The 72,089-nt window shown below is 39.8% G+C and overlaps 4 protein-coding genes across 4 annotated transcripts; 1 reads left to right on the top strand and 3 right to left on the bottom strand.

Annotated features, from left to right (window-relative positions):
• The first annotated feature begins 30,205 nt into the window (after positions 1–30,205).
• Positions 30,206–30,565, top strand: LOC104439154 (18.1 kDa class I heat shock protein-like). Its single transcript, XM_010052264.1, has one exon. The coding sequence runs from the start codon at positions 30,206–30,208 to the stop codon at positions 30,563–30,565; it is 360 nt and encodes a 119-aa protein (XP_010050566.1).
• Positions 30,566–31,240: 675 nt separating this feature from the next.
• LOC104437469 (uncharacterized isomerase BH0283) lies at positions 31,241–37,025 on the bottom strand. Its single transcript, XM_039309626.1, has 5 exons — positions 36,837–37,025; positions 36,491–36,709; positions 35,494–35,799; positions 35,167–35,286; positions 31,241–31,567 (listed from the first exon to the last, which is right to left on the bottom strand). The coding sequence occupies exons 1-5, from the start codon at positions 36,864–36,866 to the stop codon at positions 31,388–31,390; spliced, it is 855 nt and encodes a 284-aa protein (XP_039165560.1). The 5' UTR covers positions 36,867–37,025; the 3' UTR covers positions 31,241–31,387.
• Positions 37,026–42,987: 5,962 nt separating this feature from the next.
• Positions 42,988–44,075, bottom strand: LOC120291865. The gene is made up of 2 exons (XM_039309625.1): positions 44,015–44,075; positions 42,988–43,798 (listed from the first exon to the last, which is right to left on the bottom strand). The coding sequence occupies exons 1-2, from the start codon at positions 44,073–44,075 to the stop codon at positions 43,350–43,352; spliced, it is 510 nt and encodes a 169-aa protein (XP_039165559.1). The 3' UTR covers positions 42,988–43,349.
• Positions 44,076–61,012: 16,937 nt separating this feature from the next.
• Positions 61,013–63,960, bottom strand: LOC104437464 (uncharacterized isomerase BH0283). The gene is made up of 6 exons (XM_010050423.3): positions 63,802–63,960; positions 63,397–63,606; positions 62,037–62,342; positions 61,669–61,830; positions 61,431–61,514; positions 61,013–61,265 (listed from the first exon to the last, which is right to left on the bottom strand). The coding sequence occupies exons 1-6, from the start codon at positions 63,829–63,831 to the stop codon at positions 61,158–61,160; spliced, it is 900 nt and encodes a 299-aa protein (XP_010048725.2). The 5' UTR covers positions 63,832–63,960; the 3' UTR covers positions 61,013–61,157.
• Between the last annotated feature and the right edge of the window lie 8,129 nt (positions 63,961–72,089).

The following is a 72,089-nucleotide window of genomic DNA, read 5'->3' as shown; positions in this document are numbered from 1 at the left end:
GAAGGCGTCGCCAATGAGGGGTACTTCACGCTTTGGCAAAAAGGGAAAGCTGAGTCCGAGATACATAGGTCCCTTTGAGATTCTGGAAAGAATCAGGATCCTAGCGTATTGTCTTGCATTACTACCGAGGTTGGTGCAAGTGCATGACGTCTTTCACGTGTCGTTGTTGAGGACGTATGAGCCTAACCCGACCCACAGGCTAAATTTTGAAGAATTAGACATGGACAATAAAGTGTCATACGTGGAAAGCCCGGTTCAGATTGTGGATTGGAAGGAATAATTTTTGCGCACCAAGATAACCTCGTTGGTTAAAGTGGTTTGGCAACACCACGGGACAGAAGGAGCAACATGGTAAAGCAAAAATTCGATGAGATGACTGTACCCCCACCTTTTTGATTAAAGATTTGCAATGATTTAAATTTCAATGAAAAATTTTTTATAAGAGGGGAAGAGTTGTGACATTCTGAAATTTGAGCCCTCTGTGGGATAAATGAATGTGAATTTCGTCAATGCATTGGTGATTGATCTCACTCGAAATTGATCACTCTTGAGATACTGATCTTGAGGGGAAAGGCTAATGAGGACAAAACTCGTACGACTAAAGAATTTTACCTGGGAAAACAACTTGACCGTTAGACTTGCATGATGACGATCCTGTAGATAGGCAGGCTGATTCCAAGAACGACTAGAAGTCGACTCGTGGACAAAACATAATGGAACGACGGGTGATTCTGTTTATCGTTATCGAACCGGCGAATGACCCTATGGCAATCCTCAGTAATCGTGTAATTTGAAATAAGAATCTATCATTTGCAAATTCATGTAGTCAATGATGTCCATGTGTCGAGTCTTCTTGAACGTGGTTTAACACGAGTCGGTTACATATGAATCCTTAAAGCCGCATGTTAGTCTGAGCTGCACCCTCCTTGAGGGGACTTGCATGGGGAGTTGGGCAAGCAGTAAAGAGGCTTGTTGAGGAAGACAACTAGCTATCATCACTCTCTCTCCCCTCCTTCGGCCCTCTCTCGACCTCTCTCTCTCTCTCCTCGTTTTCCTTTCTTCTTACTTTTGTTCCAACAGACCCTCTTCCAAAGAGCTGAGTTGATTGTTGGCTTCTCGGACGAATAAACTCTCGTGTCACCCACCACCGTGTCGAGGACACCTAGACTGTCCGCTTGGACCCTGCCATTTTCCGGTTGGAGTCGCTGTTTGACCCATTGGCCGGCCAGAAGCCAGCGGTAGTCTGATTGTCTGGCACTGTTCTGCTCTAGCTGACCTTTCATAAAAAACTCGAGTTAAAAGTTATATTCCCGTGTGAAATCAGCCCACGGTCCACCCACCACCGTAACAAGCACACCCAATCCGTACAGGAGCACCCTGTCGCTCGTCGGAATGATCCATCCGCCGTCGGAAGCCGCCGCACGCGGTACCGCTCGGTTCCGTCCAATTATGCTTGGTTCATGATTTCGGCTCGTTTTCTCCCATTTCAACCGAGCTTTCACCCAGCCCAGCTACTAGCCACTCCCCCTTGACCCCCTAGTGCCGTTGGTTGTCGGCCAACCCCCTTGCCGGAGCTCTGGCGAAGCCGTTTCACTCCTTTTCCTCCTCTACTATTCAGTTTCTTGGAATTACAAAGGGAGTTTGAGCTTGTGGCTGCTGTTTCAACCTTGGGACTGCCTTGGATCATCATGGTTGAGGTCCCGGTGCGTCGCCTCCGTCGTTACCGCTGCGTGCGTGTCTCTGGCCCATTTAACGGATGAGTTTAGCTCATAATCCTTTGATTAGTGCATAAACTTACTTAGGGTTGGTTTAGTTAGATTTAATTCTAGTTTAGGGGAATTAATTAAGTTGTATTAGCCCTAAGATAGGTGGTTAGATGGATGGATTAGATTAGTTTAGCTTAATCTTGCTTTTATTTCTTAATTGTGCTTACGTGTTTAATTAATCTTGTTTTGCTTAATTAATTGTTTGTTTGTTTTAATTTATGTTTTGTTTAATTTCTGAGTTTAGTTTATTATTTATTCAATTATGGAAATTCTGGAATTTTACTGTTCACGCGGTAGTGTTCACGAGCACTGTTTACCTGAGAACGAAAAGTGTTCTAAATTCATGTATTTTAATCCTATGAAGTGAATGAGTGTGTAAATGCATGGGCATCTACATGGATTGAGTGAATTTCACAAAAAGGGAAATATGCTTTGTCCAAGGGACACCGTAATGGTCCGTCTTTAGGAGAAAATGATTTGTAAGTGTATATGCAACCGTGTGTGCATTGTCTAAGTGCCCAAAGATAGAAAGGGAGATGTAGTAGCGTGCTTGTGTGATCATTGAGTTGAATCTGTCCCCCGCTGTGTGTTGGGTGGGCAATGCTCCCATGTGAAAAGCCCGTGCCTGTGTGGCGATAATTAATCGTGCCTGTGTCGCGAAATAGCGTGCCTGTGTGGCGTAGGATTGTGCCTGTGTGGTGTATATCGTGCCTGTGTGACCATATTACTATGTATTGGATAATTGTGCTTGTGTGGCAATAATCAATTGGAACACGTGATAAGTCGTGCCTGTGTGGCCGTATTTCTGTGTGTTGAGTATCGTGCCCATGTGGCCGAAAGTAATTGGCATGCCTGAGTGGATAATATTGTTTGTAACACACACGCATGAATCGATAACGTGCAGGACGTGGCAATGGCCAGGTGAGATCGCTTGTTACACAATTCTTATGTGATTAATGAACTGCATCATCTAATGGCCATGTGCATTGCGTGTATTGTGCTGAGTTATAACGTGTAGGGTATGGCATACCAGGTAAGGTTGTATGCGAATCGACTATTGTTTGTTGGTTGCTGGTTATGGGTCGTTGGTTGTTTGTGGGGTAGTTCTGAAGAGATACCCCGAGTTGAGTTGGTGTACTAACCGGGGGCTTAGGGGAAGAACTCATTGAGATTTATAAGGGAAGAACTCACTGAGATTTATATCTCATTGGTTATTGTATATCTTTGGCATGTACAATAAAAATGAATGGGTCGGCGATGCGTCCTGGGAAGGTTGCTTTCTATTGATCACCGAGAGATGTGCGCATGCTCGGGGTTCGAGGCGTGACACCTTAAGAGCTATTTTTTTTTCTGGACAAGTCAAAAGTATACAGGATACCTACAATAAGTGCAATGTCATGATGATCCTACGTTGGTTAATAAATATTCATTTTGAATTATAACTATTCAATTCACTTGTAATTATATCAGCTATTGCTAGGTCTTGAAAATTTGAAGATTTCCATATGAGATAGCAAATGCCTTAAGCAGAAATTGAACAGAGAAAAATTGGCTCATGACATGACCTGAATTTATGAATTGAGAACAAAAGGTAAGAGCCTTTGCCTTTAGTCTTCTTAGGCAAAGGCTATATGGACATGAAGAAAATGAAAGAAAGAAGAAAAGGAAAGACAAGGGCAATCATTTCCCTTGGTACACGTCCAAGAGACTTAATGAGGGAGGCTCTGAAGTTGTGGCTTGATTTGTCTTTAGCAACTTTTGTTCTTCATAAAAGTTGGAGAAGTAGTGAAGGAAACGTGTGACATCCCAGTTTATGACTTAGGTGCATATGATAACGATTCTGTTTCTGAAAATAATTTCTTTTGAGAAATATTTTTTCTATTTTTGTTTTGGATAACAATTTTTGAGCATTTTAAGTCGTTTGGTAACTATAAAAAATTTATGTTTCAGGAAAATACGTTTGGTACAATCTCTAATATTTTTGTAACTTATAATTTCTTTTAGTATATTACTAAGGGTTAATACCCTGAAAAACCCTAAACTGGTACATTTGTGACAAATTTACCAAAAATTATTTTTTTGACCATGAAAAATCTCAAACCGGTACACCTGTGACAAATTTATCTCGATTGACTATAAAAAACCCTAAACTGGTCATTTACCCCAAACTAATTTATTCTACCGCAAAAACCCAAAACTGGTAAATTTGTGACAAATATACCCTCTATTAAATTGGATTATTATCGCAAAAAATCACAAAAATTGTAAATTGTGAAAAATGGAGCGTAAATCCCAAATTGGTATACTAGTCAACTATCATGTGTCATTTAACTTAATAATTTAACAATAAAGTTTAACGAAAATTAATATAGGGTAAATTTGTTACAAATGTACTAGTTGGGGGTAAATTTGTCAAAAGTATAATGGTTTTGGGCTTTTAATGGTCAAAAAATAGTTTAGGGTAAATTTGTTACAAGTGTACGAGTTTGAAATTTTTCAGGGTATTAACTCTATTAATAATTTTATTACTTTTTTCTTTTTTCTTCCCTTCCTCTTAGCCGGTCGCCGGCCTTGGTCATGGTCGGTTGGCAACCGGCTAGACATGGGCCGGCGAAGTCACCGGCCTCGGGGGAGCCTCGCCATGGGTTAGCGAGGCGGCGTTGCCCAGATTTGGCGAGGCCGAGCCTCGCCCAGCCACCGTGAGGCTAGGTGACGCCAACCTTGCGATGGTTGGTTTGGCGTCGCCTGGCCTTGCGGTGGCGGAGCGAGGCTCAGCCTCACTAGATTTGGGTGAGGTGGAGCCTCGCCGGTAAGAAAAGGAAGAAAAGAAAAGGAAAAAAAAAACTTGTTTCTAAAAATTATTATTATATTATTATTTTTAAATTTTTTTTTGGTAAGGAAAATGGGAAAGGTAAGGTTCTAAAAATTATTCTCGGGAACAAGAAGCATTTTTTTTTTTTGTTTCTTGTTTCTATTCTAGATCTATTCCCGGGAACAAAAAACTTACCAAACGTGTTTCTGTTCTATTTCTACTCTCATAAACAAAAAAATAGAAACACTTGTTCTGGGAGCGTTATCAAACGCACTCTTACTAGCCCTTTGATCTTGTTGCTTAGGTTATCACTCGAGCTGAAGCCTTTTATATAAGTTAGCATTTATAACATAAATGCAACACGTGCAAGAGAAAGCATCATAGCACTTATTCCATTTCATTTCCTACTCAAAATACTTACATGGGGAAATAACTACACCTTGACAATCTTATTCACATAAAAAAATCCATCAAGATGACCAGCATAAGACACCTAGGAGAGGTCAAAATGGTGCCTAACTCATTTACCAGGAAATTTCCCCATCTACTCCAAAATATCCCTACTAAGGCGCTCAAACTTTCTACGTGCCCATAGCTGCATCCGCCGGCCCATCTGTACTGAAGCCAGCGAACCTCGTAGCTCCCCATTGACGTTGAGGAACCGGGGGATGAAATGCATGGGAATCCATGCGGGCGCTTGTCATCGATCCACATGGTACACTCATATCGGGTATAAGTCCGACCTGACTTCGGATCCAGCACGTCATGGAACATGCCTTCGATGTAGGCAGGTGCTCCATAATGTGCGAGCAGTGTTACATCCATGGCTATCGATCTAAAAAAGATGTAAATGAATGAGTAATTGCCCAGTAAAGGAAATAGCAAGGTTTTAAGCTACGTGATCTTAACACCGCTCGACAACAAGTATAGTTCAAAATAACAGCTCAATGACACAATCGCAATTCAAAGTAGACTGCATGCATTTTCTACGAAATTCAATGGGCCAGACATACTAAAGCAGGGCATACACTAGCTCAAACATGCAATATCACCCATGCATGCGAACTCATGCGCCTTATGAATTAATTAATTGTATATTTATTTCTTTTCCACCCTTGAGTCATTTACACGGGGTCACTGACCAGTCCACTCGAGTCATTTCTGGGTCGTTGGCTGGACCTTCAGGGGTCACTGACCCTAGGCATCTCACCTTGAAGCATCCCAATATCCTAGGGTCAATGGCCTTATGATTTAAATCGAGGCATCCTAGACACACAGTAGGGGCATCTCATTTGGAGGTATTCCGGTATCCAAGGGTCACTGGTCTTGTGATTTAAACTGAGGCATCCTAGACACATAGCAGGGACCTCTAACTCCGAGGCATCCTGATATCCAAGGGTTGCTGGTCTTGTGATTTAAATCAAGCCATCCTAGACACACCGTACATGCATCTCACTCTGAGGTATTCCGATATCCAAGGGTCGCTGGTCTTGTGATTTAAAGTGAGGCATTTCAGACACACAATAGGGGCCTCTTATACTCTAAGGCATCCTGGTATCCAAAGGTTGCTGGCCTTGTAATTTAAATCAAGGCATCCATGATCATGTAGCATGCATCCCCCTTCCTGAGGCATCATCGGGTCGTTGGCCGATGGACATCTTTTTTATTTAATTTAATTCACACATTGTCGCACCACAATCTTGACTTATGGCACATCGACATCACAACCAGCACATACATGCTCTTCCACGCAGAGTTTTCACGTGCCGAATGCTCCAATTGTACACACCACATGCAACCGAATACACCCATGCATCTATACTAGACTCAGCATGCGCCAATCCACACAATTAGCTCACACACACGGAAATCACCATCAGGTGCATGTAGAAAATTATTCACATGAATAATTAATCAATTATGAAACAAACGGATCCATACATGATTGTAAAACACCGATCAATAAATATAGCGGAATTAAAGCGTACCTATTTGAGCCATTGCTTCACTTGCAGAAAAATAGATCACTCTGATAATCAGGGATCTATCGGAATACCAGATCTTCCTCTCTATGACCTATTTCGATATAGCAGCTTTCAATGGGATTAAAGCAACTGATATGTATAACCTACCCTTTTATAGGCTAGAGAGGGGACCTAGCAAACCCTAATCAACAGCGTGTCAATTGGGCCCTTCCCATTATGAGCTTCAGTCAAACACAATTGCCTACACTTTGCTGCTCAACTAGGCCCGTTATCAATAGATGCCAATACCCAATTCACTCAGATCACTTTAGGGTTCAACAAATATTGGAATATCCATTAACCCGATTATTTAAAATAGAAAATCAATTAATTAATGTAAGCCCATATTATAGGAAATTTCCAACATTCTCCCACTTGGGCTACATTAATTAACTTATTTTATTTTGAAAAAGATTTTATATTTGAAAATGACACTATTGGGTTAATAACTGAAAATTTTGTTTTATGTGGCCACAACTTTTTTAAAAATAATATTCCAATAATGGCATCTCAATACCAATCCAATCCTATATAACCTCAGTATAGGACTATGGAGATCAATGTGTTAAGAAAATACTACAACACATGACTTTCCATAATCACATATAATAAGTATTATATTTTCATGGATCATGGGCCTAGTAGTGTAGTAAGAAATAGTGCCAACATGTGATCAAAATTTACACTATTTCTTATCGGTCCTCAATGCAATTTCTCAACAACATGAAACTGCATTAGTGCAATTTCTAAACAACATGAAATTGCCTCAGTGCGATTTCTAAACAACATGAAATTGCACAATTATGTCACAATCCAACATGAGATCTCATAATCAGTGACATCCAGTCATCTTTAAACTAAAAATTTGTTTAAAGATACTGTTTTATACTTCCATTTCTCAGTCAACAGGAGAAATGATAACAATAGAATCAATAACAACAATCATTGAAAATAAATGCTTTAATAAACATTATAAAAGCATTATCAATCTGCATATAACTATAATATCTAGAAATACAAATTATATAACTCCCACTAACAAAAGAAATCAAAAGAATCTAAGACATCCATATTCTTTACATGTTCTTTAAACAAAATGGGTCATAAGCCTTTTGTTAGAGGATAAGCCAATATGGACTCAGTTCTAATATTCTCAATCATAATGTCTCCCCCCCCCCTTTTTTTAATCAAATCCTTAACAGTATAATATTTGATCCAATTAACATTTCAATCATGGCTTTGTTGTTTATAGTAAAGATAACTGTTTGTCACACATAATACAATTAGATCAATTATGGGCAATAAGTAATTCAACAAAAATAATTAGTACATTATAAACTCCCCTTCGAGCAGAGTGTATAATGCACAATTATTTTTCATAGCATGAAGTTTATAAAGCAACAATAAGGAGAATTACATATAATTGTCAATGATCCATCCCCTTTGGGCAGACAAATCATTTAAATTATACATCTCCATGATATCAATATATAGAGACAACAAAGGAGAATTACATATAATCTTCAAAGATCAATCCCCTTTGGGCAGATAAATCCTTTAAATTATACATCTCCATTATCTCAACATAGAGAGGAATTACTCATAACTCTAAAAAATTTATCCCCTTTGGGTAGATAAACATTTTGAGTCACACATCCCCATCATTCATCTCTAATATATCAATATAGAGGGGAATTACATATAATTTTAAAAAATTTATCCCCTTTGGGCAGATAAATCTTTTTGAGTCATAAATCCCCATCTTTTAATTTTGGAATTTATCTTCATGCAATTTTCAAATTAATATACACAATAACCCCCTTTGGGCAGGTAATTGTATATACTAATTTTTATCAATAGGAAACTCCAAAAAATATATGCCCAAAATTCATCTAACAATATGAAGCACTTTACGACATGTACTTCCCAAGATCATATTGCATTTATCAAGCAACAATTTTTGCCACAATTTTTTTTTAATTATTATTTTAATATTTCGAACTAATGGCAAAATAGGAATGGATACGAATGGTTACTAGAATTAAAGGGAGCCAAAAATTTCGTAGCTATCAGTAACCATTACATCAAAAAGTCATGAGGACAATCTTTATCTCACACTTCCTCACCGTCAACCCTTGGTTGGCATGTTTAAATTTGGCATCTTTTAAATTTGGGAAATTACGTAGTCATGCAATAACTCAATCTCCACCTATTTGACACAATCATATCATCTGAATTTAGAAGTATCCTTCATGCATGTTAGCATGAAACCCACAAGAGATCAAGCAAAATCTCTATAAAAAGAACTTCTAAACCTCAATCATGTTAAGCCAGTCCACTCCGATGACTCGTGGTAAAACCACACAAGAAGACATGAAGGGTCCGTTTGGTTTGCCAGAATTTTCAGTAATATTGATTAATTCGTATTTTGACGCTATAGTCTTCCGTTAGTCACCGGTCCAAATCTGAAAAAGACTATAACCTCGAACAAAGCCAACATTCAAATTTTCTATGGTCCTTTTGCTCTTCTACTTCATAAAAATTCTCTAAAAGTGTTACGAGATTCACCAACCCTATAAATCAAACCGCATCTCCTTTTTTTTTTCCTTTAGTGTAAATCACTTCTCTGCTTAATTGTACCCATCAAGTTAAAAGGGAGACAAAACTTTGAAATTCCTGAAATTATTATTAGAAGGATAGCATCTATTTGAAAACCCAAAAATTTCATAGCCTCCAACTGACAATTCACACTTGTCCTGTGGGATTATGGGCTGGCGGACAAGCAGAAAAAGAGGTATAACCAGTATGTCGCAAATCCAGCGACATGACAAAAAACAAGCTCATCTCTCAAAGATGCTAAAGAGTTTCCAAAGATCAAACCGTTTCAATACCATGTTATCAATTTCCAAAGCACTCCACATTCAAAAATCCCGAAGATCAAATCTTTTAGGAAGGAAATTCTCGAAAAACCGAAGCGTACATACAATCAGCAACATCAAGATCACAAGGTCATGACACGACGAGGATCAAGCATTTTGAATTTGCATGATCCCGACCAGGAACAACCTCAAACCATGTGAATTAGAACGAAGGAAGAAAAGAAAAAAAAAAAGAAAAAAGAAACAGGATTCTTTTTCCCTCACACGAACTTCACGAGTCCGCAATTCATCCTACGGACCCTCTTCCATGTATGCATCGAAACGAGATGGATGATCGAGCAACAACCATGGAAAGAACTACATGCAATGTGTTTGGACTAATCTACTAACATGAATCTCATTGAAAAACCCAAAGATCAAATCAGCAAAATCGGCCGAAACCCTAATCCGAACTCATGAAAGTGCAAAGCACTCCAGTGAGGGCCAGATTCGAACGCACATCAAGTCAGAAAAGCAGCTCCATCCAAAATACATCATCTCCGTAAGTTGTCTTGACCATGTAATCAATGTAACTAAAATCGTAATCTTAAGATGCACATACAAAAGGACAGAACCCGCCAGGGACAGGTTCTCGTGAATAAGAGTTCTCGTATTTACCATCACATTACCCATATCACTAACTCATGTATTCATGAATCATCGACTATAAAAAATCAGAAACTTTTCCACAGACAAAAAACTCACTTGCTGGAAAAAGAAAAAACTTTTAAAAGAGCCGTTTTGATTAGGTATTAACCAATTGACTACAAGCAACAAATCACCTATGTTGGTCTCTGCACAAAGTACAAGCACCCTCTTCAAAGAACTCTCATTCTGCAGGAACAATCATCCATAACAAGGAGACAAAAGCAATGCGGCCAATCAATAGATCAATCGAGCGCACTAAGAGCATAACCACCATCACTAACAGACTGTTTAACTTCATACCCGAAAAGCAAACCCCAAACGCTCGTCCAAAGGGGAACAAACAATCAGCTACAATAATCTCCAAACCAACTGTTGCTACCGTTAAATTAAAGAGAAAAACAAAGGTAAAACAAGAATGTAACTTGAAATTTTAGAACCTTTTATGTATAAACCCTAGAATTTCAAATTTAAAATTCTCTCTCAATTCTCAACGAAATTATGCAAATTATATATGGTTGGAAAGATCTCAACATGTAGAACAAAAGCCCTATGGTTTCAGATCAATCAAGCAAAAAATCCACATGAAAGATAATGCCCATATTTGGCTCAAAGAGAAAAATTTCGAATTTTTCCATAAAAAAAAAATTTGGGTTCTACAATCATATATGATTGGCTCTAATACCACATGTAGAAAATTATTCACATGAATAATTAATCAATTATGAAACAAACGGATCCATACATGATTGTAAAACACCGATCAATAAATACAGCGGAATTAAAGCGTACCTATTTGAGCCATTGCTTCACTTGCAGAAAAATAGATTACTCTGATAATCAGGGATCTATCGGAATACCAGATCTTCCTCTCTATGACCTATTTCGATATAGCAGCTTTCAATGGGATTAAAGCAACTGATAGGTATAACCTACCCTTTTATAGGCTAGAGAGGGGACCTAGCAAACCCTAATCAACAGCGTGTCAACTGGGCCCTTCCCATTACGGGCTTCAGTCAAACACAATTGCCTACACTTTGCTGCTCAACTAGGCCCGTTATCAATAGATGCCAATACCCAATTCAATCAGATCACTTTAGGGTTCAACAAATATTGGAATATCCATTAACCCGATTATTTAAAATAGAAAATCAATTAATTAATGTAAGCCCATATTATAGGAAATTTCCAACAGTGCAGCCATCAAGTAAAGGGTCCACAGCATGTCAAGTTCATCCATAATCACAAAATGCAAGTTTTCCAGCAAGAGAAGTCCCATAAATATCAACAAAAACACCAAATAACACCCATCGGGCAGAACCAAGCTCACTCGGGCAGTTTTAGAAATAAAACCAGAAACCTCAGTAAAAGAATCCAAAAAATTCTCAAATTTTAATATGTTGTAATCAAGACCCAAATAAACATTTTTCATGAAGAAACCTGAGTTTAGTTCCTTCTTTATTAAGAGCAGTAACTAGCAAAATATGAGTCACAAAACTGTTCCAGCAGTCATAATACACGTCCTCAAAGACTAGATCACTTTGATTCCCAAAACTCCATCATTTGCTCTAAAATCTACATATGGTGTACTTTAAGATGTGCTGAACTAATTTTATGAACAATTTTTTTTGAAAATCGAGCCACAAAAATTTATAAAAATTCGACAAGCCTCAAAGGTCACTGCTTTCCAGCTCTTGACAGAATACCATCACAAAAAAGAAAAAAAAAAAGCAGTCTATAAGTTGATTATGCCATTCCAGAAAATTCTAAATAAAATATATGTTGTAAATAAGGATGTTTGGACTATTTTTTATGAGGAAGTTTCTGCAAATTCACACTACATTTTAAGCCACAGAATCGTCAAGCTTTAAAGGTTCGGCGGAAATAGAATCTAGAAAATGGTTCTCACCCCACATTTTCTCGCCTCATGCCAAAAACCCACATGCATGACTCACCAGCTACCACAACTTGTTGATTCAAAATTGCGCAATCCCAAGATCTCCATAACCAGAACAAGAATATGCATAATTGAGTAGAAAGATTAACACACCTGTTTTGTGATCCATCGTTCTTGAAGCGGAAGTGGAAACTGATGTTCCATGCGCAAGTCCTTCTCCTTTATTGCCCTCTGTATTACTGGCTCAATGAGATGGCCCCCTCACCTTTAGCACTGGGTAAATGCTCATTATGTGAGGATACTTGTGAGAATTATGGTTAGAGGAGAGACTTGAGCACTATTTATAGAGTTTCCAGCTAGGCTCTCTCATTACGGGCCAAGCTTAACTCGGCCCACACTAGCCAGTCTTATATTTAGATTAATTAAAAAACTTTCTATCTCACCTTAGACCAAACCCCGTTTTATAGTAACCATAAAACGGTAAATTACAATATCAATTAATGTAGCTCACATCAGGAAAACTCTTACGTTCTCCCACTTGGGATATATTAATTGAAATTGTACTGTATGTGCGCACATTGATCTAGAGATAATTTTTAATAGTCAATCCTATCCCATAAAATCTCAAACATTGAATCATGGCGGTAACTACATATATATACATAGAGCCTTCTATGGTCATGAATGTTCTCAACTTTATTGATATGGATCCAATATGATAATGTGTTAAATAGATAATATCTCTCATAGAGAGATCCCATTTGTCAGTCACCATTCTTTTACTTTAAGCGTTACAAAAACTTGTGTTACTAGAGAATGTCTTTATGGTTCTAATAAACCCACATATGTTTTGTTCTTACGGTTAACCTTTTATTTATTTATTTATTTATGTATAACAAGACATATGCAAAAGACTAATAACCGGATGTCCCTAGCCTTCACTCAAGGTTTAAGCAATACTTTGATACTTTTAACAATATATATATCAAACCGTTACTAAGTGTAACGAACACAGATGTGAACTTTATCAGAGTAAAGCCAAAATAGCTCACACTAAACAACAACATCTCATGATGCTCTTAAACTCATATTAATGACATGCCATTCAACAACAAAAGAAGAAAGTCCTTTAGTTAGTGGATATGCAACCACATCATCTGTGGAAATATGCTATATTATAACGTCATATTTTTGTACAGTTTCTTTTTGGTCAAAAAATTTGACTGCCATATATTTAGACCCTTTGAGACATTTTTGTTAATACTACAAATTTATTGTCTCAATACAACCGTATGAGTCAATTCATAAAATTAAAAAAATGGTCAACTCCTTAATGAAGTTCCGAAGCCTAATAACTTGAGTAGCAACTGAAAAACATGCTACAAACTCCGCTTGCGTGATAGAAGAAGATATGAATTTCTGTTTCTCGCTCTTCCATGATACTGCACCTCCTACCAACATAAATATGTATCCCGTTGTTGACTTCTTATCATCTTGATAGCCAGCAAAATCTGCCTCCGAATACCCTGCTAGTTGCAAGTTTGGAACATGTCTATAAATACATATAATCTCTTGTCCTCTTTAAGTACCTTAAAACTTTCTTGGCAGCAACCTAGTAATTGCATTCTAGATTTGACTGATATCTGCCTAGAAGTCCTGTTGCAAATGCAATATTTGGTCTAGTGTAAACTTGAGCATAAATGATACTTTCAAACACACTAGCATAAGGTACATTCTTCATTTGAGCTTTCTCAAAATCTGAATTAAGGTATTGTGAAAGACTCAATTTATCACCCTTAATAACAGGAGCATTTGCTGTATATTGAATCTTTCTAAAATGCGATCAATATATGCCCTCTGAGACAAACCCAATAAATGGCGAGAGCGATCCCTATGTATCTCAATACCAAGAACAAAAGATGCCTTACCAAGGTCTTTCATGTCAAAAATTTTCGATAATATCTGCTTTGTCTCATGCAGTAAACCAATGTTACTATTAACAAGCAATATATCATCCACATAAAGTATGAGAAAAATATATTTCCTCTCACCGATCTTGCAGTATATTAAATTATTTTGTTCTCAATTGAACAAAATAATAACACTATGAAACTTTAATAATATTATTTGGAAACTTGTTTAAGACTATGAATAAAACTTTTAAGTCTACACACAAGTTTACTTGAATCATCTGCTGCAAAATCCTTCAGTTGCACTATATAAATTTTGTATCTATTTGGCATAACTCCACATAAAAAATAAACTATTAATGCTACGTTCACTCTAAAAGAATCTTTAAAAATACTAAAAAAAATGTATTTCTCACTATTAACTATCTACCCCTCTTTCAAAGTAAAAACTTTAACTACCAGTTTGGCTTTAAACTCCACAATCTTTCTTTGAAATCCTTTTAGTTTTGTATGCCTATTTGCAACTAATGAACTTGTGATCTTTAGGCAAGTCAGTATGTTTCCAAACACTATGATGTTTCATATATTGCATATCGCCTTTTATGACATCTAATCACATATTTGGTTGAGGATAAAAAACAACATTTTCAACCATATACGAAACATATATATATATATATATATATATATATATATATATATATATATATAATCTCAAGCCACTAAGGCTTCTATAATCTTTTAGCAGTACAGTCGCCACTTTTCAAGTCTTCTTGAATGGAACGTTTCATAGACAGTAAACAAATTCTATTGCTATTTTCCAAAGCAGTAAATCATATGTCCACTACTTAAAATTTGAAGCAGTAAAAATCTCAATAATAGTAGAGTTATTAATAACAGAAAAGGTTGAAAAAAAAACAATATATATAATTAGCATCATGTGAACACTGTGTAACTTGACGTACAAGTACACATCCAGAGAGTTATATGCAAAATCGCATAATCACTTTTGGGCAGAATACATGACATGCAGTTGTACACTCCCCACATGATAGCGGTTATGAGAATATACTCAAATTTTCGTGAATTCATCACCTTTGGGTATATAAACTATTAGGATCAGTCACTCCTCCACCACACCATCATGTATCCCTCCATGAACTAATACACAATAATCTCCTCTGGGAGTATGACTATGCATTAGACCAGGAGACATCCCAATCAATATACAAGACTGAAATTTCTCAAACCCAATCAAATGTGCTACTTTGGCGATCACAACTCAATTGAATCTTTGAAACTCTCTCATATCGGGAATATAAACTTTACATCTCACATACACCATATACATGTGATTTTTAACTTTAGTGATAGGGGCAGTAAATCGCTAAAATCACATGTCATGCTAATTACACTGCCTTATTCATTAATAAAAATTAAACTTTGTTGTATATTATTAATGAATCACACTTTTATAATGTTCATGTGATAACATACCAATAACCCAACACATGTATTTCCAAAATCACAGAAAATACAAGAAAAATATGCACAAATACACTAAAAATACACGTGTTTAGGGCTCGGTATGTATTTTTACATCCATAAAATCATCAAACGTGTAAAATAAATACACAACAAGACAGATGATGGCCATACGAATCCAATGCCGCCAGCCACACGCCGATCATACACTCCATGTGCCCGCATGCGCCGCCTGAGTGCGCGGCGCGTGGAGCACACGTGCGTACATATCTTGACCGGTAGCGGTCCGATTGGTTCCCAGCTTGACCGTCCGGTTCGACCTTCCAGTTTGACCAGTTGACCGGTCCAGTAAAAAAGTTGACTGGGTCGGGTCAAGTTAACAGGTCAGGTCTGGTCAATGTCTCGGTCGGGTCAGCCGCCAATCGAGTCGGGTCGGGTCAATGACGTCACCATGACATTAGCCTTGCGCGTGGGGGTGCGTGAGGGCATGTGATCGCGCATGGGGCGCGTCTCGACGCCCCAATGGCGCGTGCGGCCTCCCTCAGCGACGCGCCGCCCACGGATCTGCTCATCTCGTCGAGCTTAGTTCGAATTTGTGATTTATTTATTTTTATTGAACAAAAATCTCAAAAATCTCAAATTAAGGCAAAATTCTATGTGTTTAAGTTCTAGGGTTATGGAGGCTTTGATACCACATGTTGGATGCAAAATTGCGCAATTCCAAGATCTCTATAACCATAACAAGAACATGCATAATTTAGTAGAAAGATTAACGTATCTGTTTTGGGATCCATCGTTCTTGAAGCGGAAGCGGAAGCGGAAATTGATGTTCCACGCACAAGTCTTTCTCCTCTATTGCCCTCTGTATCACTAGTTCAATGAGACGGCCCCCTCACCTTTAGCGCTAGGTAAATGCTCATTTTGTGAGAATACTTGTGAGAATTAGAGTTAGAGGAGAGACTTGAGCACTATTAATAGAGTTTCCAGCTAGGTCCTCTCATTACAGGCTATGCTCAACTCGGCCCACACTAGGCAGTCCCATATTTAGACTAATTAAGAAATTTTCTATCTCACCTTAGACCAAACCCCGTTTTACGGTATAACCGTAAAATGGTAAATTACAATATCAATTAATATAGCCCACATCAGGAAAACTCTTACACAGCTTACATGCATGTCAAGTTCTTGCTCAAAAATATCTCCAACAATTGAGAAACGCCACTAACCCGAACCATACACGCCAAGCAATGAGATGATGACATGGTTTTAAACCTAGCTTCTCCGTTAACTGGTTTTGGCGCTTAAGGAACTCTTCTACGTGGACGTGCTTGAGAGTTAAGGCTCCTAAGTTCGCTGTCTTCTTGAGAGAATAAGAGAAAAATATGAGAAGAAGATGAGAGGTGGTTCGAGTGAGAAGAGAAAGAAGAACGAAGGAGGAGAGGGGCTAAAGAGAAAAGAGAGGGGGGCTTAATGATTGATTTGTGGTGTGTTGAACAAGTTTTTCAGCCTTGCATGAAAAATTATTGGCCGACGGGGACTTGGTGATGATGAGGTCTAGGTTTGACGGGGGTAGGGGGAAATCGAAGGGTTGCATGCAAAATTTTAGAATTTTTAGGTTTTATTTAACTAATGTGTCTTAAGGGGAAATTTAATTTAAGTTAATCATAAGATTTATTTCCCAATTTGCCCTCATAATTTTCGATCACAAGGAAAGATTGGGGGTCCAATTTGGTTATTTAGTTTAGGGGTCATATTAGTGTTATGAGTTAAAACACCTTAGTAATACATATCCCTATAAAATTCGGCTAATATAAGACTTGATCTAGGGTTAATCAGGTAACATCAATTTATTATTTCTAATCTCCTAAAGTTTGTAAGACCAATGGTTCTATACGTCACATGAAAGTGACGTTACTGAACGAATTATAATAAATAACTTATAATATTCAAGACAATCTAAATTTGCAAAAACCTAGTACAACCAATCCAAAACCTATACCGACGAACTAGAACATTCACCTCAACCGGGGCCTCATGCGCTCTCATGGCCCATCAGGCCCAATTCATAGCCAAATTCACCTCGCTGGGCCCAAATTCGTGGCCCAATCTCCGCCCATTGAGCCTACTCTCACAACTCTCGCACAGCCCATTGGGCCCACTACTCGGCCCAATTTACAATCCTTCGAGCTCATATTAGCCTATCCATAATTCTAGGATCGTTAAAAATCCAAGGTGTCACAAGACGCGTCTTTGAGCACCGAAAGAAGAGAGAACTCTGAGACTGCACAGAGAAGAATTGTGTGGGGGAGTTCTTGTGAGGGTTTGTTTGTTGTAATTATACCCATAGTAATTTAGCCAGTTAAATTCTTGTGAGTAAAATTTGTATAATTCCTTGAGCAAGATCTTACTATGAATTGTGAAGGACTAAATATTTTGTGAGTTATTGGGTATAATATGGGGTTAAAAACATTGAGAGAGTGTTTGATCATTGGGTATAATACGGGCTTAGAAACACTGATAGAGTGTTTGAGTGCTTAAGCGATTATAATCTCCATTATTATATCACTTATTTCTTTAGTAAAATTCCGTGTTGCTCTTTCTGTAGTTATAGATTTCGATATTCGGACCGGACCACATAATTTCAGTGTCCGATTTCCTTTTCTTCCTTCAGTCTTTTTATCCAATTCGCTTGTCTGTATTCATAGCAATGGGAAAACCCTTATGTCAATCAATCTATTCAAAGATGCACATTCTTCCGCAGACAGAGTCCTTCGAGAATGAAACAAATCGAGAACCTCTCAAACACAAAAGGATGCTATCTCAGGTAGTTCGCAATATTCCAATCGGTATCATCGAACTCACAACATAAGCTCATTTTTTTCAATTCCTTCTCAACTCGTACCCTAACGTCAGAACTTCGGAGTGCCTGGCGTGGAGGGGTTGGAGCCTATTGACAGCGGTGGTGACGATGACGATGAGGATGCGTACTTATGATTCTGCTAAGCCATGGCAAAGCGTATTTTCTATTTGGAGATCTGAAACTTGCCGGTTGGAACGGTGCAATATTACTGGAAATGCCGTGCAGGAACCGGAGGTCCAAGATCTTCAACATGACGGCGACAAAACGAGTGTACTGCAAATACCAGGAAAGAATAGTCTTTGAACTAATCGGAATCCAAACGAGTTGCGCACAGGTCGTGTCAACTTCAATCGAGTCGATTTCTTGTCTTGCGGGTTGGACACGACCGGAATGCTATTGTTAATTGTGTCCGGCGAGTTGACACGAAATTGACCCGCACACGAGCAACCTCAATCCAAACCTGCTGATGTCGTGTGGCAATCAAGCTTGTCAAAAAAAAAAAAAAAACTCCTCCAAAGTTCATAAACCACTTCCCAAATTCAATATTATCAACATACCAAAACGGGAAATTCAGTATTATCAAAAAAGGAAAAAAAAAAGGAATTCCGCGAATTCGAGAGGAACAACAAAATAAAGAAATTAAAAAATTGCTTCTCTTTTTTCCTCTTTTTGAGGGCATATTCGACAAGGAGCATAAAAAAATCAGAGAATGAAAATGCGATTCGAATCGCTGTCCTAATTAGCAACCGATTCCAACGACCATTAAAAAGGGATCTTCAAATATAATAATAGTATTATTGTCTTAATTTCCACATAAATTCCTTCGAAACTAAGAAAAGAAGAGTGCATGCCCTTTGTAGGGAAAAAACTGATGATGATGAGAATAAATAAATTTGTCTGAGGCGTGCAAGCGTAAGCATTGTCTTTAAGGATAATTCTGCCCCTCGGAGTGCGAAACTCGGTGCGATAGGCTTCTGACGACTATCCTCCCAAGATACAACATACCTTCTTTTATATTCCGCACTGAATATTAGAAGGAACAGAAACAACGTTGTGTATAACCCAGCAAGGAAAATGAAATGAAAATTTTTTTAAAGAAAGAATATTCTTTATTTCATTCAGTGTATATATTTTTAAGATTGTCTTATGAGATTTTATATTCAGACAAAATAGAGTCATTAAAAGAGCCGTTGTAAAATAATGAAGGATTTATTTGAGAAATAAATTAAACGTTACAAAACGATTGAAAAGCCGTTATATGATCATTAAGAAATCGTTATGTGATCGTTAAAAATAATGATGATCTTCAATGCGGTCATAACTTTTATCAAAGCTATTATTGTAAATATTTCAAAATATTATTGAAATATCCAACAATCCCCCACATATTTCAAAATATTTTGAAAATAAAAATTAATATGATGTTGGGTTATTGGAGTGTAATGCATCGGAACTAGTGCTTGTTAGGCTATGAACCGGCCCTAGAAAAAATGAAATATAATTTACGAAATTATTGATGAAGTTTGAAACTTCTATGAACTAAAAATTTCTTTTGTGAATTATAATTTTCATCAATCACATTGCACTCCCACAAACTTAGTTGTTCAACGCGGTTTTGCACTAATAGGCCATACGCGTGCTTGGTTTATTCATAAGTGTTTTAGAGATTTTTGCCAAAAATTCTCATAGAAGCGGCCCACTCCACACTTATATAGGTGATTCCATTAAGTGTATTCTGCAGCTTAATACACCACCAATAATGGCTATGGAATTTCATTAAGAGCTTAGCTCAACCTCATTTTTCCTTGCAGTTTTGCACCATTCTCATTAGCATAGACAATAATTTTTAATAGTGCATCACTAGAACAACAAGTGACTTGTTATTACCCATATGAACCTAATTCATGGGATCGCCAATCACATAGGTTGGGTTATCATCACTGTTGCTTTTTCTCAATTGGCTTAAGTCCCATTCCCCTTGATGTGTCATAAATTAATTTTCTTCCCATAGGTTTAGTTAAAGGATCGGCCAAATTCACTTCTGACTTTACAAAATTAATGGATATAATTCCATCTTTAAGTAGCTGCTTTACTACATCATGTCTCAATCTGATGTGTCTATTTTTACCATTGAAAGTTCTATTCTTTACAATGGCTATTGCCGCTTGGCAATCATAGTGCATAGACACAGAAGGTGTCGGTTTCATTCCCAAAGGAATATCTACTAAGAGGTTCCTTAACCACTCAGCCTCATTGCTAGCCAATTCTAGAGCCACAAACTTTGACTTCATGGTGGATTTAGCTATTATTGTTTGTTTGGCTGACTTCCAGGTTACAGCACCTCCACCAAGGGTGAACACATATCTACTAATAAATTTTGTCTCATCTGAATACAAAATTCAATTAGCATCACTGTATCATTCTAATGCAGCGGGAAATCCACTATATAAAATACCATAATTCATGGTTCCTCTCAAATATTTCATTAATATGCTCAAAGTAGTCCAATGATCATCGTTGGGATTTTGTGTATATTTGCTTAGTCTACATACATCATAAGCTATATCAGGTTGAGTAAAATTCATCAAATGCATCAAACTCCTAATAATTTGAGCATACTTAGACTGAGCCACACCATCTCCTTTATTTTTCACTAATTGGATATTAGAATCATAAGGAGTATTCACAAGTTTGACATTAAAGTGATCATATTTTTTAAGTAGCCTCTCCACATAATGGGCTTGGGTAAGTATTAGACCACTATCACTCTTTATAATTCTAACACCCAAAATAATATTAGCTTCCCCCCATGTCCTTCATATCGAATTTAAAAGTCAAAAAACATTTTGTTTCATTCACTATATCAATACACAATACATGTACAAAAAATAAGCATGTCATCAACATATAAGCTAATAATTATAGATTCACCATCAATAGTTTTTGTGTATACACATTTATCTACTCCAATAGAGAAAAAACCATTATTAACTAGAACATCATCAAATTTCTTGAACCATTGCTTTGATGCTTGCTTTAAGCCGTATAAATATTTAACAAGTTTACAAACTTTGTTTTCTTGGCCAGGAAAAATACAGCCCTCAAGTTGCACCATGTAAATTTCCTCTTCCAAATCACCATTTAAAAAAGATGTTTTAACATCCATTTGGTGAACAATAAGTTTGTAAATAGAAGCCAAAGCAATTAAAACACGAATTGATGAAATTCTTATAACTGGAACAAAAGTGTCAAAATAATCAATATTTTGTTTTTGAGTAAAACCTTTTGCAACTAATCTTGCTTTATATTTATCAATAGAATCATCAAGATTATATTTTCTTTTAAAATCCATTTACAACCGATCGGTTTTGCACCGGGTGATAAATCAACTAATTTCCAAGTTTGATTTGTAAGATAGAATCAATCTCGATTTTTATAGCTTCTTTTCAAAAATTGCTTTCTGAGAAAAATATTGCTTCAGAATAAGTCAAATGATCATTATCAATAAGATAAGTATAAAAATCATTTTCAAAAGAAGTTTCTTTCCTTATTTTTTTTGTTCATTCTCAATTTATCATTTGAATTTTCGAAAATTTTTTTATGAAGAGGTGTAGGAGAAATAGTATAAACACTTAATGGAAAAATATGCTCAAAAAATTCTGCATTTTTGTCTCAACTATAGTATTATTATCAAACACGCCACTTTTTAAAACAAGAAATCTATATGCAGCACTATGTTAAGCATAACCAATAAACATGCTATTAGATGATTTAGAGCCTATTTTCCTTTTCTTAGAATTAGGAAGCATAACCTTAGCAAGACAACCCCACACTTTCAAATATTTAAAATAGGACAATAACCTTTTCAAAATTCATAGGGTGTTTTACCTATTTTCTTATGAGGTATTCTATTTTGGATGTGACATGCAGATAAAATAGCTTCACCCCATAAATTATTTAGAGCATTAGAACTAACAAGCATAGAATTTATCATCTCTTTCAAAGTCCTATTTTTCCTTTCAGCTATGCCATTAGATTCAAGGGAATAATGATGCGTAGTTTCATGAATTATTCATTTTTTTTCACAAAATTCATTAAGCAATACATATTTTCCACCTTTATCCAATTGAATTCTTTTTATCCTTTTATTCAATTGGTTTTCTACCTCAGCTTTATACAAAAGGAACATATCAAAAGCTTCATCTTTATGCCTAATAAACTTTAGTAAATCTAGAATAATCATCAATGAAGGTCACGTAATATTTTTTACCTCCTCTAGTCATAGTTTGTTTTAAATCTCCTAAATCAGTATGAATTAAACTCAACAAATCAGATTCTCTATTTATAGAAATACAAGGCTTTTTTGTTAATTTTGTTTCGGCACATATTATACATTTATTAAAATACGGGTTTTTAATTCCAGAAATTAAACCTTGTTTTTACATTTTCTTAATATAAGAAATACTAACATGACCTAATCTACCATGTCATAAATCAACAGATTCAGCCAAGTAAGCGAAAGCGGTAGCATTTTCATTGATAACATTGGAAACGTTAAGAACAAAAAGTCTTTGATTATAATAACCCTTTCCCACAAAGACGTTATTTTTTGTCATTACAATCTTATTAGATTCGAATGACACCTTCACCTCAACCTTTCCTAAAAGTGCTACTGAGACCAGGTTTGCCCTTATATTAGGGACATGTAATACATCATTTAGGGCCAAAGTCTTGCCATATATGAGCTTGAAAAGAACGTTTCCTTTCCCAAGAACTTGAGCTGTTCTTGAATCACCAAGATAAATAATTTCTTCTCTTTCTCCTACTGGCATGAAAGAGGAAAATGCATTTTTGTTTGCACAAATATGCCTGGTAGCACCTGAGTCTACCAACCACTCTTTCACATTGGCCACAATGTTGGCCTGGGAAATAACCACAACAATTATATCATTAGTCATCTGCTTTAACCAAATTGACTTTTGGTTTAGTAGGATTGTCATTTCCCATTATTCTCTTTCTGCAATGCGGCTGCATGATGACCTGGTCTTCCACAAATAAAGCAAGAGCCTTTTTTTTTTTAAGGTGGGGTGAGCAACCTTGTGTTTGTAATCAAGTTTTTTGTTATAATACCTGTTTTGGCGATGTTGAAATTTGCATTGCACCAAATTTTCCCTAGTAGCAATTTCCTTAGCTTTGACAGCTTTGATCTCCTTGCGAGTTGTATCCTTAATGATAATATGCATGATCAGATCGGCTAGTGACAATTGCTTGTCTTTGTGCTTGAGTTGTTGCTTGTAGTTATTCCAAGACTCAGACAACTTTTCAATCAGCAGGCCCGTAAGAAATTCTTCTTGTAAATTGATGTTTTCTGCCTTCAAGTCCTCCACTAGCTTGTGATATTCGTTTATTTGTGTCTTGATCTCCTTATCATTGGACATTTTCCATCGATAATAATTTCCGATTACAAATTTTTGTCTACCCACATCTTTGGCAGTGTACTTTGCAGTCATGGAGTCCCATATTTGTTTTGCTTCCTTGTACGGACATTAGACATCAAACAATTCATTAAAAAGAGTACTGATAATTGTGTGCCTATATACCTTATTAGCATGTATCCATTGATCTCGAAGCTTGTTATTAGTTGGTTCAGCCTCCGTAAGTGTGAAAGCCACGCCGTGCACATCTAGGATAGAGAAAACCCTTTCTTGCCACCTTCTGAAATTCTTACCATTAAAAGCTTCAATCTTCAATATGTCGGGGAATGGTTTGGCATAGGACACATGTGGTAGTGGTGGTAGGTGCAACTGGACTGGTGGAGATTGAGGCATCAGTAGTAGTTTCAACTTGATGCTCCATGGGAATTATCCTTAAGATTGTAAGAAAAAAACTGATGATGATGAGAATAAATAAATTTGTTTGAGGCGTGCAAGCATAAGCACTGTCCTTAAGGATAATTCTGCCCCTCGGAGTGCGAAACTCGGTGCGATAGGCTTCTAACGGCTATCCTCCCAAGATACAATAGACCTTTTTATATTCTGCACTGAATATTAGAAGGAACAGAAACAACGTTGTGTATAACCCAGCTAGGAAAATGAAATGAAAGATTTTTTAAAGAAAAAAATGAAATGAAAGATTTTTAAAGAAATGCAAAATAGAGCCGTTAACGTTGTAAAATAATGAAGGATTTATTTGAAAATAAATTATTGTAAATATTTTAAAAATATTATTGAAATATCAAACACTATTGAAGGTGATAGTAAAATTTCAAAATATTATTGAAGTATCAAACACTCTTCAGGGGTGATAGGAAATTTCTGTCTGGGGTCGTGTCAAATAAGCACAATTCTGGCAAACTTTAATGTGCGTCTTTACTTCTCGAAAAGTTTGATGGATTGGACGTCAGAACAATTCAATAGCTAAATAGGTTTTTCAATACAATAATTTAATAATTTAAGGGTTGCGCTATTTTCATCCCTTTATTAGCTCTTCACATCTCATTTTGAATTGACTACACTAACATTTGCAGGCTCTTCTTTACATTTAAGATTATTTCTTGTCTTTTTTTTTTTTTCATTTGTTTCAATTCTATTGGAGACAAACTACTAAGGGTGAGTATGGTCCGGGTTGAGCCGGTCCACCCTCTAATCCTGGGACCAATCTGCACAGTGATGGTCCTCAATTTTTGGGATCGAGGACCGGACCGAACCAATGGGTTGGGTCCGGTTCCAAGGTCAACCGGGGACTAATTGAAAATTTATTTATTTCATTTTTTGTACTCTCTAAAAAGGCAACCGAGGACCGGACTGACCTTATGAGTTTGGTCCGGTTCTAGGGGCCAACTTAGGATCAACCGGTAATTTTTTATTTCATTTTTTGTACTCCCTAAAAAGGCAATCGAGGGCTGAACCAATCCAATGGGTTTTGTGAGAAGCAAGGTCAGCTAAGAGAGGTGAGTGACAAGACACTGAGACTGCTTGTCAGGACATCGGGTTTTTAATTTTAATTGGATAAATAGGATCCTATCTCATTCGTCAATTTATGATTCGAAATCAAATTTCAAGAAAGAAATTATCGGAGGAAAAATCGAAGACCAAAAGAAATTAGAAAGGAAAAGAGAAAAGAAAAGAAAAGAAAAAAATAAGACCATGTGGTGTTATATTATTTTATTTCTTTTCTCTCTCTCTCTTCTTTTATCTTTCTCTTTTCTCTCTCCATCCCTCTTTTCTTCCGTGCGGACAGCCCCCTCCCCACGCCAACTCTCTCTTTCTCTCTCCCTTTGACCATTCAACCTTATCTCTTCTTCTCTCTCCTCTCTCTTCTCCCCCACGTGACCTTCTTCTTCTTCTTCATTCTTCTTTGTGCGAACCAGACCAAAACCAACAAAGAAGAGCAGCAGCTCGCCGAGGACCACCGTCGCCCGTCCCGTCGCCGCACCGGAGCCGAACCGCCCGCGACGCCGCCTGCACAACGCCGCGCGTTCCGCCGGCCATCCCTCGCGCCCAAGCGTGCTCCCCCGCGCGATCCAGCTGCTGCCCATCCTCTGTCCAGCTCTGTTCGGCCACGATCCGGCCACCTCCGGCCACCGTGGGCCACCGCTCGGCCTCGCCAAGCCACCACCCGCTCTCCCGACCTCTTGCCGCCCCCAACCCTCTCTCTTTCTTGCTGTTTTGCGGCCGAACCAGCAAACCCACGGAGTGGGTATCCAGCTGTTCGTGGGCCATTTTGGGCCGTTTCCCGGCCCCGAACCCGAGGCCCGCTTTGGGAAGAAGTGTTCCTCGCGTCGCCGCCGTCGGATTGATCCGATTTGGGCGCGATTTGGTGAGTAATCTCACTAATCCTGGATTAGTTGGCTAATTATGCTTAAGGTTGGTTTAGTTTTAATTAATTATGTTTAGGTTGTTAGATTAGAATAAATTAGCAATTATTAGTCAATTGTGATGCGATTTAGATAAATTGATTGCGCAATTAGCAAGTAGACGTGGTCTACTAATTGTTGGAAGCATCTCAGGGAATTTTCCGATCCCGAATCGGGCTTCAATTTGGCGATTCGGGCCTAAGTGGGATTTTTGGCATTTAAATATTAATTTTCGAAATTAAATTAAATAATTATTTATTTTCCGAAAATTCAACTGAGATGGTCTGGAACCGGAATATTGTGCCGATGACCGTGGCAAGTCGTTTATTTAATTGGGCTTTATTTTGAGCTAAATTGAATTTTTAATATTAATTATTTAATTTTCGAAATTAATTATTTTTCGGAAATTAAGATTTTGATGGCCGACGACCGAAATCTCGTGCCTGATCGTCGTGCGACGTCCGTTTATTTATTTGAGCTCACGTTGTACGGAATTAAATAAATTGTGATATTTTAGAGGTTTACTCTAAATTGATTGGAATTGATAGAGACCGAATTATGGATTAGTAAATGGCGTGGTTAAATTCTGCAATTGAGTGTTAAATTATGCAAATTGAGTGTTGATTGGATTCTTGGTATTTAATTCCAAAATTTGTGGATTTTGATATTTATTCAGAAAATCCCAGGTGTCGGGTTTTGACACCAAAAATAGTTTTTAGTACTATATGAAATAGTGGGATTTCAAAAAGGATGAATATCAATTTTTCTGGATCAAGTTGACCGTGTACCCATGCACGAGTAATTTCAGGTGAATTTTTAATACGAAGAAAAAGGCCAGGCTCACCATTTTTAATTTAAAGCATTTGAGTGCAATGCACGGTGCCCTGGGCCATATTTGAGTGATCGTGTGATGGTTATGAGAAATCGTCCCGGCCATTGAGCTGACGTTATCCCTATTTGGGATACCCCCGGACAACGGGAAGCCGGCCGCAGTTGATTCTCGACCCCTATGCTCATTCGGGAAAGCCGTCTGATAAAGAGACGTTGCCGTGCTCAATGGGGTGAGACGAAGCCGTGCTCCGAGGGGGGAGACGATGCTCCTTCGGGAATGCCGTCGACGTAATGACGAAGCCGCGCTCCATGGGGGGAGGCGATGCCTGGCAATGCCAGAAGACCGCCGAACTGAGAGTAGGCCGTGCTATATGCCGAGATCAAATCTAAGAATGCATGATTAATTGAGTGTGAGAATCGGGAGTATACTATATCTACGGGCGATATATCAGTTTAGAGTGAGCAGTCCTGGACTATGGTCGGACTTATAAATAGTATTGAATGTGCCGACCAAGCATGGGTCGTGGCGACATATAATCGACTAGGTCGATTGAACATTGCTTTGATATGAGGTTATGAATTGATTGATTGAATGGAAATGACCATGGGTGGTCTCGTTGTCATGTAATCGACTAGGTCGGTTTGATCGATGCTTCGATCCGTGATATGATTGCTTGGGTGCCTATTATGAATTGTACGACTTGCAGTGGGATCCGAGGCCAAGGTAAGTCCCCTCACCCGTGCGTGTTTAGGCAGCCTTTAGTATAGTAGTTTACTAATCGGGCTTAGTGGGGTAGAACTCGCCGAGACGTAGTCTCATCCGATTTGGGGAAAAACATTTCAGACCCGATAAGGAGCCGAGGAGGAGAAGTCCGGGAAGGAGATCTTGAGGTCAAACTTGAAGGGAAGGATTTTGAAAGAAGAAGATAATACCGAGATGGGCCTTGAGGATGGCATGGATGGATTGAGATCCTATCTTCTTTTGAGATCTCCATTTTGATGTGAATAGTTTTGAAGTGATTTTTGTTTTGTATAAAAGTTTGGTTATAAATTTCAATATGAAAAATATGGCCCGCTTTTCTATCCCATCGTTTTATTGTCTGGGATTTTAATCGCTCCATGCGCTAATAAACTAAAGGGTCGGCGATACTTGTCCGGGATATCGCATTATAAAATCGACCAAATGAGAAGGATGTGTGCGTGCCCGAGGATCGGGCGTGGGTGAGCTTCGAGCATCGAGCAAGGAGCAACAAGCTAGGCAAGCATCAAGCGGCGAGTGGCACGAGTGACTCAAAGCAAGTGATGTGAGTGTCGAGTGGTGAGTTGAGAAATTTTTTTTTTTTTTGATTTTAGCAAATTGAAAACTAAGAGGACAAATAAGATAGAAGATAACGGGTATTAAAGGAGGATGCCGTGAGGAGCTATTTATGCCCTTTTGAATGTTGTGAGGACTCCTCACAAAAACATTTTCGTCATTTATAAATTATGGATGTTGATGCCGTAAAAGACATTAAAAGATCTAAGTTATTAAAAAATAGTGTAAAATTACTTGAATTCCTCACTAAGAAGCTATTTAATATTGTTGACGCCGTTTATTTTAAGGTTTTCTATATAAAAATATTTATAAATATTTATAAATAATATATATATATATATATATATATATATATATATATATAATTATGATTGGTCCGGGTTGGATTGACCATAAACTCTCAAGATCGAGGACCAACCCGCATAGTATTGGTCCAGAATCCTGGACCAAGGACCGATTGATCTCCCTGGAAACCAGACCGGGACCGGTAGGGTTGGGCTGATCCAGGGTTGGTTCAAGATTGACTTTAGACCGATGCTCACCCCTACAAACTACCCATACCCCTCTCAAATAATATTTATTAATATTAAGCGTGGGGCCCACTTTTGATTTAAAATGGTGCTTGCCTTTATTTCTTCTTTTTAATTTTTTCCTTTTCTTTATTGATTTGGAACAAAATTGGTGCACCTCTTTTTAAAAAATATTTATTTGCTAGATAGCTACCTAATTATTATATTTATGGCAAAAAAATAATAATTTTGTTAATGATTTTTATATTTCCTTTTTAAATTAGGTTTCTTTTTTAAATCAAGAAACAATTATACAAAAAGCAATTTAAGCATGAGTAAGAGGAAAATCTTTAAGTTAATTGTGTATAATACATATATCATCAGCGATATTCAATCTTTGAGTAAATTTGTGCCAATATTTGAAGTCGAAAAATTCAGATTGTGAGGATAATCTATGGAAATGAAGTAAAAAATTTCTAGATAAAATTAACATTTATGTACTTCAATATATGATTAGAGCCTACTCATGTTAATAATGGAGAATAAGTTTTGAAGAGGAGAAACATGAAGGAAATGTTGAAATGTAGCGGGTGTGGATGAATCGGCTAAATTGGCTAGGGTGAAAAAAAGTTTGAAAGTGATGTGGATGAGTTTTTCTTTTAATAAAATTGAAAAAAATTAAAGAAATAAAGGGATAATGTAGTTAATTTAATATGATAGTGAGCGTCAGGAACCAATAGTAAATGGTGAAAAAGATAAGCAATAATATTAAATCAAGAGTGGCACTTGCAAGGATTAATGTAGTCAATTATAGGAAGTGTTGGGAGCCAATAAGGGGTGGAAATGGGGGGGCCTATTTTAATAGCTAAATTGATCTATGCGTTCATCTCTTAGAATGAGAAATTGAGGCAAGCTTTCCTCCGATGCTAGATCATGCGTAGATGACTTGATCATAAGTTGGCCTAGTCCTTAGTAGTATACATAAATATTAAACCATGTTTGTCTCTGACTATGTAACTATTAAAAGGGTAGATAATGGTGCCAAACAATCTTTACAAATGAGAGCAGGAGATCCCGACTTCAAATCTTTCCTAGTCCTTAAATATATAAACACTCACCTTGATTTGACACCTTAAAATTTCAGAACAGGTGGCCATGGTCCTCTAAAATCTTTACGGTCCTTTGTTCTAATCTTCATTAATTTAGTGGGAATCAGATACTCAACTATAAGGTTGCCAACTTGCCTTAAAGAGTGCAGGGGCCTTAGACTGCAGCTGTAGCAAAGCTGCTGACTCCATATTGAAGAACTGTGAATCCCATTCCGATGGAGTACCCACTTCGGATTCGGCTCTTAAAGAAATTAATTCGTATCATAAGAATGGAATGGCATGACCATGAAGCGGGCGCTTTCTTTTACAGCGATCCATTCTCTCCTGATGAGTTGGTCGAGAGCCAAAAGACTGCGACCGACTATGTCATTCGCCTACAGCTTCCACAACTGAGGAAGGACGAATTGAAGGTTGAGATCATTGATGGCGAGTCACTTTGTATCTCATGCGACAGGAGCGAAGTGGCAAACAAAAAGATCCAGATGGCCCTTCCTAAGAATGTTAGGGCGAGCGACTCCACTGCTGCCATGAGCGGAGATGCGCTCACTGTCACAGCGCCCAAGCAACGATGGTTCCAACTCCGGACCAGAAAGCGTAGCAGCAGGATGTCTGTCACGATCTCCAGTTGATTTATTCGAAGTTTCTATTGCCCTGCTTAAAACTCGCATTTTGTGGCCTCGTGATCACCTTAATAAGGTTGGACTTGTGTGGCGTAGACTACTTTATTTTCCCTCACCTTCTTCTTCTTCCTCTTTTTTTCAGGCCATAGAGGTCCTTTAGAGCTTTTAAAGCCTCATTTGCTGTCAGCTCTTCGTGTTTTGTTTGATTGCAAGATTTTCAGTAGACTCACATCTAGACTTGCCATAATAAGAAAGACTCGCTCTACTAATTCAACTGTAGTGTCTGTACTGAAAAACATTACAAATCTCATAGACCAGTTGTTGATGAGAGCAGAAACTTTCATGTGCAAACTTACATGTACATGTTAGTGTAGCTGCAATTCACTACCTGACTCCACATCAAGTATAGGAAATGACACAGCCATCCTACAACTCAAACAACGAATTTGTAGGAAGTTAGTTTCTATGGGAACAGAAACTGTGCGTCGCTGATGTTTTAGTCCGATGGAGGCTTTTAGTCACTTGTTTATTTTCCCAGACGTGCTGATAAACACTTATGTCAATCAAATATGCACTTCTTCTGCAGACAGAGTTCTGCAGACAGAGTCCTTTGGGAACGTAACAATGGATCCATTCAACACTTATTCAGTTCACTCTCCACTGCAAGCAAATTGAGAACCTGTCACACAGGAAAGGATGCTATCTCATGTATTTCACATTATTCCAATCGGTACCATCGAACCCACAACATAAGCTCATTTATTTTAATTCCTTCTCACGTAGTGATTTTCACATGCTTTAAGTTCAGAAACAAGAAGAAGCGCTAGAAATTCAAACAAGAAGAGAGCCCCTCATTACAGTTACAGCTTTCCCGCGCAATGACACTCTCTGGTTCTGCTCGTCCAAGTGCACCTTCACTACTCCACCTCTGGGCGATGCCTGCAAGGCAACGAGATCTTTTTTCCCCAGCTTTTCACTCCAATAAGGTGCCAAAGCACAATGTGCACTGTGTTAGGGAAATCCCTTATGATGTTTTGAAGATGACAAAATAAATCAAAGGCTACTAACATGTTTGATGGTTGAGTAATAGACCATGCAGATAATAGAACATGTAGAGGATATTATCAAAGTCCGAAGACGCGCGACTCGAGACTCAAAGTCCGAAGACCGCCAGACTCGAGACTCAAAGTCTCAAGACCGGACTCAAGACTCAAAGTTCTGGGAAGACCGCCGACTTTAGTATCAAAGTCTCTGTTCTACCTAAGTCTGTCAAATCCGACTAATTCCAGATTGAACGTGAATGATGAACCGAAGACATTTACTCTGCGGTTTCTAACCAAGATAGACTCTATCTTTGAAGTCGAATCGGGTACAGCCTTAAAGTCTAAAGACCCGGGTTGTAAAGTCTCAAGACTCATATCGTAAAGTCTCAAGACTCGGACTTTACATCCAGATTCGATGAATCGTAACTCAAGCCCAATCATACAACGGCTAGTGATCTGGTTTGGATTCCACATCAAAATTGATTTGATTGAAGACAAGATCTTTCTATACGAAGAAACTTTACTTATGGAAACCAAGATTTCGTTTGTATGGGCGATCGGAATCAATTTGGGATTTTACCTTTGTCACTCAACGGCTACCAAATCTTCTAAGATACGAGCTGTCCAATGGGTATATTGGAAGACGATTCTCCGGATGCTGTCCAACGGTAGTTTGGAAGTGGAGGAGTATTTAAGGAGATCATGGACCGATGAGCAAGTAAGAGACGGAGCGTAGAATTTATAATTCCAAAGTCTAAGCGACTTTAGATCATATACTTGTCTCTTGAGAGCTTAAACGTTTGTAATCGTGAGAGAAATACCAAGAGAGTGACTTAGTGAGATAGTGTGATCTACTACTAAGTGTTTGCACTCGGAGTTGTAATCTCTTGTTGATTGCATAGTGGAATCCAGCCAAGAAGGCTGTTATCGTGGGAGAGTGGACGTAGGCTTGGATTAAGCCGAACCACTATAAATCTCGTGTTCTTATTCTCTTCCCTAACTCCTTTATTTTGTTCATACTAGCACTCTCAATTGGTATTTGAGCCAAGTGCTTCGGTTTATAAAAGTGTTTTTACTTTTGAGCTAAAGATTCTTTATGGCTAGTATGTTGGCACTAGGACTTATGGAAGGGCAAAGCAACACAAGGCCACCATATTTTGATGGAAAGGAATACGACGTATGGAAGATCAAAATGAAAGCATTCCTAAGATCCAGAGATCTCTTACAATGGGATGTTGTGGAAAGAGGAATCAACCCCATTGCTGCGTCTACATCAAATAAGAATGGCAAAGACAAAAACACCAAAGCCCCCGCTCCTATGTCTCGGACGGAGTTGTTCAAAAGAGAAGCGCTTGATGCAAAAGCTATTTATTCTTTATATTGCGCTTTGTCTCTTGCTGAATATAACAGAATCTCTTCATGTGAAACAGCAAAAGAAATTTGGGATAGACTTCATGTTACATATGAAGGACCGATCGTGTAAAAGAGACAAAAGTAAACTTCTTGCTCGGCAAATATGAATCCTTCAAGATGAAGCAAGGAGAATCGATTGGAGATATGTTTAGCCGTTTTACAGAAATTGTAAATGGTTTAGCATATCAAGGTCAGCAAATTTCTGCCCCAATGAAGGTCAACAAACTCTTGCGAGGTCTCTCAAAAGATTGGAACCATGTCAAGACCTCAACCGGGAGACTCAAAGGATTATGCCACTCACCGTTGATGAATTGATCGGCACTCTTCAATCCTATGAAGTGGAGCAACTTAACGATGAAGATCCCGAAGGTAAGAAGTCCATTGCTTTAATATCTAATGCTGTTTTTGATGAAACGGACTCAGAAAATGACATGGACGATGAAGAATTTGCCTTTATGGTCGAGAAATTCAAAAAGCTGAGTAGAAAAGAAAGGAAATTCAGTGGAAGAAGTCAATACAAGCATAATGGCCAGAAAAGAATCATGAAAGAAGATGATGAGCAAAGAAATCTATGCTTAATGGCACATTCGGGTAATGAGTCCGACTCACTGACAGAGACTCGGGAAATCGAGTCTCATTCGAAATGGACTCGGAATTCGATGAGGAAATCCGGGGGAGAAATCAAATCCAAAAGAAAAGGAAAAGAATCGTGATCATCTCAAAAAGGCAACAAATTGAGGGGGAGCTTTGATCAATTATGGAAAAATCTTTTTGATTGATCGTGATCTTATTATGAATGGAAGGAAAGGTAATTGTGTCAGAATTTATTCTACAAAATCCGGTTAGTGCATCTCTTATTACCTTTTGTCATTAACAAATCTCATATTGATATTATCATTTTATTATGACAAAAATGGTACGTGAATTTTATGATGCATCCATGATTTTTACTGGATATTTGCTGATATAATCGAAGTGAGCTATATTGCATATCTTTAATATTCGATAAAAGCTGATTTTTGAAACTTGTGATTCATGCAAGATATTTGTTATCATTCTCTACGTGAATCCATTATCACTTTTTGATTATGACAAAAAGGGGAGAAGATATGAATATGCATATGTGCTAATTGGTTGATATTATTTATTGCATAATATTGAGCTGCGATTATTTTTCTATATATTGTCATGCTCAATCTATTTGCTATCTTCTGATATCCTTTGATTTAAATTAATATTTTTAAAAGCATGTTTATAAATCTGCATATTCAGAGATTGTTTTGTCATCATCAAAAAGGGGGAGATTGTTAGGGAAATCCCTTATGATGTTTTGAAGATGACAAAATAAATCAAAGGCTACTAACATGTTTGATGGTTGAGTAATAGACCATGCAGATAATAGAACATGTAGAGGATATTATCAAAGTCGAAGACGCAGACTCGAGACTCAAAGTCTCAAGACTGCCAGACTCAAGACTCAAAGTCTGAAGACCGCCAGACTTTAGTATCAAAGTCTGTTCTACCTTAGAAGTCCTGGGTCAAATCTGACTAATTCCAGATTGAACGTGAATGATGAACCAGAAGACGACTCTATCTTTGAAGTGAAACCAGAAAGATAGACTCTATGTCTGAAGTCAAACGGTACACTTAAAGTCTAAAGACCCAGGTTGTAAAGTCTCAAGACTCATATCGTAAAGTCTCAAGACTCAGACTTTACATCCAGATTCGATGAATCGTAACTCAAGCCCAATCATACAACGGCTAGTGATCCGGTTTGGATTCCACATCAAGATTGATTTGATTGAAGACAAGATCTTTCTATACGAAGAAGCTTTACTTATGGAAAAAGATCATTCATTCATTTGGGATTTTTTGTGGTAAGAGCATAAAATTGGTTGATAGAACGTAGAATTTATAATTCCAAAGTCTAAGCGACTTTAGATCATATAGTCTCTTGAGAGCTTAAACGTTTGTAATATGACCAACTAATCCAACAATTGATGAACCAATTATGATTAATACTTCAAGAAACTTTCCAAGGTATGAACTTTGATACCTCATTTATCCCAAGTTTTGGGATCATTCAAAAAGGCTCAGCTTTCGACGTATGACCAACTAACTGAACAATTATGAAAATCAAACTTTGATACCTCATTTATCCCCTGAGTCTGGCTGAGCCGATCCTGTGATGATGATACCACTCCCAGGACATCTCTGTATCTCATCAAACTTAGGCTGAAATTCTTCAACTTCTTTCCCTGATGGGAAAACAATCTGCAAAAATAATCAGAAGAAAGTAGAAATGAAGGAATTAAATACTCTCTTCCTAATGAAAATCAGCTCATCGCCAGCTGCTGCTGTACAAATTCTGGAATCAACAGAATGAAAACGATTGCCTCATAGGGGAAGCAAGGGGTTCAATGTAGTCGAAACACTATTTATGGGGAAAAGAAAATGATCAGGTTGCAGTTGAGGAATTACGAAATGATCGTCCTTTTCCGCCTTCTTGATTTCAACAATGGAAGTGCCATTGAGAACTTTGGTGACACATGAAATCCGCTCGGCATCATCTTCAGCAATCGGGACTACAGGAAAATCCAATTCGATCCATATCCCGGGCACATCACCATCTTGAACCTTCAAAATGTCGGATGACTTCGTTTCGGGAACCCTTTTAGCAGTCAGAATTCCGGATAACGTCACAAACTCAATGGTGTTAGAATCTACCATCCCAGATGTGAAGAGAATGTGCGCAGCAGCTAGCGTCGCATGACCGCAGAGGTCAACCTGAAAGGAAAAGTTTGTGATTAATATGACAACCAGTTTCCCGTAGCATTTCTTCCATACTTAAATGTGACACACTTCATCAAATTGATTAATCATCAACATCAATGTTTACTGCCACTATCGAAAAGCAGGCATCAGAGCAATCACATAGATTAGTCTGGTGGAGATGGATTATTATGACGACGAAGCAGGCATCTCTCAAGTACATCAGAGACTCGGTGTCGGACTTGGAGTTCAATCGAACAACGTCAACATGATTCGTAGTCCCACACAGGTAATGCATATAATTTCATCTAATACAAGCACAATTAGCAAATTAACTAGTAGTCCAAAGTAATGAGATGAAACAGACGGCGAAGGACAAATAGACATCGAATTTTTGACGAATTCTTCATCAAGCCATCCATGGTTGATTATATGCAGCCAAACTCAGAAAATGCGAATTATCACAAATTAAAAGAATCATAACAAAACCAGGACGTTAACCCTGTCAATGACAGAAAAATTGCTATTTTTGTTGGCTATGATAAAGAAAGAAAGTTACCAAAAAGCACGAAAGCAAAGTTTAGCAGTTCGCGTGGAAAGAGGACGAAGGAGCTTTCAGTCATTTATTAGCCACACACTGTATATCCTGCACTTGCCGAATTAAAGCAAGCAACGCTGGGAAGATGGAATTCCGAAACTCACTCACCTCCTCAACTGGAGTGAACCACCTGAGCCGAAACCTCGGGCTCGGTCCCCCTTTGCCCGAGCCGGCGAGTTCTGAGCTCGAGGCACCGGTCAGGTAACAGGTCTCCGAGAAGTTGAACTCCCTGGCTACCGCCTGCAGCCACTCTTCGTCCCTCTCTTCTTCCAAGATACACACCGCCGCCGGGTTCCCCTTGAAGGCCGTGTCGGTGAATGCGTCCACCTACAAAAACAACACCTCGCACAAGCCCATGTCATGGTCGATGCAGAAGAGTTCAAGGAAGTTTTCGCAAGAGATCTCCATCTCTGGTAGGGGAATGAAACGGAAGAGAAAGAGGCTGTATTGATACCACCAAGTACTGCACGAGTTTCTTTTCCATAGAGAGCGACGGAGAGGGTGAGAGAGAGAGAGAGAGAGAGAGAGATGGCTAATGGAGAAGAAGCAATGAAATCAGGCGATGTCTATTGGAGAAGAACGCGATACTCCAGTTCCTCGTAAATCGTTCGGGGCAGGTCTGCCCTCGATCCGCACGGAACATATTTTAGTCTACTTTTCCGGCCCTCCCTGTCTTTCATACTTCATTCTATGCGTCATCTAAGGCTGCGTTTGTTTGTATTTCTTTTTTTTTTTTTGTTTTTAAACACTTTTTTATTTTTTTGTTCTTTTGTTCCTGCGAACAAAAAGAAACAGAAACAAGAAACACAAATTTTGTGTTTCTTGTTTCTGAAAACACAAATCGTAAACACTTTTGAAATTTTCTTCTTTTCTTCTTATTTTCTTTCTTTTTCTTTCGCCGGTCGCCGGCCTCGGCCATGGCCGGCGACCGGCCGACGAGGGGCCGGCGGCCTCGCCTGTGCACGGCGAGGCTCGCCGTAGCTAGGCGAGGGTCGGCCTCGCCTTGGCCGGGCGAGATCGAGCTCGCCCGCCCGGCGAGATGTCGGCGCGTCGGGCCGGGCTCGCCGGCTGGGCGAGCTCGATCTCGCCCAGATCCGGCAAGGCCGAGCTCGCCCGGCCGGGCGAGGCTCGGCCTCGCCGAGCCACCGCTAGGTCGGCGTCGCGGGCGGTGGCCCGGCGAGGCCGAGCCTCGCCCGGCCGCCGGGCGAGCTCGGCCTCGCCGGGGCCGGCGAGCCTCGCCGTGCTCGGGCAAGGCCGCCGGCCCTCGTCGGCCGGTCGCCGGCCATGGCCGAGGCCGGCGACCGGCCAAAAGAAGAAAAAAGAAAAAGGAAAAAGAAAAAGAAAAAAAGGAAAAAAAAAAAAAAAATAGAAAAATAAAAGAAATAAAAAAATTATACAAATTTACCAAACGTGTTTTTATTTATTTTTTGTTTTAGAACAAGTTTACTAAACGCGTTTTTTGTTCAGAAATTGTTCCCGAGTGAACGAAACACTTTTTTCTATTTCGTTCCTCGGAACAATTTTTAAACAAACGCAAACAAACGCACCCTAAGAGTTCTGTTTATTTCCTGACAAGTCAAAAGTAACCAGCGCATCTACCAAAGGCTACGAAAGCACTGACGCTTTCAAGAAGTCTTTGTGTTTTGTTGGACACGACACATGTCCGACACTGTTCTACATTTAGTTAATATGTGTCGAAAAATACGATACCTAATTAACTTTCCTAGCATTTTTCAATACTTGAATTCAAAATTCTGATGTGTGAGTTTGAAACTCTGACACGTAATTTCAATATTTGATCAACTCTTATGATACTCTCTAATACTTGATTTCGGAATTTTGACATGTAAGTTTAGAATTCTAACATGCACCGGGTCAATTTTTAAATTTTTTTAATAAAAGATGGATCGAAATATAAATATGTAAAAAATAATAAAAATAATAAAGGGGGAAATAAGAAAAAACCTGTCTTCTCTTATTTTCCAACTTTACTCTCTAAGTTTGTTTTTTCTTTTCTCTTACGACATATTCTGACACACGAGTCTAAAATGTGGATTGTTTATTTTTTTCATACAAGTTTTATAGATTATTAGAATGGAGTTAAATTTGTCAAATTAAAACAATAAATGATATTAATAAATAGTGGATTAATATTTTAGTTTAATATCAATCTAAGCTCTTTGATTATTATTATTTGATTCATCATCATCATCATCATCATCATATTTGTGAATTTGAATTAAATTAATTTGATTAAAATAATCATAAAAATGATAATTTATTGTGTTTATATAAAAATATACATTTAATATATAATGTGTCACGACGTGTTGGAATTCTCTATTTTTGAGAAATGACGTGTTGGTATATCATGTTGTGTTGTTCCATGTTACGTATTGGTGTCAGTGTTACTTATATAAAATATGCAATGTCATAATGGTCCTACGTCTAGGGGTGTGCAAAAGAACCAGGACTCGCTTAGATCGCTCGGAACCAGACCAAAATTGCCCGGAATTGGTGGTTCTTAAGGGAACCGGTCTGGTTCCCGATTCCATTTATGGGAACCGGTGGGTACCAGTCCGATTCCCAGTTCTCGGTTCCATGGGCGGATCCGCCCGCCCGCCCACCTAGACTAAACCGGTTATGGAGCATTCTCTTTTAATTCCTTCGAATAGCATATCGCCAGGCCATCCTCCACACATTTTTTCATTTTTCCCCTTGGCATAGTTGTTTATTCTCTCTGATACTTCTATTAGAAATATTATCCCGTGGAGCCAACAACGCAATCTTTCTTAATTAGCAAAAAGAAACTACACATCTTTCTCTGAAGCCTTCTGCTATTTGAAGCAGGCTCTCTCTTTCTCTCCTACAAATCACTGAATCACTCGCTTTTTTCTACCTCAACTCTGTAGACATACATGCGCACACGCATGCGTGCGCACACAGAGGTTACAAAATGAAAACGAAGCTTCTTGTGTGGTTCTTTTTCATAGTGTCTGCTCAAACCATTTTGATCTTGGCTGTTGAATGCTTCTCCGAGCCATCCAACTCTACCGAAAATACACAAGGACCGAAAGTTCCAGGTAGTGTATCTTTCCTCTTCATTCTTCGTTGCCACTCATTAGTGTCCTATAAATTGTTGGAAGCTACCTTTACTTCAGTGGAAAATGCTACAACAAGTTATGCAAGTTTGAACAAGACCAATAAATCTTCAGAAAGCGCTGATGGAAGGCTGGTGAATTCCGTTATGAGAAAAGGTTCAAAAGGGAAGGGATCTGTTGGTGGTTGGGACGGAAGGGGCGCGAGGGTTGCGACCGCCGCCGCCGTGGCACTAATACTTGAGGAGAATAAAGCTACCATGTTGGGAGAGCTAGAATAAGTGGATATGGGGAGGATGAAAAGGGGAAGGTGTGGAGGTTGGACCGGTTCTATGGTTCCACTTGGGAACTGGATGAGACCAGTAGTCCGGTTTCCGGGTGGATCCATGCAACTAGCGGGCGGTTCCCAGTTTTAATTTTTCAGAATCGGTTCTTAGCGGGCATTTCCGGTTTTAGGTTGGGAACCGCCCACCCGGACCATGCACACTCCTACCCACGTCCATTATTAAATGTTTTACCTGAGTTATAACTATTCAATTCACTCGTAATTGTATTAGCCGAAATTAGTTCTCATTAATGTGCTGGAAATTTGGAGATTTCCATATAAGATAGTAAATGTTTGAAGCACACAACAAATAAAAATTCGCTCATGACATGCCTCAAATTGATGAATTGAGAACTTATGGAAAAGAATGCGACCTTTTAGCAATAGACTACCCTATTGATGGTATCTACGAGTAGTGATGTTATTGACACTTGTGTTTTTACACATGTTTAGGAGGTTATCGAAAAAGTGTTTGTTTTTTTCAATAAGACTAATCATATGAAAAAGAAATGTCATGTTGTGCTCAATTAAAGTGCTCTAAAATCCCTTTAGATTCGTCCTTCAATAGGTGGAAAATATATATTGCGTTACTTTCAAACGAATTTTTTGTCTAGTTACTTGTCTATATGTTTTCCCATGACATCAACCCTTGCTATTGTACTTTGGGATCGTGTGTTGTGGACCAGCTATATAGTTTAGCCATCGAGCGATCCTGTAACCCGTGTTCTTGTTCCTTTCTCGGCACCCGAACAACGGTGTTGTTTGGAAACTGTCAACTATGGTTCGCCGCTTAATGATTGTCCTAGCCGCGACTGTTATAAATGATGGATCAGGAGCTTTCCTAGCCTCTGACATAATTCGAGTGGCCTAATGCAAGGTCAACAGGAAACTGATACAAGTAACCGGTTCTTCGCGTAGGATCACGTGATCATCTTTCCTTGGATGAGAGTTGGTAAGAACTTACAGAAGCCGACGTGCGAGTTCCTAAATGGGAATGAGATTCGACTCCTTCAAATGGTGAACCAGGGTCATAAGCAACACGACCATCTCGTATTCTTCTACATGGGATGGGACTCCTCAACTCGAGTCTTGACCTGTGCACATTCTCGGAGAAACTCGACCAACAACAAGGGATATTATCTCTTTTAAGTTAAAGGAGGGAAAGACCAAAGAGATTAGAAGTAGCTTCCAGGCATCTGTATGAGCAGCAATACAGAGATAGCACATAAACGAGACAAAGTGGTTGATGCACTGTCCCTCAAAGACATAAAAGCAAGACCGAGATAAATGGTAGTTCGGTCGTCTCTTTGATTATGCTACATAGGGCTACAGCTCCAAGCATACTGAGAATCTCGGCTATGGTCTGCAGCATTAAACAACTGACAATCTCGAATTCATGCCATCAGAATACTTATTCCATCTCGCCCTTTGCCTTGCTTACAAGACGAATCTTGCTTGCTCGATGTATTTTTAAACAAGAATAGAACCCGTCATTACAGTTACAGCTTTCCCACGCAGCATGACTCTCTGGTTTTGCTCGTCCAGGCACACGTTCACGACTCCTCCTCTAGAAGATGCCTACTCAACACATGCACGAAGCTGATTAGGGAAACGCGTGAAATTCTGTTGAAATGGACTAATAAGAATTTGAACAACCACAGATGCACTGTTCACAAATAGGCGCCTGGGCGTGGAGAGAGAGAGAGAGAGAGAGAGAGAGAGAGAGAGAGAGAGAGAGAGAGAGAGAGAGAGATTACAGCATAAACAACGAAAAAAAAAGATGAATACGAATTTTTTTTTTTTAAATATTTCTCTTTTTTACTTTTTGTTAACTTTTGATTGGCCGCATAAAGATGGAGACAACTTAGAACAATTTATCTTCCTATATATTGTATCCTCCTCGTCCGACCTGGTGGAGGAGAATATCCAATCCTCCCATCACGTGAAAAATTCACAGGTCTGTCCCTAGTAGGGTCCAAGGCATGTGATGTAGGCCAAAAAAATGTGCCAAATCATCATAAAATCTTTGACCTGGATCAGCCTGATCAGGCCTTAATTGCATAATTTTTGCAGTTTGTTTGGACTTTGCTTGAACATCCTGGTCAATAATCACTAATCAAATCCCAACAAAATAATTAGACCGCCACTGTACAGACAAGCACACGAATCTAGTGGGTTCTTAGTGAATGGTCTGAACATGCCGAGTGATGTAGTGAACTGTAAATGAATGATCGCACATCACGCTTGATGAGATTCCATAGTCGGCCTTTCGTCACCATCGTGCGAGATTTTTCTCGTGACGTGAATGATGTTAAGTTGCGAACCTCGGTTGTTGGTTGGTCCCATTGCTTCCGGTTCACTCAAGTCGAGAGACCACAATGCTAGTCATGATTTTTCCGTCCTTCTTATACCATTGTCATTGCCACAAGAAACTCGTTCCAATGGAGGGTTCGACCGGTACCGGCGCCCGGACCCACACCATCACTAGGGCAAGATCGTTTTCATTTCATGGTCCTCCTCCTCCTCCTCCTCCTCATTTGTTCCTCTCATGGAGATCAAATGCACGAAATAAGTTGCCTTCCCTGAGCTCTCGTATTCGCCCGAAGAAGACGAAGGCGTTCGCGAAAAAGACGAATCCCGCGCGGGTCTCACCTGGATTCAGCTACAGTACATTTAACAGGACGCTCAAATTCTTCTATAATCCGAGCACTTGCATGCAGGGACATGATCAGTGTTTGGAAAAGCTCTTGACCGTACTCTCTCTCTCTCTCTCTCTTTCTCTCTCTGGTTTCCTGACAAATTAAAGATATTTCAGAACAACGAAGGAACTGGCTTCCCAAGAACAACAGTGAACTCTGACCATTCCACAGTGTCCACCAACATTCCACTTTCCGCACGCCCATCGCAGCAGAGCATCCCGTGGGCTACCCTTTGATTATCAAAAAAGCATGCAGACCTTTTTGAGCCTTTTCTAAAGTGGGGCAATGATTGGTGGCGGATACGATTTTTGCTGTTCGATCTTTTGGCCGTATTGCCGAGCCCAAAAGTGGTCTAATCGGAGTTGAAAACCATGTGCAAACAACTCAAGAATTTGCTTGCTGAAAAAGCAGAGCTCGGTTCTCACAGCTGTGCCACAGACAAGGACGCGTTCGAGCGTACATGCATGTACGTATCTGCATATCTGCATCTGAAAGATCTGCGAAACGATCGCGAGGCATAAAAATATATTCGAAGGGATTCTAAAGACACGCACAAGAAAGCTGGGAAGAACTGAATAACATTCTCTGGAGGGAGGAAGATTCCGTCAGCCTTTCTCTGCATAACGTGTCGGTAATGATCGAGGGTTTGAATCAGACGGACATTAGCCATGAGAAATGGGACGCACTGAGATGATCAGGGAAGCGTTGAACTAGATTAGAAGCTCGACAGATCCTACGTCGCGCTAAACTAGAGAAGATTTCTAACTCCTACGCTGCAGTCGTGTTATTCGTCATCGGTTCTACTTTCTCTACCTCTGATCCCCGGAAATGCTGCGGCGAAACCGTCATTCAGACAATGCCGAGAAGCAGCTCTTGGATCGCACCATCATCGGCCGGCAGGCCGAGCCCGGCTTCCTGGGAGAGTCCAGGGTCCGCCTCAGGAGCTGCTTCACCGCCGATATCAAGTCCTCCGTCGGGTTCGCCGGCGGGCTCGACGACCGGAACTGCTCGTAGAACTTCATGTGCCGGCCCAGCGCCTCCTCCCCGTCGATGCCCCCCTCCGATCGGACCGCCTCGTCCTTCACGGCCTCCGCGCAGAGGCCGCAGATCCACCGCCCGCCGAACCGCTCCCGCACGCGCCCGATGTACTCCAGCGTGCACTCCTCCGCGAGGCCGCAGCAGTCGCACTCGACGAGCTCGAGCTCCGGCGGGGATCGCGCCGTGTCCGTTCCGAGGCTGCAGCTGGGAGTCCGCGCCAGCCATCGGGGATCACACGCGCCTCGAAGAAACCTCCCTGACGGACCGACAACGAAAACAGACGGTCGGGATCAGGATCGGGAACCAAATCACGCTCCGTCAACCAACAGAAAAGCTCTAGTTCGAAGAAAGCTCGAGACGAAGCAAGGATCTTCACGGCTTACCAACTGAAGATGATCGAAACCCTCGAAACCCGGTCGTCGCGCAGGAGAACCCAGATCGCGTCCTATCTATCTCCGCATCTCCCCGGTACCGCCGTCTTCAACCGTATCGCCGATCGCCGCGAGGAGGCCGTCCGGGGGCGCGACGGGCATCGCAGAGGAAGGAGACGGGACACGCCCACTTGCAGTCTCTCTCTCTCTCTCTCTTCTCTCTCTAGGCGGGAAGAGAGAGAGAGCTGGAGCCCACGTCCATGGCGGTTCGGGACTTCCGGAGCTTGCGAGATGGGAGGGGAGGGTGGAAAGGAGGGGATGGAGATGGAGAGGTTGGGAGGTTATTTATGTAGACGAGGACTCGGAGGGCTGGGAATGGCGTACGGACCGGGTCGAGGAGAAAGCGACGAAATTGCGGCGGGCCCCACCCCGCCCCAATCATTGGCGCCTCGGGAGCGATGTAATTGCTGCCACGTCACCGCCTCCTGGCCTTTCCGCCCCGCCCCCTCCCCGCCGCCGCCGCCGCCGCCGCCGCCGCCGCCGCAGTCAGATTTGCAGCGCCGAATCCCCGGTTGTTAACTCGATATTGACTAGTAAAGGAGCTATCCGGTTGTTTCGATCTCAATCAGATCGATAAACGACTCAAAAAACTGAAGAACGATGTGTATATTCGACGCACAAGGAGGCTGGAATCCACCAATACACTTAGACAGCCTAATCTCATGTGAGCGAGCCAATCTTCTTGCTGCTGTTACCAATCTCATATAAAGAATTAATTACTAAAAAAAGGGAAAGAAAACTTTCCAAGCAGCAGAAATTTATTGTGTGCCCGAAAATATGAATATTTTTTCCCATATTGATTACTCAATATGCGCCAAGAAAGTTTAAGTCAAAAAATGACCAGAAACATTTTTTTTCCCACATAAGTAATCTACATACTTTTATGAAATTACTAAATTCTTTTTAATAGTTTGTAAAACTTACTAATTTTCATTTGCATGAGCTACCAATCCACGTTAGAGTGACTTCCCAACTTCTCCCAATCCACGTTAGAGTGACTTCCCAAACTTTTGTTGGATTAAATTACCAACTTTGTGACTTCCCAACTTCTCCCAACTTTTGTCAAATTATTCTGACAAAAAAAAAAAAAACACTTTTATCATATTGAACTAGCAACTAATATTCGAATGCTGACTCTCGTATGAGTAACTTATCAGCATTTAATCCTTTTCTTCTAAAATATTTTTGTATTGATCTATGAATTTTCGTTTGCCTTTTTTTTCTAATTTGCCAAAAAGATTTCCATTCCAATGGGGGAAAACAATGCTATATTCGGGCAATAATTTTTGGAAAGCTAAACGAGTGAAAACATATAGTCATGTGCTTTTGGGCAATAACTTTTCTTAGAAAAGTACAATCGGCAGGGGGTGAGGGGACGTTTACTGTTCATCGTCTTCCTCACCCTTGCTGCCTGCGTTTGCAACCGGACGCTGTCCCGACGGTCGCCGGTGCCAACTCCTCTACGCTCGTCGCCCGCGCCTACATCTGGCCACCGCAAGCCACCGCCGTTCGCCAGTGACCCCCGAACGCCGAACCCTGATCGCTTTTGTTCTGCTCCATCTTGCCACAGACGTTGCTGCCTCACTCGGCCTCCGCCTACTGCTGCTGCCTTGACGCTCCGCCAACCTCCGCCTTCGATTGACGTAGCTGTAGCCCAACACCAGAAGCAGCAACCCCCCGCTCCGTCGTGCCTCAGTCCTTGTTCTGCCTCGCCGCTCCGCCTTGCTGATCCGCGACGCCTGACACCATTACCCCGAAGACCAGCATCGCCGTGCTACGCCTGTGAGTCCCTACGACGCCACTGCCATCATTTTCCGCCTCACCTGCCTCCTGCTCGGAGCCCGACGCCATCCCTCTGTTCACCGCGCCATCACCGCCTGCAGGATCTCCACTAGATCTGAACCAGATCTCGCCGCTCGTCGTCCCCGGGAAACATCCGACGCCTGCGCCGTCTCCACTAATCGATCGCACAGCCTCAGCCGCGACCCAGTGTGCGAAGCCAGCAGCCTGTGCCCGACGACTGTACTCCTGCTTCCGCTGATGCCGTGTCTTCGGCCAGCCTCATCGTCGCCGTTCGCTAGCCGTGCTAGACGCCGCACCGCCACCAGTCCCCGCCGGAGCTCCAACGTCGGCCACCCTCCGTCCGGCGCCGATCACCGCTACTTCTCCCCCTCCAAAATCCCTTAGGTGGTTTATTTTTATTTTTATTTTTACTTTTGTTTTATTTTTCATTTATGTTATCTTACTTTATTTTATTTATCATTGTCCAGTTTGAATATTGAGAGGTGATTTTCAGTTTATGGATATTACAGACATTAACCTGAAGGGTTTTACTCAAAATTATTGTAATTATTAATTTGATCCGTAAGTCGTCGAATCATTTTTTTAATTATATTAATTTTTGGGATTTGTTGATCATTATAATTATTAATTTGATCCGTAAGACTTCGAATCAGATTTTTAATTATTTTGAACTCTATGCCGTGATGTTTAGGGTTAGAGTAATTGTTAATTTAACCCGTGAGATGACGGATTATTTTTTCGATTATTTTAATCCTTTATTTGTTGAATATCTTGATTGTTTAGATTTAATGTTTAGTTGATAATTACTTGTCTTGGAAAACACTAAAAAATCAAAATCAAAATCAAAATCTTGCATCAAAGCATGTAGGTTTAATAAATCAGACATGTAGGATTAGGTTTATGAAATTTTCGTCATCTAATGATTGTTGCTAGGTTCATTTAGTTAGAAATTGCTCGTCATTAGAATTAGGTCATTTGATTAGATTGCATATTTAATTGTTGCATTTGTTTAATTTCGAATTTCATGGAAAATACAAAAAAAAAAAAAAGAATAAATTCATTTCATGCTTTAGGATAAATTGCATGCTTATTCATGTTATATAGTTTAGGTCATATTGTCATGCCATATCATTTCATATTAAATTAGTAGCATGCATTGCATGATTCTCATTAAAAAAAAGTGAAAACCAAAATTGAGTGATTGTGTGTTAATTAGAAATCATATCTAGGATTGTCGATGTGAATTCTAATCTAACATTGCAAATGCTTTCGTTTCTATGAGGTAAGTTTTGCAATTTATTCATTTGCTTTCTTGAGTGCTAAATTAATGGTTTGCACATCCGCATGATCACCTCACATGTTAGGGAGGTAAATTAAAATCAAATTAAGCTGCCTGCAAAATGTTTTTTTAAAATAAAAAGGAAAATGTACCGAAAGGGCATTAGAGAAATCTAGCGTAACCAAGTTCCCGAAGTCACAATTTCTGGTTCGTAGGAGTAAAGTAAATCTCACATGATTTTACTTAGGTGTCTAATCGACCTACCGTAAACCGATTAGTGGCGACTCTTAGATAATAATCATTTGCATGTTAAATATTTAAACTTTGAGTCGCGAATTGGTATGGGCTTAGGAGAGCCCGAGCTAAGTTTAAAGACTTAGTAATCCATTAGCATAAACTTAGGTGATGCATCCAAAATTTAGGTCGCGATGGAGCTAAGGAAAGACAAGTAATCTTTCGTCCTGGTATGGATCAAACTTAAGAATCTCCCCTTTGATCTATGGTTGGCGCTGACCATAAGTGCCATCACTAGTACCGTTGGCAAACCCCTCTATGTGGACCAACACACAGAGAAAATGAGGATGATTTCTTTTGCAAGGGTGTGTGTAGAGATCCAAGCAAATCAGCCGAGGTGTTCGTCGGTTGAAGTGGTGGTGAATGGAGTAGCGAGGGCTATAGTTATTGAATATGAATGGAAGCCGGTTGAATGTATCAGGTGTGGCGTTTTTGGCCATAAGTGTGACGTTTCCCCAGCCTCCACCAACTTGGAGAAGACGACTTAGCAGACCTAGGCTTCCCTCGCTCTGTTCAGCTCCCCGCCCCTGCTTTGCAAGTCCCTTGTGGCACCCCCAAACAGCTAAGGTTGCCACAGATACCTATTTCTTTATCTATTGGATACCCGTTACTTGACTTTGATATAAATGGGGTTTAAAGAAGGACCGAGGTCCATGGGCATCTTTTTTTTTTTTTTTTTAAGAGAGTTTAGCGCAGCTTATTAGTGGAAGCATAACAAGTCTCACCATTTCTCCCTCCCATTATCATAATGCAATGCACACCAACTACGCGCCATAAGAAAACATAAAGCCGAGCCACTTTTATTTACATTTTTAAGATGGACATCTTGGGTCGGTACAACCAAAAAGCCAAGACTTTTAGCTAAACTTGGCTACAGCTCAAAAGAGAGATCTTGACCCCCTACATCGATCATGTATAACCCTCCATCTACACGTGTCGACTATCCCAAAAAGTCAGCTCCCACTCCTCACACGGGCCATCACACCCATCCTGATGCATCGGGCGGTGGCGGCGGCAACATCCCCCGTATCACTCCGTCACGGCGAACGTGGACAGACAAGAACTCCTGGATGACCGAGCCCCCAGCCAAGCCCACATCATACATCACCAGCACACGAACCTGTATGAATGTCAAACCAAGAATGGTGACACAATCAAGCTCCATACACTCGACCTCCACGTCAGATGGAAGGCCATAAAAGGTACCCCGTGTGACCGGAGAGAGAGGCATCTTTCTAATCTGTAATATTGGTCCCCAAAGGGATGAGTACAACCATTCAGCAAGTAAAAGATCCATTAAACTACTCAATGCATCAAACAGAACAATCATTACATCATAGTAAAGTACATATCATCATGCATCCAAGCATACTTACCTTGCAGCCATGCATATGTCATCATACCATATGTACATACACCATCATGCACTCATCATCAAGCATCCATGCATATCCATGCCTTATGTGCACATACCACCATGCACTCATCATCAAGCATCCATGCATATCCATGCCTTATGTGCACATACTGCCATGCACTCATCATCAAGCATTCATGCATACCCATGCCATATGTGCATATACCACCATGCACTCATCATCTAGCATTCATGCATATTCATGTGCACGATACAATCTCAATTTTATATTCCTTCCAAGGACTAGTGTTATACGGGACAAATATAGAAAAATGTTATAAATCTATTATGTCCGTGTGAATTCAATCATAAACCTTCAATTATACTAATTTAGTTCTAAATATTTTCAAGTTTTGTCAGTTAAGTTCATCCAGTCAATTTTGATAGGGAATTACTGACATAGACACTAACCATCCTATATAGCACGGTTGGCATAGACCTAAACATTTTTAAATGATATTTTCATTTTTTTTGAATTTTTATTTTATAGTTTTTATGGTTTTTTTTTAAAATTATTTTACTTTACCTTACTTTTCTTTTTCTTTTTTGACCGAGGGCCGACAACCCTTGTTGGCATTGGGTGAGGGCGTTGCAGTGCTTATCTGCTCTGGGCAAGGGCCACGGCCTCCTCATTGGCCACTATGTGAGGGCTCGTGGGCCCTCATTGTGGTAGGTGAGGGCTAGGCAAGGGTTGAGACGTCCTCATCGGCCAAACCGAGGGTGTGCGATCCTCGCCCTTGTGGTTAGTGAGAAATGCCTAGAGACTCTTGTGGCCCTAAGTCCCCCCCAAAAAAAAGAAAACATAACGAAAAGAAAAGAAAAAACAAACCGATATAATTCAAAATATTTTTTAAATATTATTAAAAGTCGAAGTAGAAACAAGGGAAAGAAAAGGGGCTCATTGAGAAAGAAGAAAGAAGGAAGGGGAAAATTGTGGCATCCGAAAATTTTGACAACCCTTGGATATGTGACGGCGCGATTGATCGATGGAGGTATCGTTGGACTGTGTCATCGGCATCATGTACGGACATTGTTTTGTTACCACCATCGGACCGATGAGTCACGATTAAAATGGTTCGACCGTGAGTGAGTTATAGCTTCGTTCCTATGTACCATTACTAGCAAGGCCGAGGTTTATTCCGAGTAATGTGCTGACAAGATATTTCCTATACTAAATTTGGCCGTCTAGTTGTGTACTCTACAAACTAAATCTCCCATGTACATTGTTGCGACCCCGTGCAGCCACGTAAGTAATTATTTTTCAGCACTTGCACAAGCTGAAGTCAAGAGTCGAATTTTGAGGAATTAATCCGTGCGTAAGGATCATGCACGTTTCTTTACATGCGCGACCATACATTCACGTAAGAATTTCTCCGAGTCCATTGACCTACCATGCACGGCCATACGGTGTCGAAGCCAGTCAATAAGAAGAAAAGAAAGCTCGACCTATGCAGCCCCTTCTTTCCGCACGTGAAGAATCGTGCAACCGGTCAACCATTGAAGGAATTGTTGACTAAAAGGCCACGTGGCTTCCCACTTGATTGCCAGCGAAGAAGAAGCCCACGGAGAAGTTGTGTTGGCTCGGCAAGAGGGGAGATCCGCATGCAGGAGGCCACGTACACCCCAGCTGTCTTCGGTTCCTGCAGCCACCGAAAGAAGCCCCATGCAGTTGACTAAATTGTCAACAAAGTGAGGAACAAAAGGGTGGATTAGTCGAGAGAGTGAGGGAGAGCTTCGTACGAAACCAGTGAGAGGGAGAGAGAGAGATCAACGAGCGGGTGAGTGCAGTGAGTGAACGAGAGAGTTCGCAAGCGTGCAGCGAGCAAGAGTGAGGGGGGTGTGGAGAAGGAGACCGCCCTCTGTCTGTATGGGTGTGCTGCCACCGTCGACGCCGCTCGTCTTCGCCGCTATTGAGCCGTGCCCGAGACCCACGAGCCCTCTGTTTTGCTTGCTGATCGAGCTTAGGAGTGAGGCAAGTAGAAGTTCATTAATCTATGTGATGCATGCTGTGATTATCTGGTAAAGTGCTGGTAGATTTGAGAAAATGCTGAAATGGAAACTGCATGTTGGGTTTTTGGATGATTGAGATGAAGATTGAATGCCGATCTGTGGAGGATTAAATGGGATATTGTTGTTTAGTGTTGGATTGAGCTAGATGAATACTAGATTGAAGCTACCAGTCATTGCATGTTGCATTAGGTCTTGCATGTTTCGAAAATTGAGTGTAGGAGGCCGTGTTGGTCGAGCAAGGTGTAGTGGTGGTTGTCGAGTGAGGTATGTTGCGGTAGGTGAACCGAAGTGTGAATATTTGCCTTGTATCGAACTGTGGAAGGTTTTTATAAGAGTAAAAACCTACTGTGGTTAACCTTAGATGCTGTGGAAGAGTATTAAGTCGCTGTAAAAGAAATTGGTAGAGAAAACGTGTTGGTAAGAGTATTTACCTCGAACCAGTAAGCTGTACTGTAGAAGACAGCATGACCTTTGATGATTTCACGAATTTTCTGTAATTTTATAGAAAGAATTGGACTTTGAACCCTAAATGAAAGTTGTAGGAAACATCCTTAGGAATAACATATCAAAATTTGGGAACAAACGGAAAATATTTAGTTGGTGAAACGAATTTTCTTCTGTAGGTACTGAATCTAAAAGTTACTGCAGAATTTTGAAGGAAACAGCAAACTATTACTCTTTATACACAACGAATCTGACTTAGTGTCCTTCATGAAATTTCTTCCTTTAGGTCTTATGTATAACATATCAAAATTTCAAATCTTTCTAAGTTCATTTAGGAGTTATTTCGAAATTTTCATTAAAGCTGCACATTTTGGTTTTTAAGCTGTTTTACTTCGACTTTGCTCAATTGATTTCAAAAGTGAATGCATCTTGGGTTGTTATGTGACATGATGATATTGGCCTTGACATATCATGCAATATTGAGATGTGATGAGACTCAAGAGACATTTTGTCATTGCATTGAAAAGTGTTTTTGGAAATTAAGATGTTAATTGTTGCCGTTGGACCCTCGGGTCAACGATGCCCCGGGAGTCGGGATGCCCAGAGGTTTGAATGAGTCGATGCCCTTTGGATGCCTTGTTGTATTTTGAATACATGCCCAGAGGTTTTTCCCCGGGAGTTTCGGGATGCCCGGTGGTATATCGGTACGTAATTCCGGGGGATGCCCGGTGGTATGTCGGTACGTAATTCCGGAGGATGCCCGGTGGTATGTCGGTACGTAATTCCGGAAGGCAGAGGTAACCATTTTCATGGCGAGCCCCGGCAATTCCTCGTGATGCCAGGTGGGGTGCGAGATGCTCGGAGGTGTGTGCCAGAAGCTTCCGCGATGCCAGGGTTGGGTGCGGAATCCCATAAGGATGCAAACATTGGTCCTCTGGGGGGATGAAACCTTTTGAATGTTAAAAATGATGGTTCTACTAAGAGTGCACGTGGTCTGGTTATGGGACTAAACTGCATGCCAGGGAATGGGATGTGTCATTAGAGTTTGGCCCTATGATCTGAACTGGTGTAACTGGACATGAGCATCTGAATCTTTTGAAATTGCATTCGCCATTGCATTAAAGGATTTCATGATTTTGATGTAAATTGATCCATCGACTACCTGATTTTGTCTATCCTGCATGAGTCTAGATATTGATGGTACTGCTTGATATAGTTTGATGAATCTTTTACTGCTGAGTGGTTGTACTCACCTTGTTTGGGGACTAACATTTCAGACTAGATAAGATGCCTCTGCTGTCACCGCTACCAGCAAATGGACCGAATGGTTGGATATGACCACGAGGAGGAGGACAGCAAACGAAGGAACTTTTGGACGCCGACATTGATCGATGGACTTTAAGTATACAACTGTTGCAAAAGATGTCGGTCATCTTTTGAAGTATAGCCGAGTATAGAAGACTACGTCATTTTGGTGTACCGACTAAAAATGTCCATCTAGTTTTATGTAAATAAAAGTGTTCGGCTTTAACTTATAAAAGTTTTAGTTGGTGTGCGTCGCTTTAATTTCAGGACGGGGAGTTAATGGATACGCTTCCACCATATTTCTACGCAGGGACCGATCTAAAAGATATAAACCCCCAGGAGTTATGGACCTATTATGATTCTATGGTATCAGAGCGAGATATTATCAGGACATGAGAAAGGTAAGCGCACTATGGCGACCCCAACGGATCGGGGGCCGTTCGAGGGGTGCCACAAAAATTTTCGTGTGCTTATGATTCATATCAATCGCTAAGCTGACTTAAATATGTTTTGCAATGTTAGTAAGTGATCGAGGCCCCTAATCATCTATACGAAAGAATTGTCAAAATTAGGGTTGGAAATTCGGTTTTAGGCCAATTATGACTTGTTGCGTTGACTGGGAGTTTTCGGGTGGTGTATTTTTTTTTTTTTTATAGAAATGATCGTTTAGGATATTGTGAAGTTATAGCATTTTTACGGATCTCAATTTGAGCTTGTGATTTGCCTAGAACGGAATTTTCAAGTTTAGCGTGCATTCTGGATAGAGTTTCAAATAGTAAATTTTGAGCTGAATTTCAGTCATTTCAGGCAAGGTCTTGGGGCGGCTAAGTTGGGGTTCTTATAGTATGTCAAAATGGCTTTTTAAGGATTATAAGTTTGCTTGAAACGGAATTATATGGAGGAAGTTATGGCGGGATGAAATTTAACGCGGCTCGCGAACAACAATAGGTTTCCGCTAGAGGCAAGTTTTTTGTTGGCGTGTAGGTATCGTTTTATCGACAAATAGGCATAGTATAGTTGAGCCGTTCATTAGAATATCGTGTTACTTAGTCGTTTGACATTCTTTTTTAGTTATTTGTTAGGAATTTGAGTGTGTCAACTCAAGTGATCGATGTGGTTGACTTTCGGCTTTCTCAGGTGAGTGATACTATTTCTTCTATGAGTTTGAAAACTCATGTCTTGAAAGTTATGGAGATTTGATGTATCATAAGTAATTGAAAGCATGGTTTGTTGCATAGAATCTGGATCGAGCATTTACTACGATTTGGTACTTGTGAATGATTTGCCAAATGTTTTTGGAAAGTTAGGTTATATGTATATAAAGGTTATATGTATATATATATATATGTTGATTTGTGAACTTGGTTTATGAAATGTGTTGCGAAAATGTATATGAAATTTATTTCAGTTTAAGAAACAAGTTTTGAAATGACATGAGAAATGCTTTACAAAAAGTATTTGTGGTGAATGAGCCGAGTTGCAGAAAAACTATGTGTTTTGATTTGTGATATCGATTTATGATATATATTTTGATTTGACTTTGTGAATTGTGGAGGTTGTTATGGATTGGGATTGATGCTCAATATCGATGTGAGCCTGAAGACGAGAAACATGAAGGAAACGTTGAAATGTAGCGAGTGTGGATGAATCGGCTTAATCGGCTAGGGTGAAAAAACATTGTTTGAAAGTGATGTGGGTGAGTTTTTCTTTTAATAAAATTGAAAAAAAATAAAGAAATAAAGGGATAATGTAGTTAATTTAATGTGATAGCGGGTGTCAAGAGCCAATAATAAAGGGTGAAAAGACAAGTAATAATATTTAATCAAGAATGGGTCCCGCAATGATTAATGTAGTCAATTATAGGAAGTGTCGGGAGCCAATAAGGGGGTGGAAATAGGGTGGGCCTAATTTAATAGCTAAATTGATCTATGTGTTCATCTCTTAGAATGAGAAATTAAAGCAAGCTTTCCTTCAATGTGAGATCATGCGTAGATGACTAGATCATAAGTTGGCCTAGTCCTTGGTAGTATATACATAAATATTAAACCATGTTTTTCTCCGACTATATAACTATTAAAAAAGTAGATAATGGTGCCAAACAATCTTTACAAGGTATGAGAGCATTAGATTCTGACTTCAAATCTTTCCCGGTCCTTAAAGATATAAACACGCGCCTTGATCTGACGCCTTAAAATTTCAGAAGAGGTGGCCATGGTCCTCTAAAATCTTTACGATCCTTTGTACTAATCTTCATTAATTTAGTGGGAATCAGATACTCAACTACAAGGTTGCCAACTTGCCTTAAAGAGTGCAAGGGCCTTAGACTGTAGCTATGTATGTATTCTCTGTTACGAAATTGCACGTCGATTCCAGAAAAATAACGGTCGCAAACAATTCACCAAACAGAATATAGTAATAAAAGAACAGAATCAGATGAACACGCCGGAAAATTTGTTATCGAAGTTCACGCAAACCTAGGCTACGTCTCCGCGCAGAGGCACTCTGCGAATCCACTAGACTTCGAAAAAGTTGGAATACAACGACGATCTTCTCTCAAGATCAGGGCACAAAGAGATTGAGAACCCTCATCAAGAAAAAACTCACTTTTTTCTTCTCTCTTTTTCTTGCCTCTCTATTTCCTTTTTCAGCATCTTGACGGCTAGGGTTTTTCCATCGCTAATATAAAGATACCACTTTTAACCTAAAAGGAAATCTAATAGAAAAGACAAAAAAACCCATAAAAACAAATATTTGGCTTCATCTATAACAATCTCCCACTTGAAGACAAATATACCCAAGCACCAAGTAACTTTGTATCCATCTTCTTAAAAAAAATAGTAGTTGAAAAACTTGTGCCTCTGCGATACTCCTCATCAATCAGCATGGAGTAATACCAATGGTAGTAGTACAGAAAATATGCTTCTCTCTGTCTATTATCTTGGTCATCATGTCAGTTGGATTCTTCGAGCCATCAATCTTCTATAGCTTTAACTCATTATCTTTTAATGCTGACTTGATAAAGCGATAACGCTTGTTAATATGTCTAGTCCTTGAGTGATAAGCTGCATTCTTTGCTAAGTGCACTGCACTTTGACTATCGCTCCAAAGTGTACTGACTGGCTGTTTTTGATGTAACTCCTCCATATAATCTTGTTACCACATGATTTCCTTGGAGGCTTTTGTAATCGCTACATATTCTGCCTTTGTCGTCGATAAAGCCACTACCTTTTGTGGTTGAGATACCCAACTCACTGCTGTACCTGCAACTGAAAGACATATCCAGTGGTACTCTTACCACTATCTCGATCACCCGAATGATCTGCATCTACATAACCCTGCAACTATAGAGATGTACCACCATAACAAAGTGAGTAATTGGAAGTACCTGCTAGATATCTCAATATCCATTTTATTGCATTCCAATGCTCGCCCGGGTTCTCGCATATATCGACTCACAACTCCCACCGCATGTGCAATGTCCGGTCTCGTGCTCACCATGGCATACATCAAACTCCCCACTGCTGATGCATATGGAACTACCGCCATCTCATCTTTCAAAGCCTGAGTGCTTGGACACATATCCTTAGAAAGTTTGAAGTGACTCACTAGAGGAGTTGCAACCGGTTTTGCTTTGTTCATGTTAAATCTCTTTAACACCTTGTTCACATAGTCTTCTTGCGACAACCATAATTTCTTATTTTTCCTATCCCTGATGATTTTCATGCCTAAAATATTCTTGGCCTCTCCCAAGTCTTTCATAGCAAACTGTGATGATAACATCTTTTTCACTTCTATGATTCTCTTCATATTGGAACTAGCCACCAGCATGTCATCCACATATAAAGATAGATACACAATGTCACCATCATCATACTTGTGAAAATAAACACAAGTGATCGGACTCACGGTGTGCAAATCTTTTTCTTGCATGAAACCATCAAATTTTAGGTACCATTGCTGCGGAGCTTGTTTCAAGCCATACAAGCTTTTCTTCAAGCGACATACCATGTGCTCCTTACCTTTGACTTCAAAACCTTTAGGTTGTGCCACGTATAGTTCTTCATCTAAGTCACCGTGTAAAAACGTTGTTTTTATGTCTAACAGCTCAAGATAAAGATCCTCCACTGCAACTATACTCAGCAGAACTCTAATTGATGTCATTTTCACTACAGGTGAAAATATCTCGGAGTAGTCGATCCCTTCTTTTTGAGAAAAGCCCTTGACTACAAGTTTCGCCTTGTATCTAATACTAGTATCTGCTTCACTCTTAACCCTATACATCCATTTGTTTAATAAAGCTTTTTTACCTGTGGGCAACTTGGTCAACTCCCAAGTTTTGTTTAGAAGTAACGAGCTCATCTCGTCTTTCATAGCACACTCCCACTGCAAGTGAGATGTGTTTGCCTTTGCCTCATCGTAAGTCTTCGGTTCTCCCGAATCGTATATAAGACATGGCTCGAGAATAGTATTAGCTAATGGATCAAAAATTACCTTTGGCTTTCTCACACGTGTAGACCTTCTCAAGACAGGTACTTCAGGGTCATTCGTTTGCTACGAATCACTACGTTCTTCTTGAACTACATTTTCACTGATAATAGGCTCATCTTGAACCTCTCTTCCAGGTGAACTTTGATCTACTGGAAACATCTTCACGGGCATTGTGTCTAATTCAACATATTCTGGTTGTACTACATTCTCATGCTCTGTCTCTGTCTAACGATCCTTGTACATATTTTCTTCATAGAATACCACATTGCGACTGCGGATGACTTTGTTATTCTCATAATCCCAAAGCCTATAGCCATACTCGTTGCCACCATATCCGATAAAGACGCACTTCTGGGACTTAGCATCAAGCTTTTTCCCATCCTCCCTGTCAATCAAAGCATATGCAATACAACCAAACACCTTTAGATGTGAATAATTAATCTTTTTACCTGACCAGCGCTCTTGTGGTGTTTCTCCATTCAACGCACTAGATGGACTTTTGTTGATAAGATAAATAGCTGCATCAACTGTGACGGCCCATAAGTGTAGCGGGAGACCCGTGTGTAGTCTCATGCATCTCGCACGTTCTAGAATAGTCCTGTTCATTCTTTCAGCTACACCGTTCTCTTGAGGAGTTCTAGAAACAGTCTTTAGCCCGTGTATGCCTTCTTGACTCAAATATTCTGCAAATTCCTTACTTGTGTATTCACCACCATTATCAGATTTCAGAGCTTTAATCTGATAACCTGTCTCTTTTTCTACCATGGTCTTCCACATTCTGAACATCCCGAATACTTCTGATTTTTCTTTAAGAGCATAGACCCAAGTCTTCCTTGTTGCATCATCAATGAAGGTGACAAAATATCTCTTACCACCATAAGAGAGTTCCTGAGCAGGTCCCCATACATCAGTATGAACCAACTCTAGCTTCTGGCCTTTATTTTATCGTCCATTCAATTGAAAACTAGCAGCCTTTTGTTTTTCATAAATGCAACTCTCACAAAAATCTAACTCAACTTTTTGTAAACCCGGAAGTAATTTTCTCTAGTGTAACTGCTTTACACCTTTTTCACCAAGATGTCCCAAATGATAATGCCAAAGAGTAGATAAATTACTTGTAGCCATTGTAATTGCAACCATATCACTGATATTGTCTCCTTGGAGAAGGTAAAGTGTACCCGTATGCTTTCCCTTTGCTACTACTCTTACCCCTGAGGTTATCTTCCACTCTCCGCAGCCAAAGGTTATTACCAAACCTTCTTAGTCAAGTTTACTGGTTGAAATCAGATTTTTCTTTAATTCCGGAATATGCCTAGTTTCACGCAAAACTAGACGTCCTCCAGCTGAGATGTTCACAGTCACAATTCCTTTCCCAACAATTGGACACATGTGGCAGTTTCCCACAACCACTTGTCCAAAATCTCCACTCGCATAATCATCAAATATGTCTCTTTGCGAGGTGCAATGAAAAGAAACGCCAGAATCAATAAACCATTTATCTGTTGTCGAGTCAAATCCTGCAAACAAACGCAAGTTATCTAGCAAAGATTCATCATTAACTACATTAGCACCTTGATTCTCATCTTGCTGCTTCTTTTTGTAGGCTTCACACTGAAACCTCCGGTGTCCGGTTTTGTGACAAAACCAACACTCATCTTTTGCAACCTGTCTCTTACCCCTTGATTGTGATCCGCCACGACCGCTGAAATTTCCTCTACTTTTACTTCTTCCACGGTTCTCCATTGCAAGTGCCGTTGAAGATGTAGATGCAAAAATTATCTCCACCACGAGACTTTCCTTCGCATCTCTTCATCCATGATATTACTCACAGCATCATGAAGAGTTAAATCATCCTTCATGGTGCTCGAAATTCCCTACACTGCGGTATTATAGTTTTCTGGAAGAGAACATAAAAATAATAAAGCTTGAAGCATCATATCTAAATTTATGCCTGCGGATTTCAATTGGCCCGTGACTTACGTGAAACTATTAATATGCTCTGCCACAGAACCTCTATAAGATAACTTCATATTAACTAGTTTCTTCAGCAAAAATACCTGATTTGATGTGGACGGCTTCTCATAAATATTCGTTAGAATATCCATGGCTTCTTTTGCAGTTTTTGCTTTCGTGATGTGGTACCCTGTCTTTTTCGTCAACCCTAGACGAATCGCACCCGATGCCTTTCGATCAAGAATTTTCCATTCGGCTTCTGCTATCGGATCCACTTCCGCCATCTCGGGTTTCCAACCCTCAAGTGGTGCATAAAGATCTTTTTGATACAGATAATCCTCTATTTCTAATTTCCACCATCCGAAATCCTCTCCATTGAACTCATCGATTATGATTTTATCTTTTGCCATACTCTTTGCTTTCAATCGAATGTCACTGAAAAACCCTCGATGTTCTCGATTAGCCAACCCAGGCTCTGATATCAGTTGTTACGAAATCGCACGTCGATTCCAGAAAATAACGCCGCAAACAATTCACCAAACATAATATAGTAATAAAAGAACAGAATCATATGAACACGCCAGAAAATTTGTTATCGAAGTTCACCCAAACCTGGGATACGTCTCCGCGCAGAGGCACTCTGCGAATCCACTAGACTTCGAAAAAGTTGGAATACAACGACAATCTTCTCTCAAGATCAAGGCACAAAGAGATTGAGAACCCTCATCAAGAAAAAAACTCACTTTTTTCTTCTCTCTTTTTCTTGCCTCTCTATTTCCTTTTTCAGCATCTTGACGGCTAGGGTTTTTCCATCGCTAATATAAAGATACCATTTTTAACTTAAAAGGAAATCTAATAGAAAAGACAAAAAATCCCCTAAAAACAAATATTTGGCTTCATCTATAACATTCTCAACAAAGCTGCTGACTCCATATTGAAGAACTGCGAATCCCATTCCGATGGATTGCCCACTTCGAATCCGGCTCTTAAAGAGATTAATTCGTATCATAAGAATGGAATGGCATGACCATGAAGCGAGTGCTTTCCTTAACAGCGATCCATTCTCTCCTGATGAGTCGGTTGACAGCCAAAAGACTGCGACCGACTATGTCATTCGCCTACAGCTTCCACAACTGAGGAAGGACTAATTGAAGGTTGAGATCATTGATGGCGAGTCGCTTTGTATCTCATGCGACTGGAGCGAATGGCAAACAGTAAGATCCAGATGGTCCTTCCTAAGAATGTTAGGGCAAGCGACTCTACTGCTGTCATGAGCGGAGATACGCTCACTATCACAGCGCCTAAGCAACAATGGTTACATCTTTGGACTAGAAAGCGTAGCGGCAGGATATCTGTCACAATCTCCAGTTGATTTATTCGAAGTTTCCATTGCCTTGCTTAAGCCTCATATTTTGTTGCTTCACGATCGCCTTAACAAGGCTGGACTTGCGTGGCGTAGACTACTTTATTTTCGCTCACCTTCTTCTTCTTCTTCTTTTCAGGCCATAAAGGTCCTTTAGAGCTTTTAAAGCCTCATTTGCCGTCAGCTCTTCTTGTGTTCTGTTTGATTGCAAGATTATCAGTAGACTCACATCTAGACTTGCCATTATAAGAAAGACTCGCTTTACTAAGTCAACTGTACTGTCTGCACTGAAAAACATTACGGATCTCATAGACCAGTTGTCGATGAGAGCAGAAAATTTCATGTGCGAACTTACATGTACGTGTTAGTGTAGCTGCAATTCACAACCCGACTCCACATCAAGTATGGGAAATGACATGGCCATCCTACTACTCGAAGGCGAATTTGTAGGAAGTTAGTTTCTACGGGAACAGAAACTGTGCGTCGCTGATGTCTTAGTCCAATGGAGGCTTTTAGCCACTTGTTTATTTTCCCAGCCGTGCTGATAAACACTTATGTCAATCAAATATGCACTTCTTCTGCAGATAGAACTCTTCAGACAGAGTCCTCTGGGAATGAAACAATGGATCCGTTCTACACTTATTCAGTTCACTCTCCACTGCAAGCAAATTAAGAACCTGTCATACAGGAAAGGACGCGATCTCATGTATTTCACATTACTCCATCGGTACCACCGAACCCACAACATAAGCTCATTTATTTCAATTCCTTCTCACGTAGTGATTTTCACGTGCTTTAAGTTCAGAAACAAGAAGAAGCGCTAGAAATTCAAACAAGAAGAGAGCCCCTCATTACAGTTACAGCTTTCCCGCGCAATGACACTCTCTGGTTCTGCTCATCCAAGTGCACCTTCACTACTCCACCTCTGGGCGATGCCTGCAAGACGTGAAAATGATGAGGCCATCGAAAATCATTCATTTACATACCATTTGAGAGACGAGAGAAGCAAAACACATGGGCATTCACAAGGGCAGAGACATGGGCACAAGCATGTGTGGATGAGCAGAGAGAGAGAGAGAGAGAGAGAGAGAGAGAGATTACAGCATAGGCAACGAGATCCTTTTTCCCCAGCTTTTCACTCCAATAAGGTGCCAAAGCACAATGTGCACTGCCACATACATGATCCTGGAAAGTAGATCATTCATTCAGAGGTTTGCGGTAAGAGCATAAAATTGGTTGATAGAACACAGCTTTCGACATATGACCAGTGAATCGGACAATTGAATAACTAATTATGATTGATACTTTAAGAAACTTTCCAAGGTATGAACTTTAATACCTCATTCAGTCCAAGTTTTGGGTAAAAGAATCGACTGACAAAATCGAATCCCGAGTCTGGCTGAGCTGATCCTGTGATGACAATACCCCTCCCAGGACATCTCTGTATCTCCTCAAACTGGGGCTGAATTTCTTCAACTTCTTTCCCCGACGGGATAACAATCTGCGAAAATAAGCAGAAGAAAGTAGAAATGATGGAATTAAATACTCTCTTCCTAATGAAAATCAGCTCAATGCCAGCTGCTGCTGTACAAATCCTGGAATCAACAGAATGAAAACGATTGCCTCAAAGAGGAAGCAAGGGGTTCAATGTACTCAAAACAGTATTTATGGGGAAAAGAAAAGATCAGGTCGCAGTTGAGGAATTACGAAATGGTCGCCCTTTGCTGTCTTCTTGATTTCAACAATGGAAGTGCCATTGAGAACTTTGGAGACACATGAAATCCGCTCGGCATCATCTTCAGCGATCGGGACTACAGGAAAATCCAATTCAATCCATACCCCGGGCAAATCACCATCTTGAACCTTCAAAATGTGGGATGACTTCGTTTCGGGAACCCTTTTGGCAGTCAGAATTCCGGATAATGTCATAAACTCGATGGTGTCAGAATCTACCATCCCAGATGTGAAGAGAGTGTGCGCAGCAGCTAGAGTCGCATGACCGCAGAGATCAAACTGAAAGGTCAAGTTTGTGATTAGATAATATGAACACAGAGGTTAACCTAAAAGGAGATTCGTATTTATATGGTATCCAGGTGCCACCATCCAATGATTTGCATGAAAATTGCGAAAATTCAACTTGATATTGACGAGTAAAGGGAGCTATCCAATTGTTTCGATCCCAATCAGATCGATAAACGACTCAGAAAACTGGAGAACGATGCGTTTATTCCGCGCTCAAAGACGCTAGAATCCACCAATACACTTAAACAGCCTAATCTCATGTGAGCGAGCCGATCTTCTTCATGCTGTTACCAATCTCATACAAAGAATTAATTACTGAAAAGGGGAAAGAAGACTTTCCAAGCAGCAGAAATTTATTGTGTGCCTGAAAATATGGATATTTTTTCCCATATTGATTACTCAATATGCGCCAAGAAACTTTAAGTCAAAAAATGACTAGAAACATTTTTTTTCCCACATAAGTAATCTACATACTTTTATGAAATTACAATTTTTTTTAGTAGTTTGTAAAACTTACTAATTTTCATTTGCATAAGCTACCAATCGTCTAAGTTTACTAACTCTTGTATAAAATTACCAATCCACATTGAAGTGACTTCCCAAACTTTTGTTGGATTAAATTACCAACTTTGTGACTTCCCAACTTCTCCGAACTTTTGTCAAATTATTCTGACAAAAAAAAAAAAAAACACTTTTGTCATATTAAATTAGCAACTAATATTCGAATGCTGACTCTCATATGAGTAACTTATCAACATTTAATAGTTTTCTTCTAACATATTTTTGTATTGAGCTATGAATTTTCGTTTGCCATATTTTTTTAATTTGCCAAAAAGATTTCCAATCCATTGGGGGAAAACAATACTATATTCAGGCAATAATTTTTGGAAAGCTAAACAAGTGAAAACATATACAGTCACGTGCTTTTGGGCAATGAGGGAGGGACCATCCAGGCGTTTCCATTCATTTTCAAGTCCGGGATAAGATAAGAAAAGTACCGAGCAAGTCCATCATGCTGATAAGCGGACAGAGATTCGGAACTCACCTCGGTGACGGGAGAGAACCATCTGAGGCGGAACCTCGGGCTCCAGTCCTCCGTCCCCGAGGCAGCTACTTTAGTCAGGAAGCAAGTTATGGAGATGTTGAACTCCCTGGCCACTGCCTGTAGCCACTCCACGTCCTTCTCTTCATCCTCCTCCAGGAAGCACACCGCCGCGGGGTTCCCCTTGAACGCGGTCTCGGTGAATGCATCGACCTGCAAAAGGGATCGACAATGAGCTACGGACGAGTAAACGATGCCACCTCAATCCCGGAAGAGATGATCTTCACGACCACAACCATAAGCCTCACGTTCAATCGACGTTCATCTCTATAGACTGACAGAAACCATATGAGAGAGAGAGAGAGAGAGAGAGAGAGAGAGAGAGAGAGAGAGAAGATATGTCGATACCACTACGTAGTGCACGAGCTTCTTTGCCATGGGAGAAAGAGCGAGAGCGAGAGCTGGAGGTGCGAGCCCAAGCAAGGAGATGAGAGGAAGACGGGAGGAGAAGATCGAAAGATCGACCAACACCGAGTCCCAGCTGAAAGTCAACCTCCAGCCTCCCCGCTGTGATGGTGGGGACGCCTTGCATGGGTCCTCCCAGCTAGCCAACCGCGGGCCCACCGTAGATCAGGTGAGGACCATGTGAATCTGGCTTCGGTCGATCAACGGCGCATGTGAATTGGGCTCGCGTGTACTCGCAACAGGCGATAGTCTCTCTTGCCAATCGAGGCCGGAGAAAATCAGCTAAACGACGGGAAGCCAAACAACCACCGCGGACCTCCCACGTGGTTACTGTGCCTGCGCGTACCACTTTACTTTCCTCTATTTTACTACTTTGTCCCGACGTATGTTAGGAATCTCTAGACTTTTAACTCAAATAAGGGATGAGATGTGTACTGTGTAGCGACCATGCATCTGATTCGTATAATTGTGGAGCCCAGTCGACCAAAGTATGTTCTAACTAGTGACAAGACAACTTGGGACAAGGATGACTCCTTTCTTTCATGTGAGGACACTGAATTTTTGTTGCATATGCAATTTGACATCTAAAATTTTGTCTACTTTATCAATAAAAAATCGAAAAATATTCATATTAGATTTATGTTAAAAGAGAGTAATAAAGGCATTGGAGGCCTTTAAAATGTTTCAAATTGTTCAATAAGATCTTTTAACATTTTCTTGTGAGCACTAAGATCCCTAAATATTATGTTTTTATTTCTAATTCATTCTATCCTAACGTTGTTGTTAAAATACTGTTAAGTGTCTTGCTAGCATCCCATGTCACATCCTATTTGGCCAACATAATCTTGAAAAGCAAAACAAGTACTTTTTATGATAAAAGATAAGGGCTTGAATAAAAAATGAAAATCTAAAAGAAGAACAATAAGAAAGCTTGGGAGGAAGAAGACCATTGAATCGCAAAAAAGTTGAGCAACCTGAAGTAAAATAGTGGGAGGAAGAAGACCACTAATTGAGAGATTTACGTAATTCAATCCCAATGTCGATACCTATTTCACAGGGAAAAAGCAGTAAATAATCCACGAATCAATCGGACAAGTATAGAGTTACAATTACTCACACATTTCACTTGAGTGTTGCCTATTATCCAAACCCATAATCTTTAACCTCACATAGAATTATCTCACTGCTCAAAATACTTACGTTTTCACAAAGAAAATGCCATATCATTTGCACAAATCATCATTCGAAACTTCCTTATGAGCAGCTCAAAGAAATCCCCTTTGTATTGTATGGCTATGGCTGATGGAGACAATAAGGGCGTGTTTGGTAATGCTCTTGTTATCGGGAGCAATTTCTTATCAGAAATTGTTCTTTTTTATTCTGTTCACGAGAAGAATTTATAAGCATTTTAACCCTTTTGGTAAGTGTCCAAAATTTCAATTCCCAGAATAAAATTGTGTTTGTATCGTGCTCAAAATTTCTACTCCAAATCATTTTTTAAAATTTTTAAATAATTTTATTACTTTTTTTCCTTTTTATTTATTTTTTCTTCTTTTCTTTTTTTCCTTTCTTTCTCCTATTCTTCTTCTTCAAGTGGTCGATTGCTGGCCTTGGGATGACCGGCGACCGGCCAGACGAGGGCTGACGACCTCACCGGAGCATCGCTGGCCGAGCCTCGGCAGGGCTAGGCGAGGCCTGCCTGGTCAAGTGAGACTGGGCGAGCCTCACCGGTGGTTGGGCTTGCCTCCGGCGAGCTCGCCGGACCTCGCCCTAGCCTAGCAAGCCGCTGGCGAGCTCACCAGACCGATTGCCAACGACCGATGCCGGTGGGCGACGGATGGCGGATGGCGGCGGACGGCAATTGCGGCGATGGTAGTAGATGAAGAAGAAGGAAAAAAAGAAGAGAAAATATGGGCTTGATTTTAGAATTGTTCCCGAAAACAAGAATCAACTTTTTTTTTTTCTTTTTATTCTTGATTTTATTCCAAATCTACTTTCGGGAACAAAAAAATAGAAATTTGTCCCCGGGAATAAAATTTTTACCAAACACGATTATGTTCCAAAACTATTCCTAGGAACAAAATAATAGAAAATTTTATTATTTGGTCAGTTACCAAATAGGGCCTAAAAGCAAAACTTCCATGCTTGTATTTTCTTTTCCCTTAAAAAAAAAAAAAAAAATCCTCCGACCTCAAGTAACCCTCTAACCCACTACTCTCTCTCTCTCTCTACTCCTTTAATGTATGAAAAATTTCTAGCCTTGATCGGTCAAAACCTTGAGTAATAAGTCGCCAACAACTTTTCTTGTTTAAGTTCTCTTCTTTATTTGAATCCACCGCCCAAGTAAATTCAAGATTATCTTTTGAAAGAAAGGCAAGAAAAATCAAAGTCCAATTAGGACTCTTTCTCTTACACCTCATCTAATATAGAGCGGTCTATATCCTAATTGGATGGGGTCTCATACATGGCTCAAATTCAAGATATTAATTTAATTGTTATCATTAAATAATATAGTGTGTTCCCTTTATTCTTCTTCTTGTCTTTACTCTTTCTACCAATTTTTGCCAGAGAAGTAACCTTTAAATTTCGGTTGATGGGGGTTCACTGAATGAAAACGAGCTTTAAGATTATGAATTTTTTTTTTTCAAAAAAATGTGTCTATCTGGATTGACCGAGACACACTAGAAATAAACTACATTATTTATTAAGCAAAGTAAATGTACCAAACATGGAACTTACTTTTTAGTGAGTGATTTGACAATTATCAATCGTGTATTGAAAGAAACTAATAATGTAATATAATATAATCCTATTCCTTATTATCTAATTAATACTTGCTACATCACTTGTAAGAAAATTTTAATAAGATGTCTTAGAATATCCGACATTTTTCGTATTTAATCTATCATTTCTAGGTCCGTGTATGACATTAGTGCAATTCAAGAGTCCTTTGTCCAGGTAATTTCATATGCTATATGATTTGCGAAGTTTGTTCATCACCTACTCGTTTATGTGGAAACCGAAAGATCAACCTTGTATGATAAAAAGTATTAATTATACCATCGGATGTATTCAAGTTGGTCTCGCGCTTGTATTCCCATATCTAGTGACCTTGCTCGTGTCGATTAGTCTTCTAACTTGGCTTGGGAATGGGCTTTGGGCTTCTAGTACTACAGTGGTGTCCCGAATCTGGGTCGCCTACCTTTATAGTGTTGAGTACCAGAGGCTCGTCTCACCTAAATTGAACATTTTGTGATGGGTGCGATACTTTCTTAAGGTAACATCAAGTGGGTATAGTCACCGCTACTCGCCCCTCCTTGTCCTCTTGGTTCGGCAAAAACAAAAAAGAAGTATCGAATAATTTTTCTAATGTGCATCGACAATTGCTCTTTCTACATCTTTTGGTTTTTAGCAAGTGCCTTTCGGCGCTCGTTAACCCGATCCATTTCCAAATATGCCTTGATTTCCTAAATCTAAATAGCATGCCTGTGATTTTGGTCTTAGTCACTATTCGGGAAATCATGAGAGAAGCAACATTGCAATCCGTGCAATAGCACTTAATGTGTTTTAAATGTGATTGTTTTTATACGGGACAATTATAGAAAAATGTTATAAATCTATTACGTCTATGTGAATTCAATCATAAACCTTCAATTATACTAATTTAGTTCTAAATATTTTCAAGTTTTGTCAGTTAAGTTCATCCAGTCAATTTTGATAGAGAATTATTGACATAGACACTAACCATCCTATATAGCACGATTGGCACAGACCTAAACATTTTTAAATGATATTTTCATATTTTTTTGAATTTTTTTATAGTTTTTATGTTTTTTTTTTTTTAAATTATTTTACTTTACCTTACTTTTCTTTTCTTTTTTGACCGAGGGCCGACAACCCTTATTGGCATTGGGTGAGGGCGTTGCAGTGCTTATCTGCTCGGGGGCAAGGGCCACGACCTCCTCATTGGCCACTATGTGAGGGCTCGTGGGCCCTCATTGTGGCAGGGTGAGGGCTAGGCAAGGGTTGAGACGTCCTCATCGGCCAAACCGAGGGTGTGCGATCCTCGCCCTTGTGGTTAGTGAGAATTGGCTAGAGACTCTTGTGGCCCTAAGTCCCCCTCCCCAAAAAAAAAAGAAAACATAACGAAAAGAAAAGAAAAAAAAACTGATATAATTCAAAATATTTTTTAAAAATTATTAAAAGTCGAAGTAGAAACAAGGGAAAGAAAAGGGGCTCATTGAGAAAGAAGGAAGATGGAAGGGGAAAATTGTGGCATCCGAAAATTTTGACAACCCTTGGATATGTGATGGCTGCTACTGATCAACGGAGGTATCGTTGGACTATGTCATCGATATCATGTATGGACATTGTTTTGTTACCACCATCGGACCGATGAGTCACGATTAGAAATGGTTCGACCGTGAGTGAGTTATAGCTTCGTTCCTATGTACCATTACTAGCAAGGTCGAGGTTTATTCCGAGTAATGTGCTGACAAGATATTTCCTATACTAAATTTGGCCATCTAGTTGTTGATGGGAGAACGGTAACAATTCGAACAATATCGAATCAACGCAGCGGAATAAAATAATCTCCCCTCTTGTGTAAACCTAATAGGAATCGATATAGTAGAGTAAAATAAATACCAAGCACGCGAACAGAAGACAATTTTTTACGTGGAAAACCTCATCGATGTGAGGAGATAAAAAACCATGGGACCGGAGTCCACCCGAAAATCTTTATTTTCAACAAAATTGTTCTTCTCTAGCAAATACTAGAGGTGCATAGCAGCAAAGACCTCAAGAACATAATTCTTGGCAATACACATAAACTTCACAAGAGATCAAGGATAAATCTGACCAAAAACGCAGGTTTTGATCAATCCACGAAAAACCTGATGTATGGAGCTTCAAACGAAAATTAAACCGTTTAGATTCGATAAAATTGCGCCACGAACATGCTGACAAAATTTCAGCTCAATTGGACCACGAATCGACCTCCGACGCCGGCTTGATGTAAATCAGATATTGCCCCAAACCCCAGATTTTCTGCTTTCTCTTTTTCTCTTGATATCTTTGTTTCCTTTTTTGCGGCTACCTCTTTATATAGATAGTGAGAAACCCTATTTCCTCATATAACTTATTATATGGGCTCAAGCTCTTTTTTTGGGCTTACAACTCATTGGGTCTCCTCCACATAGGAGTGAACCCAGCTAACAACTCATTCGGTCGATCGACGGCGCATGTGAATTGGGCTCGCGTGTACTCGCAACAGGCGATAGTCTCTCTTGCCAATCGAGGCCGGAGAAAATCAGCTAAACGACGGGAAGCCAAACAACCACCGCGGACCGCCCACGTGGTTACTGTGCCTGCGTGTACCACTTTACTTTCCTCTATTTTACTACTTTGTCCCGACATATGTTAGGAATCTCTAGACTTTTAACTCAAATAAGGGATGAGATGTGTACTGTGTAGCGACCATGCATCTGATTCGTATAATTGTGGAGCCCAGTCGACCAAAGTACGTTCTAACTAGTGACAAGACAACTTGGGACAAGGATGACTCCTTTCTTTCATGTGAGGACACTGAATTTTTGTTGTATATGCAATTTGACATCCAAAATTTTGTCTACTTTATCGATTTGATCAATAAAAAATCGAAAAATAGTCATATTATGTTGATGTTAAAGAGAGGAATAAAGGCATTGGAGGCCTTTATAATGTTTCAAATTGTTCAATAAGATCTTTTAACATTTTCTTGTGAGCACTAAGATCCCTAAATATTATGTTTTTATTTCTAATTCATTCTATCCTAACGTTGCTGTTAAAATACTGTTAAGTGTCTTGCTAGCATCCCATGTCACATCCTATTTGGCCAACATAATCTTGAAAAACAAAACAAGTGCTTTTTTATGATAAAAGATAAGGGCTTGAATAAAAAAATGAAAATCTAAAAGAAGAACAATAAGAAAGCTTGGGAGGAAGAAGACCATTGAATCGCAAAAAAGTTGAGCAACCTGAAGTAAAATGGTGGGAGGAAGAAGACCACTAATTGAGAGATTTACGTAATTCAATCCCAATGTCGATACCTATTTCACAGGGAAAGTCAGCAGTAAATAATCCATGAATCAATCGGACAAGTATAGAGTTACAATTACTCACACATTTCACTTGAGTGTTGCCTATTATCCAAACCCATAATCTTTAGCCTCACATAGAATTATCTCATTGCTCAAAATACTTACGTTTTCACAAAGAAAACGCCATATCATTTGCACAAATCACCATTCGAAACTTCCTTATGAGCAGCTCAAAGAAATCCCCTACTGTATTGTATGGCTATGGCCGATGGAGACAATAAGGACGTCTTTGGTAATACATTATCGAGCAATTTCGATCGAAATTATTCTTTTTATTCTATTCCCGAGAAGAATTTCTAAGCATTTTAAGCTGTTTGGTAAGTGTCCAAAATTTCAATTCCCTTAATAGAATTGTGTTTGGTATCGTGCTCAAAATTTCTACTCCAAATCATTTTTTTTTTAAATTTTAAATAATTTTATTACTTTTTTTCCTTTTTTATTTATTTTTTCTTCTTTTTTTTTTTTTCCTTTCTTTCTCCTATTCTTCTTCTTCAAGGGGTCGATTGTTGGCCTTGGGATGACCGATGACTGGCCAGATGAGGGCTGACGACCTCACCGGAGCGTCGCTGGCCGAGCCTCGGTAGGGCTAGGCGAGGCCTGCCTGGTCACTGGTGAGACTGGGTGAGCCTCACCGGTGGCTGGGCTTGCCTCCGGCGAGCTCGTCGGACCTCGCCCTGGCCTAGCAAGCCTCTGGTGAGCTCACCAGACCGAATGCCAATGACTGACGCCGGTGGGTGATGGTTGGCGGATGGCGGCGGACGGCAATTGTGGCGATGGTAGTAGATGAAGAAGAACAAAAGGGAAGAAGAACAAGAAAAAAAAGAAAGAGAAAATATGGGCTTGATTTTAGAATTGTTCTCGAGAACAAGAATCAACTTTTTTTTTTTTTTTATTCTTGATTCTATTCCAAATCTACTTTCGGGAACAAAAAAATAGAAATTTGTTCTCGGAAACAAAAATTTTACCAAACATGATTATGTTCCAAAACTATTCCTAGGAACAAATGTGACACCCCGAACCCTTCGCAGGTCGTCACCAGCACCGATGTTACACCTTATTACCTTTCTTTCTTTCGAAGAAGTGTCCTAATTCGCAGACACATTTTTTTTTTCTTTTTAAAACAATCGGTCCCAACGCGACTCATTAGCGGAAGCAAATTAAAATATCACCGTCTCTCCCCCTACCAACCATGATACAAATACACACCACTAATTCACCATCATTTTATAAACAAGCCTCGACACTTTACTTACATACATATATAACAAGATGGGATTCCCTTCGGGTCGGTACAACAAAAAGGAAAAGCTAAGACTCAGCCACGTCCAGCTAAAACCTCAAAAAGAAACCTCGACCCTCAACATCATACGAGCATAAACCCCCATCAAAAGTGTCGGCTATCTACATCAAAAAGATCCGGCACCTACTTATTGTGCGCACGGGTCTCACACCCAACCCGGTGCATCAGGTGGTGGCGGCGGCAACATCCCTCGCATCGCTCCATCCCAACAAACGTGCACAGAAATGAACTCCTGAATGACAAGGCCCCCAGCCAGGCCTATGTCGTACATCACTAGACAGCGTACTCGAATAAAAGTCAGTATGGGAACAGAGGGACAGTCTATCTTAGCACACTCGACCTCTACATCGGATGGTAAACCATAAAATACACCACGCGTGACGGCAGGAAGCGATATAATGGCTAATCTGAAATGTTATCTCCAAAAGGGGTGAGTACAACCACTCAGCAGATAGGGAAATCCAATAACAACTCAATGCATCAGGCAGATCATACATGCATTGCAGGCGTTACTTACCTTGAAGCCATGCGCACACTATCATGCATCATTATATCAATTCATAACACATTCATGTGTATCATCATTGTAACATACATGTCATGGCATCATTACATCATCACATTACACATGTCATATCATATATCATTATCATTATCATCACCATGCATATCATCATGCATATCATATCATGGGTGATCATCATATCACATCACATATATCATCATCATCATCATCATCATCATCATATCATCATGCATATCATATCATGGGTGATCATCATATCACATCA

The sequence above is a fragment of the Eucalyptus grandis genome, chromosome 3, assembly GCF_016545825.1.
Source record: "Eucalyptus grandis isolate ANBG69807.140 chromosome 3, ASM1654582v1, whole genome shotgun sequence".
NCBI classification, from domain to species: domain Eukaryota; kingdom Viridiplantae; phylum Streptophyta; class Magnoliopsida; order Myrtales; family Myrtaceae; genus Eucalyptus; species Eucalyptus grandis.
The sequence above is the reverse complement of the archived record's forward strand: the minus strand, read 5'-3'. Positions and strand labels throughout refer to the sequence as shown.

Excerpts from the sequence above, each read along its gene's own strand:
- LOC104439154 (XM_010052264.1), top strand. The coding sequence starts at position 30,206 with ATGGAATGGCATGACCATGAAGCGGGCGCTTTCTTTTACAGCGATCCA.
- LOC104437469 (XM_039309626.1), bottom strand. The coding sequence starts at position 36,866 with ATGGAAAAGAAACTCGTGCAGTACTTGGTG. Across the intron at positions 35,287-35,493 it reads CGGAAAAGGACGATCATTTC|ATTGTTTTCCCATCAGGGAA; the intron begins GTAATTCCTCAA and ends TTATTTTTGCAG. Across the intron at positions 31,568-35,166 it reads AGCCAGACTCAGGGGATAAA|CACAGTGCACATTGTGCTTT; the intron begins TGAGGTATCAAA and ends GGATTTCCCTAA.
- LOC120291865 (XM_039309625.1), bottom strand. The coding sequence starts at position 44,075 with ATGCCCGTCGCGCCCCCGGACGGCCTCCTCGCGGCGATCGGCGATACG. Across the intron at positions 43,799-44,014 it reads CGATACGGTTGAAGACGGCG|GGAGGTTTCTTCGAGGCGCG; the intron begins GTACCGGGGAGA and ends TCGGTCCGTCAG.
- LOC104437464 (XM_010050423.3), bottom strand. The coding sequence starts at position 63,831 with ATGGCAAAGAAGCTCGTGCACTACGTAGTG. Across the intron at positions 61,515-61,668 it reads CAAAACTTGGACTGAATGAG|GATCATGTATGTGGCAGTGC; the intron begins GTATTAAAGTTC and ends TCTACTTTCCAG. Across the intron at positions 61,266-61,430 it reads AGGATCTCGTTGCCTATGCT|GCATCGCCCAGAGGTGGAGT; the intron begins GTAATCTCTCTC and ends CACGTCTTGCAG.